The sequence below is a fragment of the Peromyscus eremicus genome, chromosome X, assembly GCF_949786415.1.
Source record: "Peromyscus eremicus chromosome X, PerEre_H2_v1, whole genome shotgun sequence".
NCBI classification, from domain to species: Eukaryota; Metazoa; Chordata; class Mammalia; order Rodentia; family Cricetidae; genus Peromyscus; species Peromyscus eremicus.
In genome coordinates this window covers 42,262,926-42,335,014 of record NC_081439.1, presented here as the reverse complement: position 1 = coordinate 42,335,014, position 72,089 = coordinate 42,262,926, and the positions used below count along the sequence as shown (strand labels likewise).

The window sequence follows — 72,089 nt, the reverse complement described above, 5'->3', positions numbered from 1 at the left end:
ATATGAATTGTATATAAATACAAAAATAGAGCTGGAGAGATGGCTCAGCGGTTAAGAGCACTGGCTGTTCTTCCAGAGGTCCTGAGTTCAATTCCCAGCAACCACATGGTGGCTCACCTCCATCTGTAATGAGATCTGGTGCCCTTTTCTGGCATGCATGCAGAACACTGTATACATAATAAATAAATAAATCTTTAAAATATATATGAATACAAATATTATATAATATATAATACATATATAGCAACACACACATTATATATATATATATATATATATATATATCATGCCAAATCTGTTTTTGTTAGTGGTATGTATATGGTTTCAAAACTGAACACTCTGCATTGGACAACAAATAAGGAGGCTCACTTCTGGAAGAGTCTAATTTTTCTTGCCCACCAGCCATAGTTTGCCTGTAATCTTTGTGTTAACATGTCTACTGACATTGCCATTGTTCTGGTCTTGTTTATACAGCCATTCCTAGGAGAGGCTGTTTTCCAGCAGACTTCCTGGTGTTCTGACTCTTACAGACTCACAGTCTCGCCATCCCTTCTCCTGGGATGTTTCCTGCCCCGCAGAAGCTGTAGTTGTTATGTCAATAGATCCACTGGAGCTGGGCTTCCTATCATCTGTTGATCTCTGCAATGTGTTCAGTTGTGGTTTTCTATGATGGTCTGTCTCCATTTGCCGGAAAGAGACGAAGGACAGTAGCTACACTATTCTGTGGAAATAATAATAAGGATACGATTCAGAATGTAGTAAGGTTGTTCATTGCCACCCTACCCACAATAGCCAGGAAACGACCGACTGATTTCCAATGCCAGGCATGATTTCCCTCCTGTTGAGTGGGCCTTAAGTCTATTAGAGAGTTGTTGGTTGCCACTGACATGTGAGTGCCATTTATTTTGCCTTTATGCTTATCTTCTCATGCAGGTCAGTGTCATGACTCACAGATGTTGCAGATGGGTAGGACTGTTTATTTGCTTCCCTCTCTTGACAGCTTGCATAGTATTTTCTGGAACCATAGAAGGTAGATCACAAGAAAGAGTTTTAAAGGACAGATCCAGCTTGAATAATCTGAGTTCTACATGTGTGGTGTCTTCAGCGATAAGGGCCCACACTCAAGATCTGAGAAGCAACCAAAGGCTACACAAATTGTTTATATTATTTTGGCAGTCACTTGGAATACCCTGATTGATGGGGGAATGTCTTTCTGTATGCTGCAAATATGTGTTGCTCTGATTGGTTGATAAATAAAGCCGTTTGGCCTTAGAGGCAGGTGGGAAATTCAAAGAGACAGGAAGTGTAGCTGGAGTTTTCTCTCCAGGTCCCACCAAGCCCCGGCAGTCTGACAGCCCACTTATAAAATAAACACACAGACGCTTATATTACTTAAACTGTTTGGCCTGATGGCTCAGACTTCTTGCTAACTGTTCTTATATCTTAAATTAACCCATTTCTATTCATCTATAAATTGCCACGTGGCTCGTGGCTTACCGGCATCTTAACATGTTGCTTCTCATCACGGTAGCTGGCAGTGTTTCTCTGCCTCAGCCTTCCACTTCCCAGAATTCTCCTCTCTGCTTGTCCTGCCCATACTTCCTGCCTGGCTACTGGCCAATCAGCATTTTATTTATACAAGTGATATCCACAGCAAGGAACAAATGGGGGGAGAGATGCCAGCAAGCCGCCCAAGGATCAACATACAATGAGACACAGGTAAAGCCACAGAACATGTGGTGATGCACAGATTAATAGTTATGGGCTAATTTAAGATATAAGAGCTAGCTAGCAAAAGACTTGAGCCATGGCCATGCAGTTATAATTAATGTAAGTCTCTGTGTGTTTACTTGGGGGACGTGAGTGGGAAAGATTTGTCCCCACAGCCGGCAGGCCAGGATATAGGAAATCATCCAACTACACCTGATCAACCATTTGATCTCATGCTTGGTACTAGGGATTTTGTTAGTCTATGGTGAGAATTATAGGGAACATTGTCAGCCCAAGTGGTTTGATCTGTGTGTGTGTGTGTGTGTGTGTGTGTGTGTGTGTGTGTGTGTGTGTCTCTGCATCTGTGTCTGTGTGTCTGTGTGTGTCTGTGTGTGTGTAACTTTAGGTAAATATAAAATAGTATGATTCCTAAAGGCTTTATCAGACAGCTTTGATGCTATCTGTCCTTCATCCCTCCTCCTTCTTTATTGACCTCCCTCCGTCTACCTAGTTGGAGCTCCTTCCCCATTATTCCATTTTCTGCTTCATATCACCTGTATCCTGCTAATACCTTCCCAATCCCTCCCATAGGATCCCTTTATACATAACTGGTTACTGTAGTTACTCCATGTTGTATATTCACATCTGAAGATTTAGAGTTAGGAATTGCAGATGAGAGAGAACATGTGGCATTTGTCTTTCTGTGTCTGGGTTACTTCACTCCATATAATCTTTTGTAAGACCATCTACTCACCTGCAAATTTTATTTTTCATTTTTCCTTATAGCTGACTAGAATTCCATGTATCTGTTAAGCCCAACACTAATACCTATGAAACTCGACAATGGCCAGCATGGCAAGATATGCATAACGGTGCAAGAAGTGGCACTCACATGTGAGTGGCAAACAATAACTGTATAATGGACTTAAGTCCCATTCAACAGGAGAGAAATCATGCCTGGTATTGGAAAACAGTTTTCCATACTTAGTAACCTTAGAAAAGAACCTACTGCCATTACATTACATTACATTACTACTGGTGCTGCTGCTGCTGCTACTCTTGTATGTGTATGAGTGTTTTGTTTCCAAGTATGTCTGTGAACCACACATGTACAGTGCCCACAGAGGCCAGAAGAAGGAGTTGGATCCCCTGAAATGAGTCACAAATGGTTTTGAGCTACCATGTGAGTGTTGACAATCAAACCATGGTCCTCTGGAAGAACAGCCAGTGTTCCTAACTGCTGAGCCACCTCTCTAGCCCCAAACTCTTCCTTTTTTAAGACATTTATTCTTACTATTTTTTTTAACTTTAAGTGGTTATGTATGTGTGGATTTAAGTCTGAGTGCAGTGCCCATAGAGGCCAGAAGAGGGCATTGTATCCCCTGGAGCTGGAATTACACACAGCAGTGAATAGCAGTGAGCCTGATCTGGATGCTAGGAATTGAACTGGATCACCTGCAAGAGCAATATGAACTCTTCACTGCTGAGCCTGCTCTCCAGCCCCAACCTCTTTCTTAAGTAACATCTTTCTTGAAAGTTTCACGCTATTATGTATGCTTATGTGCTCTGATTTTTTTTGTTTCTTTTTGTTTTTGTTTTCTGTTTTGCCCAGACAGGGTTTCTCTGTGTAGCCTTGGCTGTCCTGGAACTCACTCTGTAGACCAAGCTAGCCTCAAACTCACAAAGATCCACCTTCCTCTGCCTCTCAAGTGCTGAGCTTGAAGGCATGCCATCACTGACTGGAAGATTTTTATTTTATTTGAAACTCAAAAATAATGTATTTTTCCCCTGACAGTTAAAGCAGTCTCCCAAACATACTTTTCTTGTTCCTCATTATATACTCAATGCATAATATCAAACACTGTCAGCCATGCTTGATTATACTTCCATCTAGCATCTAATTCTGACATATGTCTTTTACTTATAGCTTTGCAGTTAAAATATATTTGGCACTACTAGTATTTTCTCTCTGTGTAGTATGGACGTCTTTCTCTTGTAGTTTTCACAAGCAGAGTTTGTGATAGTTAGGTGTGATAGTGCATGCCTATACTTCCAGCATTCAGGAAACTGAAACAGGAGGATTGCTAATCCAAGGCCAGCATGAACTACATAATGGGACCCTGTCTCAGAAAAGGCTTCCTCAGGCTGGAGAGATGACTGAGTGGTTAAGAGCATTCACTGCTCTTCCATAGGACCCAGGTTCGATTCCTGGCACCTGCCTAGCAGCTCATAACCATCTGGAATTCCAGTTCCAGGAGATTTGACACCATCTTCTGGCCTCTTTGAGTACGAAGCACACATACCATGCACAGACATACATGCCAGGATAGATGCAAAAGTAAAAACCTTTCCCAAAGGATTCCTTTTGTCATGACCTCGAATTCTTGCTGCCATGGACAGGAGCTGTTCCTACTGTTCAGAACATCACTGTGATTTCCCTACCAGGCAAGTGTGTGCTAAAATAAACCCTCCTTTCTCCAAGTTGCTTCTGTCGGATGTTTTGTTGTACAACAAGAGAAGGCAACTGACATAGAAAAATAGTACCAAGGAGGGGAAGTGTTGCTCTGATGAACCCGGCTGCTAATGTCATTGGCCTTTGGAAATATATTCTGGGAGGAATACAGAAGGCTTTGCAGGTGTGGGTAAGGAAACCTCAAAACTGTTAGGAGAACTTACTGGGGCATTTTTGTGTAATTCAGAAAACAACAACAATAAATCTCTTACTCTCAAAAAGAAAGAAGAAAAGAAGCTCATACCAACACCACCTCCATGTCTTTATATATCAGCAACACCATAGTTAATTATAAAAATCCTTCACTTGGCCAAGTACAGTGATGTACACCTATAATCTTAGAACTTTGGGAGGTGGAGGCAGGAGATTGAGAAGTTCGAGGTCATCCTCAACTACTTAGCAAGTTTGAGGTCAATTAAACAACAACCAACAAAATTTCTTAACTTAATCTTTCATTTCTTGAGAATTTTCTGGCAAGTGCTCTACTGTATGTTAGCCTGTACAAATACAACGGAGAAATTCAAAGCAGCCTAAGGGACTTGGTAATTTTATGCCTAGTTGTCTATGGCATCTTTATTTGTAAGGTCAAAAATTTTTATTAGAATATGCTTAGACTGTTCTAAATCATTTTTCTGAGGAAAAAAAGTGCAACAACTCTCATTTGTTTAAAGGACCTTCTTAATTACATATTTAAGTATTTGACATTTATTGCTTTATTTTTCTCACCAAAGACTTCACTGATGCATTATTGGATGTCCTTTGTCTTCTGCAACTATATTTTCTCCAATCTTCTGTTGTTGTTTTGAAACAAGGTCTCACTCTTTAGGCCAGGCTGGCCTGAAACACATTTTTATTGATCAGACTGGCCTTGAACTCCTAGTAACCCTTCTGCATTGGCCTCCCAAGTTTGAGATCACATGCATGAGACACCATGCTCTGATTCTGCAGGCTCTTTCTTTTCTTCTTTCTGCTTCATTGGACTTACTATGTTCATTTTTACCTTCTGTTATCCTACTGATTATCTACCATGATGTCTGTAACCATATGAATTTGTTTTCCATTCCATTCTGCCTTTATCTCTCTGATTCTGTCATTTTATTTTTCTTCTGACACTCTACCATGTTTTATCAACTCACAAGTTAGGTTTTTGTCTACTTACTGTATTTTCATCTTTTCTCTGAGTTCTTACATTTCTCCTTTGTGATTTTTCTTTAAAGGATATTATGTATATACACATATGTCTGTTGTTAATATTTGGTCTTGAAGTATTTAGTCAATACCATAGACTGAGTTTCCTCAGAAGGGTACTCTAAGAGAAGGGTGTGAGGACAAGTTCATTACTTAGGAGGTGATCCCAGAAAGTATTGGTGTGAGATTGGCAAATCAAGATAAGGAAGGGAGAGCGTCCATTAGAATGTATATTCGTGAGCAGGTTACTGTTATGGACAATTAGATCCCAAGCCTACTGGAGTCTTCTAGAAGATCATTTTCCCAGAGACTCTCAAACTTTGATGCACCTAAAAACTAAGTGGCATTCTTTGTGATCCACATGTTTGTGTTCAGCACATCCAACATTCTGGTAGTGTTTGGGTTTTTACATATTTGTTCCCTTATTTGTTTTAACTTTTTAGTACAGCGTCTTGTTATGAAGCCCAGGCTGTTCTCAAAGTTATTTAGGTCCTACTCCCTTAATCTCTCAAGTGCTAAGATTTCCAGGTATGCATCACCATGCCCAACTTGAGATTCTACAGTTTTAAAACTATAACTTATTTATTTTACATCCTGGCTGCTGCCTCCCTCTCCCCACCGCCTCTCAGCCCCTCCCCCAATCCACCCTTTCTCCTTTGTTGGGAGCATAGCAAGAAGGTCCTCGCGCCACAGATCTCCAGAGAAACCAGGAATGTTAAGCACACTGGATTGTCTTTTCAATGGGAAAGATGAAAAACCGGTTCTTCCACCCAGAAAACTGAGAATTGGAAGTGACTAACTCTGGTGATCTGTCTTATCTGTCAGGCCAGGTCATATCAAGCTCCTACAATCAGGACCAGAGGTGGCTAATGGCCCAAGTGACCTCTATGCTGTCTATATGACTGACACCAGGCCAGACCCTTAGGCCCTTAAGTTAGTACAGGTAGCCTATCTCTAGAACCCATCCCTCTTCCCTCTCTTCAGCAGGCCCTGAGTTCAGCCCAGTGTTTGGCCTTGGGTTTCTGAATCACAGGGGATGGCCAGTTCAGACTATGCATCCATTACAGCCAGGAGTCTTAGCTGGGCCTAATCCTTGTAGACTCCTGGGAGAGTTTCCCTTGCATCGGGCTTCTACCTGACCCCAAAAAGCCCCTCTTTCCAGTCATCTCTTTCAGTATTCTTCCCCTCCACCCACCCACCCCAACTTAATCCCTCCAGTTCCTATGCCCATCCATCCCAAGTCCACCCAAGAGATCTCTATTTCCCCTTCCCAGGGAGAGCTATGCATGCCAGCTTGGGCCTTCCTCCTTACCTAGACTTTCTGAGTCCATGGCTCATAGCGTGATTATCCTTTACTTTACAGCTAATAACCACTTATAAGTGAGTACATGCCATGTTTGTCTTTCTGCATTGCCTCACTCAGGATGATTTTTCCTAGTTTTGTTTGTCTTCAAATTTCATGATGTCATTATTTTTAACACCTGAGTAATAATCCTTTGTGTGTTGGTTAAGTGGCGGCGCTCATGGCTGGCCATGCCGCCGGAGGAGAGTGCTGGATGTATCGGTGACAGAAGAGTCACGAGCCATGGTTACCTTTCTAGAGCTTTATTGGGGGGGGGGAGAGACCTCGCGGGGGGGGGGGGAGAGAATATGGAAGGAGAGTGCGGAAAAAAGGGCACAGAGAAAGCATGCCCGCTTTTTAGGCTGGGACACCGTCACAGGCTGGTGACGTAATTAAGGACATAATCCTTATATTATGTAAATGTACCTCATTTTTATCCATTCTTCAGTTAAGGGACATCTAGATTGTTTCCAGGTTCTGGCTATTACAAACAAAGCTTCTATAAACACAGTTGAGCAAGTGTCTTGTGGTATGATTGAGCATCCTTTTGGTATATGTCCAAGAGTGTTATTTCTGGGTCTTGATTCCCAATTTTCGAAGAAACCTCCATATTGATTTCCAAGAGATTCTACATTTCTCACAAAATCCCAAGAGTTTTTAAGCAATAGAGATGTAGAGCTTATATCCGCACTTACTCTTATTATTTTAGAGGTAGGTGGCCCCTATATAGCATTCTTTGAGGGCTGTTCCTGGGGATGTAAATTCCCTGGCACTTCTGGTTTTCCCTGCATGTTGAAAAAGTAGACAGAGAAAGCTGTCTTGGAGAAGTAACAAGGACTCCAACATGTTCAGGAGTTTTGAGTGAAAAGGAATGGAGCAGAGAAACAGAAACCTGTTGTGTCTCTTAGTCACAATTTTTATGAATTCAAAGGCAATATCTTACTGGTTGGTATTCTTGTCCTAGATTTATTGCTGTATTACATTTTTTCATGTAGTGTTTTCACCTGTTTATTTTTAGCTTAGTCTAACAAGAAGTATGTTTCATTATGGTCCTTTTGTGTGTGTGTGTGTGTGTGTGTGTGTGTGTGTGTGTGTGTATGTGTGTGTGTGTGTGTGTCTGTCTGTCTGTGTCTGTTACTGTGCTTTTGTCTCCCCCACTACCTGTTCCTATTTGTCCCAGTTTGCTTTGCTATTCTGTTACTGTAATTTTAAAAAAATGACTAAACACAACTTGACCTTACAGGGCTTTCCAAACCTTGCAGACTACAGTCCATCATCAAGAGAAGTCAGGGAAGGAACTCAAGGCAAGAACCCGGAGGCAAGGCAGGAACTGAAACAGAGGCCATGGAAGAGTGCTGCTTATTGCCTTGGTCTTCATGGCTTGTTCAATCTATTTTCTTATACAACCCAGGGCCACCTTCCCAGGGGAGGTATTGCCCACAGTGAGCTGGGTTTTCAAATATCGGCCATTAACCTAGAAAATGCTTCAAAAGCTTGCCTACAGGCCAATCTGATAGAAGCATTTTCTCAGCTAAGTTCCCTCTTCCCAGAGGACCCTGGCTTATGTCAAGTTGACAACAATATTAACCAGCACACTATTCTGTTACACATCATTGACTAAATTATGTTTTCCAAAGTCAGATATTTTCTTTGCTTCCCTACACGGTGTCAGTTGTGAGTAATTTCACAATCCAAAGGTTCAATCTACGCTACTACAGAGATAAATTGCTTCCTACATATATGACGCCATTGTGTAATTCTTTGTATAGCTCTAAGTCTTCTGCATCCACCTCTGAACTGAACTGGAATTCAGAGAGTTTTTGCCACCACACCAGTTAACCCAGTTCATGCACGTGTACTTATAAACAATGGATATAACTTCAGTGCATTTAGGTAAGCCCGCCTACTATACTATATTTTCTCTTAGGCTTTCTGAATGTTTCTCTCAGCCTACTCATTCTTCTCACTCCTATCTGTACAGCTTATATCCAATTTCAGCTTCCTTTGTTTACCTTATATATTACACTTAAATATGATTCACATATTAATCCAATGTGTTTTGGAGTTTGAGGGTGATTTTTCTCCTGATTTTATTCAAAATAGGGTTCATAAGCATTTTTTTTATTTTTACCTGTTCTCTAATATTTCTAGGAGTATAAAAAGAATGGCATCCATACTCTTAGTGTCTACACACTGATCAAGTGATCTTATGCTCCAATCTATTCACTGTGTAATCAGTGATGAATATGACACTGCACCAGCTCTCAGCTGCTCCCAATTTATATACTTTGTTAAGGGAGACAGGAGCTGATTGCTGAATCAAGAAAGTGTTGCTCACTTCCCTGTGTGCTGTCATTGTTGATGTGGCAAATCTTCAATTGTCCCCGTAGGAAACAAAGCTATTTCAATGCTTCAATACCTAGCATCCAAAAACCACACTGTGGATGGATAAGATATTGCACATTAATTTATACCCATGTTAAAAGTTAATCCCTCTATTTTGATGGATTTAGAGAATCAATTGTTTACAGAAAATATCAGAGCTTTCAGTGTATCTTGGTGGTACAGTGATTGCCTAGAATTCAGGCCTTGGATATGAACAACGGCACTGCAAAAACAATAATCAAAATGTGTCATCATAATTTTGCATGTAGTCCTCCAAATAATAACTACTATGATAGATTAGGTTCCATAAGTGCTTCCAATGTTTCTATGACCATTTGCATTAGCCAGAGTTCTCTAGAGGAACAAAACTTACAGAATGAGTCTGTATATAAAAAAAAATGAGTCTGCATTTTCTAGGTTAATGGCCGATATTTGAAAACCCAGCTCACTGTGGGCAATACCTCCCCTGGGAAGGTGGTCCTGGGTTGTATAAGAAAATAGATTGAACAAGCCATGAAGACCAACTTACAGAATGAGTCTGTATATATTAGAGTGGCTTACAGGCTGTGGTCCAGATAGCCCAACAATGACCATCAACCAACAGAAGGTCCAAGAACCAGTTGTTGTTCAGTCCACAAGGCTGTATGTCAGCTGGTCTTCTGTATATGCCGGAATCTGGAAGACATAAGATTTAAGGCAAGGGAAGGAATAGACTTGCTAGTGAGTGTGATAATCAGCAGGCAAAGAGAGAAAGTTGCATTTGTTTAACTCTGTGAAGTTGTGTTACTATTCCTGTCTAAAACACCTGATGGTCTAATAAAGAGCTGAATGGCCAATAGGAGGCAGGAGAAAGGATAGGTGAGGCTGGCAGGCAGAGAGAATATACAGAAGGAGAAATCTGGGAGGAGAAGGAGAGAAGTAGCCAGAGAAAGAGGAGGACTCGAGGGGATAGCCAACCAGCTACACTGTAAGCCACAGAGTAAGAGTAAGATTTACAGAATGAAAGGAAAGCCCAAAGGCAAATGCTAGACAGGATAATTTAGGAAAAGCCAATCTAAGGTCGGGCATTCATAATTGAGAATAAGCCTCTGTGTGTGATTTATTTGAGAGCTGGGTGGCGGGCCCCCCAAAAGAGAAAAAAACAACAACAGTAAGTGTCTCTTTGTCCACCCTTCCTGATAATGTTTTACACTCTCATGGTAATGCTTAGCCACAGGTCCCTCTATTTTCATCCAAACCATTAGGTTTGTTTTGGCCTTATTCTACTCCTGGTACAACTTGAACTCAACTGTCCACCTCCATCAATACCTCTAAATGAAGTATCCCTTCCTTCTACAACCCTGAGCTGTGAGCTCACCTCCAAGTCATTTATCACCAACTTGCTCTAGTCAGAAGAAACAGAACAAAGGTTAACAATCTAGTTTTGTAGATAGCTAGACAGGAAGCATTCTGAGTTCCATATGGTTTCTCATACATTCTTCTTTGATTCCTTTTAACAAAAACAAACCAAAGAACACAAAAACCAATCTTATCACACAAGTACATGGGATAGATATAGCCTGCTCTCTGTTACATTCAAGATAATCTCAAAAGAAGAGTTGTTGCTGTAATTTATTTCTAAGTAGATTCCTAAAATGTTTTATTTTGGTTAAGTTCTCACCTTTCTCTTTCTCTGTTCCCTTCAGCAAAAGCTTTTTAACATCCTACTTTATATGAAAGTAGACCAAAGGCTATCTTTGTGAATGACCTGAGTTATCCCCATAATACCACCTTAAAACTATGCTTGAGGTTGAGGATGTGGTTCAAAAAGCAAGAGTTCTTGTTGCTTCACTTGCAGAAGACCAGAGTTCATTTCTAACACCCATGTCAAGTGGAAAATAACTTCCTGTAATTCCAGCTCCAGAAAATTTCAGTGCCCTCTTCTGTCCTCTGGGGATACCTCCGTGTGTGCAAAAACACATATGTAGACACACATACAGATAAATAACAAAAATACGTATTTTAAAGTTTCCAATTCCCCAATAACCAAATCCCCAAATAGTTAAATAGTAAAAATACAAGGTAAAGAATTCAAAAGTCCAATTTTAAAGATGATAAAGGAGCCCAAATTGGATTTAAATGAACAGAAAAATTCAGGCAGTGCTTTCAGAGATAGGATGAGAAACTCAGTAACTTGCATAGAAAATAAAACAGAGAGTGATTTTGAATAAAAGATCTAGGCACAGAAAACCAAATAAATCAAAATTTAAAACTCAATTTATCACTGGTTCCAGGCAGGGATGAGCAAGAGATATAGACCTGAAGACTATGAATGTGGCAAGACAAACAAGGACTTTGAGTGTCATGCCTCATCTCTTTCAGGAGGAATCACAAGTTTCATAGTTAATCTGTGAATAAGGAAAAGAACCTGCAACAAATTGAATGGCCATAGACATACTTACAGAGATTAATCATGTAGACCAAAAAATTTACATGTATTAAATGGGGTGAGGAATTGAAGAATAGAGGTGGAATTGAGGGGAGGGATATTTAACAAGGAAAGCCTTTCAAAAAGGCCATAATGAAACCTATTGCAATAGAACTTCCTAGAAATAGGTATATTAAAAAGATTACAAGAGTGACCGTGCAATAGAGGGATACTCCCTCCAAGTAGACACCAGTCACTACCTAATGAAAACCTATTTTAGAAATGGGTCATCACCTTTTGAAGTTCTGGCCAAAGCAGTCTCACAGATTCCCCCTCCCCTAATACACTACAGGCCACTGATAATGCTATTGGCTACTCACTAAAATTTGACGGTAAGATTTCAAGGTAGTTTTAATTTGCAGAATGCATCACAAACTTATACTGAAATGGAAGCTTTACCCTAACTGGCTATGTTTCATAGTGCCAAAGGGTACTACACACACTACCAAATGGGGCAAAGAAATCATCAATCTGGCCCATATACTAACCTAGTGATGTACAAAATCAACCTTCCTGTAAATATACTGGTGCAAAAATAGAACCAATGTTATGGGAGTAACAAAGGACTGTTTGACTGGACTTAAAGCCCACTCCATTAAATGGGCCCCATACTTGACACTTAATCAGGCCAAGAACCTGAGATTAGACAGGCCAAAAGCTTTAGGGGAAATCCTACTAGTATGATTCTGATGGATGGACACAGAAATACAATGACTCCTATGACAGATTGCTATACTCATTGATCAGTGCATCACACAAGCATCATCAGAGAAGCTCCTTACAGTGGGTGATAATTAAGACAGTGACTTACAAGTGGACAACATGCACAGAGCAAGAGACTGCAGTGCTCAACCCTAAATTACATACATCCCTCCCCTCAAGACTCAGGGATCTATATGGAAGAACAGGCAGAAAGAGTTGAGCCAGAGCTTGAAAAGGATGCCCCCCAGATAGTATTTTTCAAACACAACAGAGCAGATGCACAAAGGAACTCACAAAGACCACAACCGAATGCACATATCTTATACAATCTCAAGCCTGACAAAATCCCAGCATGGAGAATGGGAAGCAGGCATACAAATTCCAGCCCTATCCAAGAATTGATAGCTTTTAGAAAAGGAAAATCCATTTTCTTCAGTGGAATAACACTGATTATATCAACCACACACAAAGGCAGGCCAAGTGTTCAGGAATAATTGGCTAACACAACTCAGACTCCCATTTTTTTAATGTGTTTTTCATGTTTGTTTAAGAGAAATAAGAACATGAAGTCCAGAGGATGGAGACATGGAGGACAATTTGGGAAGAGATGGGGGAGGGGAAAGAACAGGAACAAAATAAAAATGCATGAAAATATTAATAATAAAAGCACTAAACAAAAATAATTTAAATCAAAGTTGCAATATAAATGAAGATTTACATACAGGAGAATTTCATATAATCAGAAAGTAGTAAAAAAAGATGCATTAATTTACAACAACCAGAAACTTTGGAATAGAATACTACTAAAAATTTCTAGTAATTTATTATTGGGCTACTTTCTATAGGTTTTCTTAAAACAGAAAAGTCTTTCCTTCTGAAACATTACATAATTATTCACTGTGCAGGAATTATCTTGCAAATCAACATGGAAAATTAAAGCAATCACCTGGGGCTGCTTGCTCATCTTTCACAGGACTGTCTTCATCCTCAAAAGGGTTGGTGAATATACTGCCCTTGGGTTTTTCTGCAGCTCCTTGGAGATATGAAATAAAAATAAAAATGATGTACATTAAAAGGAAGAACACATTATGTTCCTTTACATATGCCAAATAATAAACCCTTACATATGCCAAATAATAAACCCTCCTATAATAAAACATAGAATCTCATGTAGTATTGTCCATAAAAGGCAACCATCAGGCTCATGTGATATGTGGCTTCTGGTGGCCTAATATACCAATTCTGATAAGACTTTAATATTATCTATGAGGAATACCTGCCAGGTCATTTGTGTCTGTGTTAATAGTTTAACAAGAGAAAAATTACACAACCAATTCCTTCACAATTTGGTTACTAGAAAAAAATGAATTTTACTTGGTAAAAAGTAATATTTCTAAATTTCTTTGTAGGGAGAAATCTGAAACATACACACAAAATATATGTGTTCAGACCTCAGTTACACTTTTTTGAGGGTTTATTTCATAATGTGAAACAGTCTATAGAATTGCTTCTTCTGGGTCAAAGACCATACATATACTATGAATAAACAGGATATGTGAAAACAAATGCCCCATCTTTCTAGACCCTTTTTATACCACTTCTTCTGTTCATAGAATAGGATGTAGTCTATATTCAACTACCAGGACAAATATCAGATTTTTAAAGATTATTTAATTAAATTTAATTGCTGCCATAACTTTACCCTTCCTTCACAATTAATTCAACTTTATTCACCAGACTCTTATTTTACTTTTAACAACTGCTATACACCCCAGGTTTAAAAAGAAAATTCTTTCAAAAAAGTCATATGAAAACCCATGGCAGTATGACTGTATCAACACACACCAAGGCAGGCCATATGTTCAAAAGTAGTCAGCCGACACAAATCAGATTCCAATTTTTATGTGTTTTTCCACGTTTGTTTAAGAGAGACCCGCCTCAACTGAATGTGCCAGGCTCTGCTGACTCCCCATGGCAGACCTTGCCTTGGAGGAGGTGGGAATGGGGGTGGTTTGGGGGGAAAGCTGGGGGGTGGGAGGAGGGAGGACGGGGGAATCTGTGGTTGATATGTAAAATGAACAGAAAATCTCTTAATAAAAAATAATAAAAGAGAGAGAATAAAAATATGAAGTCCACAGGATGGAGGGGTGACAGACAATTGGGGAGGAGTCAGAGGAGTGCAAGAAATGTGATAAAAATAAATTGTATGAAATTCTCAAAGAATAAAAGCATTAACATAGAAAAAATAATTTTAAACAAAGATGTTACATAAATGAAGATTTACATACTTTAAATTTTTGTATAATCAGGAAATAGTCTCATTCTCCAAAAAGGAGGCAATAGTCTATTTCTCTAAAAAAGGAAGCTTTTATTAAAATAAAAACGTTGGACTAGCAAAGTGAACAGTGTATCACTGGGCTACTTTCTATATCTGTTTTCCTAAAACAGAAAAGATCCTCTCCTTCTGAAAGCACTATTCAATGTACAGAAATTATCTTGCAAATCAATACAAAAAACAAAGCAATGACCTGGGGCTTCTTGGTCATCTTTCACAGGTCTGTCTTCAGCCTCCAAAGGGCTGGTAAATATACTGCCCTTGGGTTTGTTTGTTTGTTGGTTTGTTTGTTTGCTTGTTTTTGCAGCTTTTGGGGGATATGAAATGAAAAATAAAAATGATATACATTTATAACTAAGGAGACAGTGGGAGGCCAGCTCCCCCCTTTTAAAGGGTTTCTATGAGGAGGAGAGAGGAGTAAGAAAATATTAAATAGAAAGATACCGAAGAGGAGAAAGACAGAGACACAAGATAGCTTCAGGAGGAGCTGGATCAAAACCTAATGGTCCCTTCTGCCTCTTCAAAAGGGCTTTTTACAACAATACCAAGGGGCAGGGCAATAGACCTCCCCCTTGCTAGATCAAAGTACACCACACAGCCAAGTGTAGACTCTTCCAAACACCTGGTAACCACACCCATGGTCAAATCATCCCCTTATGGAGCCCTGCTGGGTAAAGCAAGCTCAGATTCTCAGACCCTGAGTAAGTTCTCACTAGGAAACCTCTGTGGGTCTCTAAAGAAGACTTAGTTGTAACAAATGGATGGATCTAGAAAAAATCATCCTAAGTGAGGTAACCCAGACTCAGAAAGACAAACATGGTATGTACTCACTCATAGGAGGATACTAGATGTGGAACAAGAATGACTGGACTGCTACTCACATCACCAGGGAGGCTACCTGGAAAACAGGACCCCAAGAAAGACACGGGGATCGCCCAATGACAGAGAAATGGAATGATATCTACATGAACAGCCTGGACATGAGTGGGGGTAGTGAAGGGCGAGGTTTGAGGGAAAGAGAGCTTGGGTGAGCGGGAGATCCCAGCTGGATCAACAACAGAGAGGGGGAACAAGGAATAGGAGACCATGCTAAATGAAGACCACAAGAGAATAGGAATAAGCAAAGTGCTAGAGAGGCCCACAGAAATCCACAAAGATACCCCCACAACAGACTGCTGGCAATGGTCGAGAGACAGCCTGAACTGACCTACTCTGGTGATGGGATGGCCAAACACCCTAATTGTCATGCTAGAAACCTCATCCAACTACTGAGGGATCTGGATGCAGAGATCCATGGCTAGGCCCCGGGTGGATCTCTGGGAGTCCAATTAGCGAGAATGAGGAGGGTTTATGTGAGCGAGAATTGTTGAGACCAAGGTTGGATAAAGCACAGGGACAAATAGCCAAACGAATGGAAACATATGAACTATGAACCAATGGCTGAGGGGTCACCAACTGGATCAGGCCCTCTGAATGGGTGAGACAGTTGATTGGCTTGATCTGTTTGGGAGGCATCCAGGCAGTGGAACCGGGTCCTGTGCTCATTGCATGAGTTGGCTGTTTGAAACCTGGGGCCTATGCAGGATCGCTTGGCTCGGCCTGGGAGGAGGGGACTGGACCTACCTGGACTGAGTCTACCAGGTTGATCTCAGTCCGCGGGGGAGGCTTTGCCCTGGAGGAGGTGGGAATGGGGGGTGCGCTGGAGGGAAGGTGAGGGGGGTGGGAGGGGGGAGAACAAGGGAATCCGTGGCTGATATGTAGAACTGAATTGTATTGCAAAATAAAAATTAAAAAAAATTTAAAAAAAGAAGACTTAGTTGTGGTTGATATAATCAGTGTATTCCATTGTGTTCCTGTTTGTATGCCAAATAATAAAATATAGATGCTTCTATAGTGTTGTCATGAAAAGGCTAGTTGGCTGGTAGCCGAATTCAGGTAATTTTATTATTTTGTGAAAATTACCTCCCAGGTTACCTGTGTCTATGTTTACAATTAAAAAAGAGACATTTTAGTATTAATACCTTCACAATTTGGTTATTACAGGGGGAGTATTTAGCGTAACAAATATTATTAATTCTAAATAAAACTCTTTTCTAAGAGATATCTGAAACATATACACCCACACATAAATAACCTTGTGTTTAAAGCTCAACTGTTGTCATTCTGTGGCCTTTGTATAAACAGTCTACTATTTGTTTCTTCCTTACCCAAAGACCATACAGTTTGCATAAACAAGACTTGTCATAGCAAATACCCCATCTTTCTGTAGCTTTCTTATTTGAGTTCTACAAGTCACTTAATAGAAGTAGTCTATCCTTAGCTACCAAGGCAAATATAAAATCATTTAACTATCAACATAACTTCACCCTCCATTTACAACTAATTCACCCATACAAGCCAGATTCTTCTTATTTTAACTACTACCTCACACTCTTGGTTGAATGTGTCCACTATTTTTTAAAGAGCTCTAGTGATGTTACTCACATTACTTTTTTTTTTTACATTGTCTCTCTGTCATCATTTTTAGGATTTGACCGGCATCAGAGCATCACATTGACATTCTCTTCTTCTTCTGTTTTTTTTTTTTTTTTTTTTTTTTTGTTTTTGTTTTTGTTTTTGTTTTTGTTTTTGTTTTGTTTTTCAAGACAGGGTTTCTCTATGTAGCTTTGGAGTCTGTCCTGGAACTCGCTCTGTAGAACAGGCTAGCCTCAAATTCTGCCTCCTGAGTGCTGAGATTAAAGTCGTGTGCCAGCAATGCCTGGCCACATTGACATTTTCAACAAAGATTCCACCTAAGTTCCTAAAAATAGTTATTCCTGTCAATTTCTGGAACTCTTTTTAATCTTTTATTTTTAACTCTTTCATCTCCAAGACAACAGTGTCCCCTTGTACACCCTTCAATTCCCTTATTTGCTATCTTTCATTTCAGACCAACTGATCAAGTGTTACATTCTCATTGCAAAGATCATCCATAGTTCCTGGTATTTTCATTCAACCCATTATGTTTCTTCTGGCTTTGCTCCATATCTGATTCAACTTTCACAACTGTTAAATACCACCAATACTTCTAAATTCAGTATCCCTTCCTGAGCAATGAGTCAGCTCCTGCCTCTGAGTCACAGTCTCATCTACTTTCTCTAGTCAGAAGCAGCAGAATAGAGGTTAGCAATTTTGTTTTGTAAGGAACTAGACAGTAAACATTCTGAAGGATACATATAGTCTCTGTGTCCATCACATTCTTTGTGTGCTTTAAAGAAAAAATAACTAATCAAAGAAGAATTTCATCACACAGCTACATGAGCTAGATATGGCCCACTGTAATGTCCACTCTAACCTCTATGAAGGAATCGCTGTTGCAAATGATTTCTAAGTATATTTTCCTGTTACAATGTTTTCTTCTGTTTAAATTCCCACCTCTGTCTCTCTGCTCCATTCAACAAATATTCCAAACCTCCACTTTATATGAAGCTTAAAGGCCATCTCTGGAAGTGAACTTACATATTCCATTATACCATCTTAAAACTCTCTTTGGGCTTGAAAAAAATGGGTCAGCAATTCAAAGTATTTTCTGCTGCCCTTCTATAGAACATGAGTTCAGTTTCCAAAACCCACATCAAGTGGCTCACAATTGCCTGTAACTACAGCTGCTGAGAGCATCCAATGCCTTCTTCTGTCTCTGTACCTGCATGCATGTGCAAAAATACATGCACACATGGATATATATGTATATATATATATATATATATATATATATATATATATATATATATATATATATATATATTACATTCCCAATGCCTACATAACCAAATCTAAGTGTTGAAATGGTAAAAATTTTGGACAAAGAATTCAAAAGTCTACTTTTACAGACGATTAATGACCTCAAAGTGGATTTAAAAGAATAGGTAAATAAATTCAGTCAGGCAGTTCAGGGAGAGACGAGAACTCAACAACTATGATACAAAATATAGCAAAGAGACAGAGGTTCTGAAAAAATAAAGATACAGGCAAAGAAAAATTGAATAAATCATTATTTGAAATCAGTGGATCATTGGTCCCAGGAAAGGAGGAGGAGATACAGGCCTGGAGATGAGTGTGTCAGGCCAGATGGGGACTGTGAGTGTCACAACTCATGTCCTTCAGTGGGAATCACCTGTTACATAGCACATGTATGGGTAATGATGAGAGTGTAAAATTCACAGACACATTTATAAATCCTGTAGGAATGGTTAGGAATATGACCAATGTAAAAGAAATATATGAATTTAAGGGGTGGAGGATGGGAGAGGTCAGAAGAGAGAATGTAGAAAATGATAACTAACATGAAAAGCCTTTCAAACCATCGAAAGGGAAAACCAGTACAATAGAAGCTTTGTGAGAAATACATGTACATGTTTAAAAAGAGTTTAAGTGAAATAATATGAAATGGAGGGACAACAACCCAAACTGACAGCATATGCTACCAATAAAAGCCCTAGTACCTGGAACTTCTTTTTGAGGTACTGGCCAAAGGTTTCTCATAGACCCAATCCCTAACACTACAGGCCATTGCCTTTGCTATTGGTAACCCTCTACAAGTTGACAAGAATTCCAGAGTAGTTTTAATTTGCTGAACACACCACATATTTATGTCATGGTACATAGAGAAACCCAGCTGGTGCTCAACTGGAAACTTCACCCTTACTGGCTAGGGTTCACATTACTAAAATGTACTAGAGACACTACCAGCAGAAAAAAGAAATAATCAACCTCGTATAGCTATGAACCCTCTGATCTCAATAACCACCTGCCTTCAAGGTATGCTCACTGGCACAACAGTGGTAAGGATGTTATGGAATGAACCAGTTTTTCGCTGGACTTAAAGCTTATTCCATGAAATGGAATCTATAACTGACACTGCCAATGAGGCCAATAACCTGTGACAAGCTAGGTCTTGGGGCCTTAGGGGGGAAATCAAGCATTATTATTCTGCTAAATACACTAAAATGACTCTTAATGACATATTCATTGATCTGTGCATCACTCAAACCCTGTCAGAAAAGCTTCATGCAGTAGATGGCAATTAATATAGAGACCTAAAAGTAGATCACCTGAAGAAAGGGAGAGACTTTGAAATACCCAACCTTACACAGGATGTCTGTATCAAACCCCTGCTGTCAAGGCTCAGGGATCTATGCGGAAATGAGGACAAAAAGACGGGAAGAACCAGAGATAGTAAAAGTCTTCAAGGATACAGGGTTTTCAGTATCTAACAGGGCAGATGCAGAAAGGAACTCACAAAGACTGCGACAGAATGTATAATACTTGAACAAGCTCAAGCCTGACAAAACCTTAGAATGGAGGGGGGGAAGTAGGAACTAAGTCCCAGCCCTAGCCAAGAATCAATTTACAATGGAGACCTGCTGGATAAGAGAAGATCAGATTTGTACACCGGAATGACACTGGCTACCATTCCAAGGCAGGCCCCATGTTCCAGAATAGTCTGAAAACACCTATCAGACTTCCTTTTCTATGTGTTTTTGCCCTCTTTTATTAATTAATATCATAAAAAAACAGGAATTCAGATAGATAGGGAGGTATGGGAAGATCCTGAAGGAACTGGGGGCAGGGAAAGTATATGATCAAAATGAATTATATGAAATTCTCAAAGAAAAGCATTAAAATGTAAAACTAAAAATATTTTAAACAAAGGTGCCACTTAAATGGAAGTTTTAGGTACATTAGAATTTCAATAGTCAATAAATAGTCTAATTTTCTCAAAAGTAGGCTTTCATTAAACACCAAGCATCACTGACTTATCACAGTGAAAATTTCTAGCAATTTAACATTAGTCTATATTTTTATTTGTTTTCTTAAAACAGAAAAGAGCCTTTCCTTCTGAAAACACTATACTATTATTCAATGTACAGGAATCATCTTGTAGATTGATGCAGAAAAAAATGTTAATCACCTGGGGCTGCTTCTATACTTTCCAAAGCTGTGGCTCCATCTTTCCAAGGTCTAGTCACTCTTCTGCTCTTTGGTTTCTTTTCAGATTTTTTGAGAAATAAAATGAAAAAATTATGTGCCTAAAAGCTTGAACATGTAAGGTTCCTGTATGCATGCCAAATACTAAAGCTTCTAGTAATAATTTATACATTCTAATATAGTGTTGTCATAAATAACTTTTATTCTCATGTGATATACAGTTTTTAGTTACCTGGTGGCCTAATTCACACAATTTTAATACTGTGTGTGACAATAACCTGCCAGATAAATTGTGTCTATGTTCAGTTTAAAGACAGATATTTCAAGACTCAGGAGGCAGAGGCAGGTGGATCTCTGTGAGTTCGAGGCCAGCCTGGTCTACAGAGCTTGTTCCAGGACAGCTAGGGCTGTTATACAGAGAAAGCCTGTCTCAAAAAACAAACAAAATAAAACAAAACAAAAAACAGAGGTATTTTAGTAATCATGCCTTGACAATTTCCTTAGTATAAAAACTATAGTTTACATAGTAAACATTATTAATTCTAAAATTGTTTTTTGGCTGGCAGAGACCACACACACACACATACACACACACACACACACACACACACACACACACACACACACACTTTTGATATAAAGCAAGATGGAATTTTATAGCTAAGAGTGCCTACATTAAAATCAGATATCAAATTAATAACCTAATGATAAATGTAAAGGTCTTAGAAAAGTAAAAACAAGCCAAACTAAAAATTCCCAAAGGGAAAAAGACTAGCCCTAAAATTAATGAAATGGAAACAAAAACAACAACAAATATTTGATATTTTGAAAGATAAATAAGACTGATAAACCTTTAAGCTAGCTAAAACATCGAAGACCCAAATCAGTAAAAATAGGGATAAAAGTGGTAGTATCACAATATAAAGCACTAAAATCCAAAGGATTTAAAAATATAGAATTAAGTAATGAGGGTCATGTTCAAATTTGAGGAAGCTTACATACAAATCTCAAACGAACACAATTTAAAGTAGTGTTGAAAATAAGCACCAATGTGTTCTTGGTAAGCCAATTTTTAGGTGATTTAGTTTTCTTCAATTTTATTGCTATACAGGTTTATTTTGTTTGACCTCAAAGTAATTACTTTGAGTAAAAATAACTGAGTTTTCAATTTTATAGGTTAAATATATATTCTAGAAAAAAAATCTACACCAAATATTCGGAAGAGTACTTTCCGACAAATTTCTTGGTTCTTTAACATTTCTTAGAGAAAATTTGTCTACTAATTATAATAATAATAGGATAAGTAAATAGAAACAAATCAATATAATTCTATATACATGAAAACAATACGATACATGCTCTGTAAGATGTTTCCAGTTGGTCTCTGTGAGTACTGGCAATTAATATTCTAAGTTTTAATTAAAATACCCTAAAGCTTATATACTAAAATATTAGCAATCATTATTTCTAGAATGAAAACATACACACAATTTCAGGTTAGCCTCTGATCATTGCTATCTTATTTTCTGAATGTTCTGTAATAAATACCAATTTGTAATTAAAAATGCAAAATGCCTCAAAAAAGATAAACAATCTAGCCACTTCTGTAAATAACAGAATCAGCTATTCTTAAGAAAAAAATGATTTGATAAAGCGTCACATTCCACTGAAATAGTCATATAGCTGGCCCTATAGTAAATCTGTAGATTTGACCACTGATGGATAGATAATGCTAAGAAAAAAATTCTGTATCATTACTGAACGTATACAGACTTGTCATTATTTCTTAAATGATATAACTATTTACATAGCACTTATATTGGACCAGGTTAAAGTATTCTAGTGACAATTTAAAATATAAAGCATACAGGCCAGGCAGTAGTGGTGCACACCTTTAATCCCAGCACTTGGGAGGCAGAGCCAGGCGGATCTCTGTGAGTTCAAGGCCAGCCTAGTCTACAGAGTAAGATCCAGGACAGGCACCAAAACAACACAGAGAAACCCTGTATCGAAAAAAAAATGATAATAATAAAGGATGGTATAAATAGGTTATATACAAATACTCCACCATTTTATATAGGATTTGGGCATCCTTGCATTTTGCTATCTCTAGAGGCCATGGAACCAATCCCCTCAGGATACTGAGGGATGACTGTCTATGAATGAACTAAAACTAACATATTTATACAGCTTCACTGTATGTCAGCAGTGAGCTTTAGAGTCCTCAAAACTAATACACAATAATCTATAGCTCAGTCTCAAGCAACTTCAGAATTCAAGTGTAGACTAATTATATTAAGTAGAAGTCCTTCAAAAAGCCTGACTTGTCATTCCATAAAGGAAAGGGCCTCTCTGTTGTCCAGGTAGTTGAATTCTAACAAACACACAATGCTACCTCTATTTACAAGAATAGGTGTTCTCTGTTATGTTTTAGCCATGCATGTACACACATACACCTCAATTCCACAGATTTCCACTTATAATTCTTCCTGTGTCATCATTTAGACTTCTAGCTACCATTTTTCCACTATCTTCTACTTTCCCACACAGTGCCCCCAAGAAGAAAAAAAGACGATTTTTTTTGTCCCCTAACTTTTCCATTTTTCAAATATTTATTATTTACAAACTTATTGTAACAAGGAAAAAGAACTAGCTACAAAGGAAAATAATGTGCCTGAAATTTAGTGGTAACTGTCCCAGTTTTTATTTTAAAACTTGGTGGGTCTTGCATCAATTTCTCAATTCTTTTCTGAAGATTTACACTAATTGCCCATTTATCTATCACCTATACTCCAAGACTCTAATAATATTAACAAGTCTGGACCTTAGCTCCTCCATCATCTTTTCCGAGTCTCTTTGATGACCCAAATAGATATCTCTCTAAGAATCAACAACACATTTTCCAGTACTAAAAACATCTAAACACATAATAAAAGGTGACTCCTATTTAAAAGGAAGTGATCCATTCAGAAAACCAAGGATTCATCTGAACGACTTTACTTTGGAAGGTATCAAATATAGCACTGTCATTTGAGAAGCAATTACATGCCATTTCTAAGAGATTTAAAACATTATGCCTGGATAACTAAAGCAAAAATGAACTATATTTAAAGGCTCTATCTATAGCTTTGATTCAATCCTATTTCAAAACTTGGCTCGTGGATTTAAGTTATTTTTAAAAGTTACAGAAGGAAAAAACTAGAATGGTTATTGAGGCCTATAATCCCAGCACTTGGGAGAGGGTGAGGGAGAGCGAGATGGAAAAATGGCTGTAATTCAAGTCTAGCCTATATTAGAGTGAGATATTGTCTTTGAAAAACAAAAACAAAAGAGTGTCTTTTTCCCCCTTGGCATACATTCTATACTAAATTAAAATTACATCTAACAACATTTACATGCTTTTTCAGTCCTGTCATATAGTTGTGTCTCATAAATATTCAGCCTAGTAAAGAAGTAAAAAAAAAAAACAAAACAAAAAAAAACAAGAAATCACAATCAGAATTTAGAAGGGCTTTAGGGTCACATTTTAAAAGCATATGAGTTTTCTGCTTGTAAATCACAGAAGCATTGTAAACTATTCCCTTCAGCTCTCTGGGGGAATATTTTCCATGGTGACTATTTTATTTCACAACTGCTACTAATATATACTTGACAGTACTAAAAAAGTACAATAGCTATAATCTTTAATATTTTCAGAAGAAAGTGCAGTTTTAGGTCAACTGGAAATTCATTAACAATATAAGCTTTGAAAAAAATCACTTGAATTTTAAATCATAGTATCTTTTTTCTTCCTGAATAATTTATAACACTGACTTCCACTGTGTTGTTCAAAATAATCACAGCAGGAACTGCTACAAATTTCACACAAAAAACATTTAAATGTTTTGATGTAATAACCAGCAAAATATTATTCATATTTCCATAACATAAAGTTTTTTACTAAGTCTCATTCAAAGTCAGTGGAAGATTATTTATGGTCATATTCCTAAAACTTAAGAGAAAAATTATACTTTCATTATAAACTGCTTATCTAAATCATTAAATATTAAATATTACTTATAATCAGATTGTTCCTTGCTTTTAAAAAATACAAGCATTTTTTGTGGTAGAAATAAGCAAAGACCCCGTGCATTTTAAAAACAAATTTTGAAAATGACTATTCAAATAATAGTGCTAAAAGTATCAATAAGTAATATTTAAAACAGGACTGTCTAAAGTCTTTGGTATATGTAGTGCACAAAAACTAACAAAGCAGACAATAGATTTCTTTAACTAGATTTTAGCTGCAACATAAAGATAATTCCTACCTTTATAAATACCCCAGAGTGACAAGCTGCTGCTGTATTTACCATTAAGACGACTTAGGTCCCACTTCATAGCCTTACTCTTTCTAACCAGGATTAAAACTGTATTTCTGGAGAAAAGGACTCAACAACAAAGCCCATGTTGCCTGAGCAAGCCTATATTTCTAGCAAATGGGGATGGAGATATTTGCATTGTTGATTTAAGGAGGGAGGAGTGAAGGGAATAGATAAAGGGGGCTGGTAACGTAATTTGTATATTGTCTGTGAGCTGTTGAGAAAGGGATCATCAGTCACCTGCTCAAACTCCCTTCATTTTCACCCTCCAAGAAGGACCAAAGGTTACCCTGGGTCAGAGAATTTGGAAAGAAATGAAAAGATACGCAAAATCTAACTACCAATCCATTGTGTCTGTCGAGAAAGTTATCCTTTTGAACTGCATGTTCCTTTAACCAAGGCATTTTTGATAGCCTTAAGAGAATCCTGCTAAAATACATCATAGCACAGAACCAAAGAAGATTTCAAAGTCTAGGCACTGCTTGTAATTGCTGTAATATTTAGCAAGAAATATTTAAATCAGAGAAAAGCCTTTTTATTTATCCCAAGCTACTTCTTTGCATCATAATAGCTTTCTCATTCACACAAATGAAACACGTGATCCAAGCTGTTCATATAAGAAAATAATCATGTTTTAGATTTCATGCCTTTTTGCATTTCTAGCTATTTCATTCATACCTAACAAAAAGAATGTTCAGTGTACTAAGTATATTAATCTATACTGCATTACAAATCACACAAAGAGCAAAAATACAAATGAGTATTTGAATGTCAGTCAGCAAGACTGGCACACTGAATTTTGTTTAAACTTTTTTCTGAGAATTTTATATGTACATATAATGTATTATGATCAAGTCTATCTTGAACTCTTTATAGCCTTCATTATATGAACATCTACTAGTATCTGATCCATCTGACAGAAAACTACTTAATGTAGTTTTTAACTAAACACACACAGTCCTACAATAATAAAGTTGATAACTACATGGTTTAAAATGTACAAAAATCTTAATTTTGAAATTTAGATAGGTAAAGCATAAGTTGTAGAACATACATACTCCTTTGAACAAAGAAAACAGCAACCACAACTTAAATGTTTTGATGTGTGTTGGGGGGGTAATAAAAAAGTAGAAAATAAAGCTGTATCTTACTTGCAAATTAAAGATGTGAAATACTTCCCAAAAGACAAACTTTGAAACAGTTAAGAAGAAAAAATTAAATGCTACTTTTCCGAAATAAAGGAAGACTACATAAAAGAATCAGTTACACATTTTTAGAGAATCAAATTTAGATATCAAAATCTACTCCTTTAGAGTTTTAGTTAAGAAGAAAAACCTAAGTATTTATGCACTCCTGCATGAAAGTATAAAATAAACATTCAAAGAAATAGCAAATAATACAAAGATAATCATGGTTAAGATCTACTTCATTTTTCTTTTACTTTAACCTTAGGAATGGTACAAATAAAATAGTAATGCATAGCTACACCTTGCTGAATATATGTTTGCCCTTCTTCCACAGTTCCTATTAGACAGAAGAAATTCCTCCATACTCTAGAGATCCTGCAACTTTACAGACCCAAATCATGTGACAGTTTGCTTCTTGCTCTTCATGCTAGTACATAATGTTACAATTGTTCACTGAGACCAGAAGACCAGAGAGGAAACAGAAAGCAAAGGGGGGTGGGGGAACATCCAAAAAGTATCCATCCAACAAAGGATAAACTAAAAAATCAGCACCTAAAGTGATATAACCCCAAACACAGATGTCTAGTAGACCAGCATTAGGACAATATCTGTAAGCACAAGACAACTTCACACAACTGAAGATAATTATTACAATCAATAATGTATAAATGTGTAACTAAATTTTAAAAATTCATTGTTTTAGAAATTATTTAAGTTCACATTTAATTTACATAATTTATGTTTAAAGTACTTAAGGATTGTTAAAGCAAAGTAAACATTTACAATAGAACAATTTCTTAAAGACTGAGTAATTTCATAATCTTAGGAAAATTACTGGGGCAAAATTTTTTAATTAATTAATTTTTGTTTTACGTATATGTTTTATCTGCATGTATTTCTATGCATAGTGTGTATTCTGTGCATGGTGCCTTCAGCAGACCTAAGGGTTATCAGATACCCTGGGACTGGTATTTCAGAAGGTTGTAAGTTGATATATAGGTGCTGGGAATAAAACCCAAGTCCTCTGGAAGAGCAGCCAGTGCTTTTAAACACTGAGCCATTTCTCCAGCCCCTGGGGCACTTTTTTAAACAGAATTTTATTCTTCTGAATGCCTCAAACGACAAATGTATATCCCCATCCGAAAAAAGAAAGAAAAATATCTTCATATATTAAAAAAGGGGGTCATTCCAGTTATGATCCTAAATTACTGGCATATCCTGTTTATTCCTTCCTGTATTATATATTTGTAATGACTGGTGATAAAGTTCTATAACATGCTGGAGACATGGGAAGGGCAATATGAGAAAAATAAATAGTAGTTTATAGGGAATCATTAAATTTCTATCAGTATATGAATGATCTAAAGGCAACTGAGGTTTACAAAGAAGATATGGGAGTGTGAGAAACTGAAAAAAAGAAAACAGCGAGGTCAAATAAATTGTTGAAAGAAAATCGCAATAGGCCCTGTTTTCACTTATGGGACTGTCTCCTCCAAATTGCTAAAGACACAGCAACACGTATACAGCTCTGCTACCTTTTTCACTAGATACCCTGTACTGACAGTCTTGCAAAGAAATCTGATCAGTTGTGACGTCACAATGAGCTTTGAAAGAGGACAGGCTCGTAACAAGAGCCTGGAAAAGAAAATGTGGATAAATAAGAAAAAGGCATATATTTACTAACCCCTGCAAAGCCCAATTAAAAACTCCATTATTTCTGATCATAGAAATGTTCAGAATTTAAAGAAATAAAAGAAGTTTTAAAGCAAATTAAACTTTATTACTGTTCTCTAAATCAAGTAGTATTTATGTTTCACTGCAACTTTATTGCTTTTAGTGATTTTTTTCAAAAGTTGTGCTATGAAAAAAACAATTGTTTATAAGTTCAAAAACATTTATAGTATATTTGAGAAATACTCAAAATCAATATAAAATTTTAATTTACAAAATCTGATTAACTTACTATCATTTATGCCTTTTGAAAATACTTAAAAGTAAGGCCCTTAAATTATTAAGTCAATAAAGACTTTTGTTAGTTGAAAAGAATTATTTATTCATTTTACAATTAAAAGAACTGAATTCTATTTATTTCTTTTTAATTCCTATTTTCTATCTTATTTTTTGCTGGGGTGACCTGAAAAAGTGCTTTTCACATGCTAGGCAAGTACTCGTAATGCCAAAATTACACCCTAGCCCAGGATATTTCTATTCTTACCTTGGCTTTGTAAAAGAGTATTTTAAGACCTTTTCAGTTACTTCTAAGACTTTTAGTTTCATTTATAAAACTAGGGTGGAAAATTCTAAGCCTCTATCTCTAGTACCAAAAAACAAAAACAAAAAACCCCACAAAACAAACAATAAAAAACAAACCAAAAACTAAAAACATTTTATTTGGAGGCTAGAGCAACAGCTCAGCTGATAAGAGCACTTACTACTCATGCAGATGACCCAAGTTTGTTCCGAGTACTCACTTTAGGTGGCTGACAATTGCCTGAAACTACAACTCTAGGGGATATGATGCCCTCTTCTGTCTTCCATGGGCTGCTTCACTCACATGCACATACCCACAAACATACACATACACATGTAATTAAAAATAAAAATCATTTTTTTTAAAAAAGACTTCATTTGAACCCCCTAAGGGACAACAGAATAAGTAAGGGCAATAAAAATGACTTCAAGAAACAAATATAAGAATTCCAAGTATTCAGCAAAGAGTTTCTCGAGATTAGGAGCCATTTAGTCCCTCCATAACCTGATGATTATCTTCTAAATAAAGAAGCTTCTAAGAATGCTGTACTCTAATCAGTTGTCAATATGTCTGAAGAGAAATCTAAGAAAAGATTTCTTCTTTCAAATATGAAAAAGAAAATAATCCTAGGAGGAAAATACTAGAAACAGACAGTATTCGATAGGGAAAAGGGTATAACTCAGCAGGTAGTTCTTTAATGTTACGTTATTTGTTAAAACATTTTAAAGGCTTTATTTCACAAGTTTAGTATATAGTAAGATACTTGTTACAAACAACTAAAAATTACCTTTAGGTAAGCAAATCTCATCTTCATTCGCTGTTTGTCCCATGGTATTCTCTTCTGCTTTACTTTCCTACAAAGAAAAACAATTAATGCCTTATTTTAAGTACCATAAATTTCTGAGAGGTAATAGTAGCAAAAATGAGTTTTAGCGTCAGATCACTTCAATAAAACAATAAGGTAGCTGTTAGCCAGAAAAGAGTGTATGAGTAGTAATTGCTAATGGAACATGGGTAAGTATAGGGCTTCATTTTAGGGTATCAAAAATGAAAGGGTAAATCAGAGATGATGGTAGGTTGGCAGTTACTGACTTCCAATTTAAAGCCTATACCAGAACCCACGTAATGTTGGTGGGAAGTAGAAAAATCATGAATGCAAAGAAAAGTTGCATGAATCAAATCTCCTAACAAGAATTACTTGTTAAGAGCCAAGTAAGTACTATGGTACAGGCCTTTAATCTTAGCAGTCAGGAAGCTGAGGCAGAAGGATCTTACATTTAAAGTCATCCTGGATTACATAGTGATATTCTGTCTCAAAATTCAAGTAAATTAATTTTAGGGGCAAATTGCTTGTTAGGAGGCCTGATAGTTTTAAACCACTATTAGTTAGTTTGTTTTTTTTCCCCTGCATGTCCTCAACATGCCCCATACTCTAAAACAAATATATTATTAGACTTTCCCTCTACCAGAAGAGCTCAATCAAGGCCAAAATTGAAATATTAATAAAACACAGAATAAGCATTATAAAAAATATCAGGTGCATAGAAAATCTCAATACAGAATGCCAATGCTGTATGCCTGTTGTTACGATGTGATGGTGTATAGACTGAATATCATTTGGTAATTAAGGGAATATACTTATGAAGTCACCCACAAAGACTTCTATATCTCTAACCCAAGAGATTTATTTGCATTTAAAGCCTCAACTCCCACAACTTTGCTTCTTTTGATAGTTTTCTCTCACCAATACCAATACTTCTCTCAATTCTTAGCTGTGCATCTATTCTTTCACTCAGTGGCCAATAATAGACTACACACCTAATTCCCCTTCCCCTTGATACTCACTGGTTTATACTTTCATTAACTTCTACCTGGTATAGTAACACAGTTGTTCAGATTGTTTTGTCATTGGTATACTTTTCTACTATAATAATACATAATGTCAGATATAATCTGGGCTGCTTTCCTCCTAAATCACCCTCCTGTTTCAACTGGCTATACAATTAAAAAATTAAGAGCTTTCTGCTGTGGGAAAATGCTCTTGTACACTGTAATGATTTGTTACTTCTGTTGGTTTAGTAAAATGCTGATTGGCCAGTAGCCAAGCAGAAAGTATAGGAAGGGAGACCAGACTAGGAGAATTCTGGGAAGAGGAAAGGAGAGATGGGGTCACCAGCCAGATGCAGAGGAAATAAGATGAGAATGCTGGACTGAGAAAAGGTATCAAGCCACAAAGCTAAACATAGACAAAAATTATAGGTTAATTTAAGCATTAAGAGCTAGTTAGTTATAAGCCTGAGCAATAGGCCAAACAGCTTGTAATTAATATAATAAGCCTCTGTGTGTTTATTTGGGACTGAATGGCTGCAGACCAGGCAGGACAGAAACTTCTGTCTATAGCTTTCTATGGGTTAACACTAAGATCCTCCACAATTTCAAAACCAGCAGACATATATCACTCAAACACACCCTATACACTAATCCAAAAAGATTGTTTCAATGACTCCTCATCTTATTTTGAGTACACAGAATACCCTTTTCTCCTTTTCTGCTTTTTGAAATACTACCTACAGTACTTTGAGACCATCAATAAATACAGCCTATTTTCTGAAAGCTTTCGTGTTTCTTTATTCAATACAAATATCTGATACCAGATTTGGTTTATTCATTTACTTAACAAATATTGATATAATTCCTATGATGTACTTGGTACAATGTGGATAGAAGATACACACTCTAGAGTTAGCAGTGGAGAACATGCCTATAATCCCAGCACTTAGGAGGCTCAAACAGGAGAATCATGAAGTTGAAGCCAGCTTTGCTAACTAGCAAGACCTGTAACTGAAGGAAGGAAAGAATGGCAGGAAAGATACACAGTTTACTACATAGAAGCTGGGAAATTGGGGCTAGAGAGATGGCTCAGTGGTTAAGAGCTCTGTCAGTGGACTGGAGTTCAGTTCCCAGAAAACATGTTCACGAGTTCACAGATGCTGTAACTACAGTTCCAGAGGATCTGAAGCCATCTTCTGAATGCCAAGAGCATAAGACAGACAAAAGCACAAACACAAATCATGGTAATAGACAGACCCAGCACAGACCAGACCGGCTCAAACCCGACCAGACCAGACCAGACCAAACCAGACCAGCACAGACCAGACTGGCACAGACTGGCTGAGACCAGCACAGACCTGATCAAACCAGACTGGATCAGACTGGCCCAGACCGGTCCAGATCGGATCAGACCAGATCAGACCAGCACGGACTGGACCGGACCGGACCAGATCAGACCAGACCAGACCAGATGTAGGCAAGCAGGTAGGCAGGCAGGCAAGCAGGCTTGTGCACACATGCTATCTTTTTAAAAACTGAGTGTTGTGGACTATTATTTTAACTAGGCAAAGATGTGTTACATTTGGTTATGCTCTGGAATATTACTTTAACTGTGTAAGGGTGTGTTACTTTTGTTTATGCTGCATTTATAAAGACGTATGCTTAATTATGCAAAGATACATTGCATCTGTTTCACCTTGCCTGCCTAAGGCACCTGATTGGTCTAATAAAGAGCTGAATGCACAACAGCTAGGCAGAGAAAGGATAGGTGGGGCTGGGCAGGCAGAAAGAATAAGTAGGAAGAAAAATCTAGGCTCAAGAGAGAGGAAGAACAGGAGAGAAGGAGGAGAGAACAAGGGACATAACGTCCAGGGCAAGAAGCCAGGCAGACATCAGCCACCCAGACATAGAGAAGCAGTGAAATTAATTCACACCACTGGCAAAAAAAATGAAATGATTCCTAATGATATTCTGCTATACTCATAGATTGGTGTCTAGCCCAAATGTCATCAGAGAGGCTTCATCCAGCAACTAATGGAAACAGATGCAGAGACCCACAGCAAAACATTAGTTGGACCTTGGGGAATCCTGCAGAAGAGGGAAAAGAGGATTGTAGGATTGAGAAGAGTCAAGGACATCACAGGAAACCCCACAGAATCAACTAACCTCGGTTCATAGGGGCCCAGAGAGACTGAACCAACAGCCAGGGAGCCTGCCTGGAACTGACCTAGGCCCTCTGCAATATGCTACAGTTGTATAGCTTGATTTTCTTTTGGGACTCCTAACAGTGGAAGCAGGGGCTGTCTCTGACTCTTTTACTTGTTTTGGGGACCCTACTCCTCATATTGTTTTGCCTAATCCAGCCTTAATATGAGAGGAGGTGCCTAGTCTTACTGCAACTTGATATACCATGGCTGGTTGATATTTGTGGGAAATCTGCTCTTTTCTGGAGAGAAACAGAGGAGGAGTGGATGGGGGTTGGGGAGAAAGGAGGTGGGGAGAGATTGGGAGAACAGTAGTAGGGGAACTGCAGTCAGGATGTAAAAATAACAATTAAAAACTGGGAAAAAAACAACCAAATTTTTTTAAAAAAGAATGGGTATATTTGCTACTCTCAAAATTGTCTATTTAGAACTCCTACAATTGTTGAACCTTATAGAAAAACAGATTTATTCATTCAGCTGAAGTAATAATTGTATAATAACCAAGATTAACCTGAAAACAATGTGAACTACAAAGAAATAAATTTATTGTCATTTGAGATGTTCAGTGAAAAAGGAATTTTTATTAGTTTAGGATGCTAAATACACACACATGTATAGTCTCCTTTTTTGCTCCCTCTCCTCCCACATTTTGTCCCTTGCTCCCTGTGTGTACATGTATATGAGTCTTTTACTCTCATTTTTCTTATCCTCTCATTATGTCTATGATGACCACAATTGCTTTGATCACAGAAACTAAAAATTCATCTAAAAGTAATAATAAACCAAGAGCAGTGACTCATGCATTCAATTTCAAATGGGACACTGGGTCACAAAAATTGGTGCAGATCTGAGGCTAGGCTGGGCTACATAGTAAGTTCCAAGACAACCTGGAATATACTTTGACATTCTGTATCAACACAAAGAGGGGCTAGTAATAGCCCCCTCATGTGTTTTAGGGAGCATCAAGTGAGCACACAGATTGACATCCATTTGTGAATCATAAAGCCCTATATACATATGAATGTCATCATACTAAAGTTCTATTCTGCGAAAGTGTGAATAGCAGCGGTAACTATATTCTTGGCACCAAATCAAAGCCAATCAGGAATCTAGACTTGTCTGGCTAATTGTTAGAACAGGTGGTCTGAAGTTTATTTGCATAAAAGACTGGGAAGGGTCTATAAAATGCTCATTTTGAGGCTAGAATGTGACACAGTAACAAAGCAAAGAAAAAGATTAATGTTGCTACATCCAGAGACTATAGAAATCTAAAGTCAATTGTGAAGATCTGCCCTGGTGTGGTAGCACATGCTACCTATAATCCCAACACTCTGGGGACGGAGGCTGTAGAATGAAGAGTTGAAGGTTGTCTTTCATTCTATATGATACCTTACTTCAAAACAAACAACTCATGAAGCTTTCCAACTGACACCAGAAGCTGTGATCAATGAGAATGACAAAGTGATGGCAATCATTTTAACTTTTCCCTCCAGCAAAAAGACTCCTAGGTCTTTAATTAGGAAAGACATCTGTCCCTGGCACATGAACTGGCTCTTTGGAACCTATTCCCTGTGATGGGATGCCTCGCTCAGCCTTGATGCAGGCGGGGAGGAGCTTGGTCCTGCCTCAATTTGATATGCCACGCTTTGTTGACTCCCATGGAAGGGTGGGGGAATGGGATGAGAGGAGGGAGGGGAAACTGTGGTTGATATGTAAAATAAATTTTAAAAATGTAATACATAATGAAAAAAGAAAAAAAAAGAAAAAGCATCTATAACACAAATCTAGACGACTGCTTTTCGGCTGGAACACGGTGAAGTGCATCTGAGCCATGTTTTAACAGTCCTCTAGCAAAAGGCCAATACACAAAGTGAGGAGTCACAGAACATGAAGAAATATTGACATGTTAAAATTCCAGAAATATCTGGAGAGTTGTTGCAATAATATACAGAGATTGGTAAGAAAGAGGGCCTACATCAACTAGTCTACCCATCAACTTAGAAGACAGAATTCACACATAACAATGAGAATACATAAACAGAACCAATTAAAACGAATTATTAGTTGGGCATGTCAGCTAATGCCTGTAATCCCAGCACTTAGGAGGCTGAAGTAGGATGATTGCTATTAGCTTGAGTCCAGCCTAGACTACATGGTACATTCTAAAACAACATGAGCCATAATGAGAAACATTATCTTTTAAAAAAAACAACAGAGGCAAGATGTTGATCAGTTGACATATTCTTTGTCTAGTGTGCATAAAACCCTGGATTTGATCCCTAGCACCACATACAATTGAGCATCATAGCATATGTGCAGTGGGATGTCATTCTGTATGCTGTGAATGTGTGTTGCTCTGATTGGTTGATAAATAAAATGCTGATTGGTCAGTAGCCAGGCAGAAAGTATAGGTAGGATAAGCAGACAAGGAGAATTCTGAGAAGAGGGCAGAGTCAGGAATTGCCAGCCAGACATAGAGGAAGCAAGATGACAAGGCAGAACTGAGAAAAGGCACCAAGCCACGTGGCTAAGCATAGATAAGAATTACGGGTTAATTTAAGTGTAAGAGCTAGTCAATAATAAGCCTGAGCTAATGGCCAAGCAGTTATAATTAATATAAGCCTCTGTGTGTTTACTTGGGGGATGCAAGTGGAAGAGATTTGTCCTGACTGCTGGCTGGCCAGGACACAGGAAAACTTTCAACTACACATATATCTGTATTCCTAGCAAGGTAGAGACAAAGGATAATAAGTCCAAGGTTCTCCGAAGCTACACAGCAAGTTTCAAAGGCAGCCTAGAATTTGTGAGAGCTTTTCTCCAAAAAGGGTTTGTTCTAAAAAATATTTTATGCCAAAAGATTTTACATAAACTATTTAGAATTACTTTTCACAAAAAAAAAATCTGCAACCTGCAGGGCTACAAGCACCACAATTTGAACGGCATCGATTTTGAGAATAAGTTACCTTGTTCTTATACATACTTGCACACACACACAAGAGAGAGAGACAGAGAGACAGAGAGAGACAGAGAGACAGAGAGACAGAGACAGAGAGACAGAGAGACAGAGAGAGAGTAAGTAAACTGCATTGAATTTTGAGGTGTTTATGTCTGAGAGCCATAAGTTTTACAAATTTTCAATCTTTGGTATCAAGAAAAAGGAAAATAACTGACCTTTTCTATTACTCAATTTCCCTCTAGAATTTTTCTGAATTTCATAGGTAGTAAATAAAATTCTACAATTCTTTTCTTTAATATCCATGGTCAGACATTGTGTTTTTAGAATTCTGTTAAAGCAAAAGTTTTCAAGACATGGGGGAAATAATTAAATGCAGATCTTGGTCTTTGGTATCCAGGAGTATAGTTCCTCCAAGACAGATTTTTCTCTCTTCTTGATAGGCTTATTCCTGTTGTTGGCTTATGTATGTTTGACAAGTGGGAAACATGAAAATTACCATTACCCCATTTTGTTTTGAAATCTTTCCACTTTCACTTGTACCCCATGAAGTAGTCATTTTCGTTTATGATTCAGAAATGGAAGAATTGTGATAATAGTGTAGATTCCTTTAGCCAGAATTTTTTACTTAAATTAACAACATGAATTTATTAAATGCAGCTATAATAAACAAAAAATACTGAAATTATTGTACAAGTATATGTCTTTAAAGACATTTTTCAATAAAAAGTTTAGTGTTGTTGGGATTACTAAATCTTAAACCCATGAAAACGCTTTAAAAATATATACATGAACATGGATAGGACCTAGTCCAGTGAAACTCAGTGGATGATACACACACAAACATGAAAGCAGGAAGGTGGCTGCTTGAGAAAAACGAGGTTTCCATGGGAAGTAAGAGGAAGAATGGAAGAGGGTAATGAGTGTCAAAATGACTAAAATTCATTGTATGTATAAAGCTGTCAAAGAAAAATTAACTAAAATATTTATAGTATAACATAAAACATATATAACAGTCTAAGAAAAATTTGTAGTACAGCATAAATTCTCAAAATAAGTATTATAAACTCAATTATCATCAAATATAGTTATAAAAATAAAGACAAAAATCATTTCCAGTTCCATTACCTAAATATAATGACTTAGACTATGTCCTTTCTCCCAACCTACTTTCTATAAAGAGATGATTTTTAATTTTTATTACATTTTATTTATTTGTTTGCGTGTGTGAATTGGTGTGTGCATGCTTATGCTAATAGCCTGAGGGTTACTTTTTAAAAACATAACAGAACTCATGCAGGAGCTATATTAGTATGTAATGGTTTTTCGCTTAATGTTACAGCCTAAGTATTTTCTATACTATTGCATAATATTCTCAAGCGGCCTTTTACATAGATTAACAAAATAATTCACTTAATTATATACTGTAGATCACTTTAACATCCTCTTTTTAATTAATATTTAATGATACATTAACATTAATTTTCATGATCATCATTACCTTGGATAACAATAAATTGTACAAAAATGATCTTGCCTATGCCATGTCATTTACACTAACTCCTTTTTATTATGGCTGATTACTGTAGCTATGATAAAATACATAAGGAAACAACGTAAGGGAAGGATTTATTTAGGCTTAAAAGCTTCTGAGGTTTTTGGTCATGGTTACTTCACCCCATCACCACAAGCCCGTGTCAAGTCAAAGAATCATGACAGAGAGGATATAGCGGCACAGAATGTTTCCCCTCCTGGTGACTGAGCAGTAGAAAGAAAGTGTACCTGGACTATCTGGCTTCCTCTTCCTTCTCCCATTATCTCATCCAGGCCCTAACATGTAAGATTGTGCTAACCACAATCAGGGTAGGGGTAATTTCTTTGATCACCTTTGTAAATGGTTTCAAATATGCCCAGAAAGGTGTTTTCATAAACTAGCGTCTCTGAGTCTAATCAAGCTGATAACCACAATTAACCATTATCCCTTTATTTTTTTTATAAGAGGCACAATTTTCTTCACTTTAAAACTAGAGTAAAAACTAAATTTATTCTAACATGATAAGCTCAGTTGTTGTAACTTAAATAATGGTTTTGAATTTTACTTGGATAAGCTTTTATTTTGGATCATTTTTGCATGTATTTTCAGGACACTAGGGGAAGAAAGATCATATCCCATCTCTGCTTACTCTATTGGCATCTGCTGCTCAAGTGTGTTAGGAGTCAAACACAGATCCTCTGCAAGAGCAGCAAGTGTTCTTAACTGCTGGGCCGTCTCTACAGCCCACAATCCCCACTTTTATGTCATACTTTAGATCAACTCAGGGTTTTGTACATGCTAGATAAGCACTTTACCAGCTAAGCCACATCCCCAGCCCTAGCCTGGTGGACTCTTGCGGTGTGTCCATTCATCTCCAGCTACATAATGACATATCATCCTAGAGTATCTAATGTTTTGAAAGGATCTAGTTCATGATGCTGCTGGAAAAAGTTCCTTATTCAGGTCAAGCTCAAAGGAATGCAGCTTAGTTTGTTCCATTTCCTTATTGTCATTTGGCAGGTAAATTGGGGGCTCACGGTCTCACCATTCATAAGCCTGTTGGATGACAGAGGGAAGGGGAATTACTGGCCCATATAACCCTTGCTATCTGGTTGGATGACTGGAATTTTCCTTGTGGAGAAAGCTGGATTCCAAAAGCAGACATAGAACAAACTTCACACAACGTTCTTTCAGCGCCATTGTTCCCATTATGTCAGCTGGCATGCAGCTGGTTAAAGCAGATGGAGGAGTGTACTATCAAAGGGTATAGAGGAAAAGAAATGTTGTGTGGCCACTTTCATGATCTGCAACGTGCTACCATTGCCACTCAGTTACAGACCCTGTGCTATGTAACCTGCTCTAGGGTACTACCCAGTTTGGTTTTCGGCAGCTGGTAGGGTTGATAACACAGAAGCAATGATAGCTTTGGAATACTGCCTCCAGAACTTTCCGTCTAACTAGCCCACTGTCTGTTGTTTATGGCTTTATCTTCAACGTCTCTTGGAGATATGAACTCTTAAATGCAGAAAACAGGATCCACTGAATAGTTTAAGCACAAAATGTGTATCAAAATGTCAGCTGTGTGATATTAAAGTAGAAGCAGCCATGTTGTGGTTGAAGGTTTAATCAGTAATGGGGGCAGGGGGGAAAGGGAGCAGAAAGAGTGGAGATAAGGTAACCAAAACTGTTGATGTATGAATATGATTTATGGAACCCCCTAGTTGTTGCTAAATGAAATAACTGGGGTTTTTTAAGGACTTTGAGTGGAGGGACCTTCAATGGGTGGATAATGCTGTTCACAAAAGCCATGGATTATTAACCAAAATCCTCAGCTAGACATGGGATTTCTTCCAATGAATTATTGGTTAGGAAGGTCCCACTGGACCCCTCGAATAACACAGGATACTGCTTTTGGTTGCTCCCCATAGCTAGATAGTAAGACCTTATTATTGAAGACACCACATGTTTCTGTTGCAGGACATAGAGACATTAATCAGAAGCTGACCAGGGAACTTCTTCCCTGTTGGCTAGCTTTCATAATGCCTGAAGGTGCTCTGCCGGCCTCTGGGGTAGAAAAGACACCAATAAGTATTACCTAGTGCTAGAACCTGCTTGCTAAAATGCCTACAAGTTGAACACTAATGCATAAAACTCTAAAAGCACAGGAACCTACATAGGTAGTTTTTTCATTTCCAACTTATATTTTAGAGGAAAGTAAAGCTAGAAAATGTTTGCAATGGGTGCGAAGTGACCTAATCTGCAGTACAGTTGGCTGCCCTTATCTGTGCTTTTACTTTTCATGGTTTCAACTATCCACAGGCAACTGAAATATGAAAATATTCAATGAAAATCCACTAATAAGCAATTCACAAACTGTTAAGTAACTTTTTAGTATGTTATCATTGTTCTGCTTTATAATTCATTGTTGCTTATCTCTTATTATACCCCACTTATAAAATGGCTTATAGATGACTCAGTGGATGTCTGTTCCATAAGCTCATCAACTTGAGTTCAAGCCCAGAACTCACACACAGAGAGAGAAAGAGAAAACTAACTCTACAAAGCTGTCCTCTGACCTGCACATGCATATCATGGCACATGCTCTCATATATACATGTCAGCACACACATAATAAGAATAATCAACAAAAGTAAAAAATTAAATTGTGTCATGGGTGTATAGGGGAAAAGAGGCATAAATAAAGACCCATGCTATCTGTGGTTTCAGGCATCCACTGGTAATCTTAGAATGTTCCCCTGCAGATAAGAGAAAGCTTCTGCTCTTTGTCCTGCTTTTAATTGTGAATTCAGTTCCCTGGGCAGCATGATCAGAGGCTTCAATATTCAGTTGTAATGCTGGGAGACATTACACGACATTCATTTTGCTTATGTGGATCACAAAAAGAAGAGTTGTAATATGGAGCTCACAGCAGCAGTTTCCTAAGCATGCTGACTTCGTGATGTTAATAAAACAACCTAGTTCTGAATCCAGGAGCTCCCTGATCAGCCAAGAGGTAACAATAATGCCTTGCTGGTGAGGTTCTTTGGTGAGTCTATGGGAATGGCCCCTGAATTTTTAAACTACAATATTTTACTTCAGCTCCTCCTGCAATTCTATAAATAATCCTTTCCTGTTTGAAATAGTTAAAATGCAGGTTTTTTTTTTTTTTACAACTGAACACTAACCTAACCAGTTAAGACAAACATGGTATGTACTCACTTATAAGTGGATATTAGGTGTTCAGTAAATGATAATCACACTATAATCCATAGACCCAGAGAAGTTAGATAAAGAGGATAGGTCTAGGGGCCATACATGGATCTCCTTGGGAAGGGGAAATAGAATAGATTTTGTGGGTAGACTGGGGACAGGTGGGGATGGGAACAGGAAGGATCAGGCAGGGGTGGAGAGACGGAGGGAGAGAGTACAGAGAAAGATGACTGGAATAGGGGGGCATTTGCAGGGAAATGTGGAAACCAAGCACAGTGGATATTATGAGGGTGACCCTAGCAAGGATTCCTAGATAGTGGAGGATATGGAGCCTGGACTGGCCATCCTCTGTAACTAGGGCAGGCCTCCAATAGTGGGACTGGAACACTAACCTAGCCATAAAACCTATGACCCATAACCTGTCCTGCCTGCAAGATGTGCAGGCCTCCAATAGTGGGACTGGAACACTAACCTAGCCATAAAACCTATGACCCATAACCTGTCCTGCCTGCAAGGGGTGTGGAATGACTCATCCCTAGCAGACTTGAGGCCCAGCCAAGTAAAAAAGATACTGAGAGCCAGCCTGGGTCTGCCTAAGGACCTTAACAACAGCAGCTGAAACATGATCTGGAGATGACCTGGACCAATGAGAGGCAGCCATGTCACACCAGCAGATGCATATTCATCAGACCTCCCCCAGGGTGGGGTGGAGGGTATATAAGGCTTGCTTGCCTCTTCCTGAATAAACTGAGCTTGTTGTTTCGACATTCTCCCCATTCTCCCGGAGTCTGTGTGCCGTTGACTCTGCCCCTACTTGGCCCCCTCCCCCAAAGGGAACAACAGAAAGGACCCTGTTACACTGGGGCAATGGTGGCTCAGAACTTATGGGAGTAGCCAACCAATGATTGGTCTAACTTGAGGTGCACATCTACTCTGTGAATGGGAGCCTATGCTTGACACTGCCAAAATGGCCAGGATCTGGAAGCTGGATGGTTCAGAGACCTAGGGTAGAACCAAACACAACTGACAAAAAAAAAAAAAGAAAGAAAAAGAAGTCAATAAAATGATTCCTAATGATTTTCTGCTATACTCATGGATTGGTGCCTAGCCCAACTGTCATTAGAGAAGCTTCACCCAGCAACTGATGGAAACAGATGCAGAGACCCACAGCCAAACACTAGGTGGACCTCAGGGAACCCCATGTAAGAGGTGAAGGAAGGACTGTAGGAACCAGAGGGGTCAAGGATACCAGGAGAACACGGCCCACAGAATCAACTAAGCAGGACTCATAGGGGCTCACAGAGCCTGAAGTAGCAACCACTGAGCCTTCATGGGAATGCACCAGGCCCTCTGTACACATACTGTGGTTGTTGTTTTTTTTTTGTTTTTTGTTTTTTTAACTATTAACTATGGGAGTAGGGGTGTCTCTGACTTGTTTGCCTGTTTGTGGGACCTCTTTCTTCCTATTGGGTTGCCTCATCTAGCCTTGATATGAGGTTTTTGTTCCTAGTCTTAGTGCATCCTGTTATGTCATGTTCAATTGATATCCTTGGGAGGCCTGCTCCTTTCTGAAGGGAAACAGAGGAGGAGTGGATCTGGGGGAGGTGGGATGTGGCAGAGAGGGACTGGAAGGAGGGAAGGAAGGGGAGGCTGTCATCGGGATGTATTATATGAGAGAATAATACATATTTTAAAAATTGAATTTATGTAAGTAAAGAGAAAAATGGTGGTTGCCAGGATCTTAGGAAAAGGGGTGAATTTTAAAAGATTCTGAAGTTTCAGTTAGTGTGGTTGTTTAAATATAATTGGCCCCCATAATCACATAGGGAGTGGCATTATTAGGAGGTGTGGCTTTGTGGAGTGGGTATGGCCTTGTTGGAGGAAGTGTGTCACTGTGGGACTGGCTTTGAGGTTTCCTATACTCAGGATACCGCCCAGTGTCTGAGTTGGCCTCCTGTTGCCTGCAAGATGTAGTACTCTCAGCTACTCATCTAGCCCTACATTTGCCTGCATGCCACCATGCTCTCCACCATGATGATAATGGACTGAACCTCTGAAACTGTTAGTGAGCCCTCTTAATTAAATGTTTCCCTTCTAAGAGTTGCCATGGTCATAGTGTCTCTTCACAGCAATAGAAACCCTGAGACAGTTAGACGGTATAAGCTTTAGTTGTAATCAACAATAATGAGCTTTTAATTTCAACATTGTTATAAGAACCAGGTGTGGTAGTGTATAATCCTAGCCCTTGGGAAGTAGAGACAGGAAGATGAAGATAACCTGGGCAATGTAAGACCTTATTTCAAAACAAAACAAAGTCACTACAAGAAAGCTGAAGCTGGTGGCATACACCTACAATCCCAGTTCTGAGGAGGCTGAGGCAGGAAGATCATAAGTTTGAGGTCAGTCTGGATTTCTTTTTTATCTTTGGCAATTTGTCTCAAAATTATTTATTTGTTTGTTTGTTTATTGGTGTGTGTGTGTGTGTGTGTGTGTGTGTGTGTGTGTGTGTGTGTGTGTGTGTTTGCCACACGAGTGCATATGTACATGTGTGTGGAGATCAGAGGACAACTATGGTAGTCAGTTTTCTCCTTCCACCATGTAAGCCCTGGGGGGATTGAACTCAGGTTGTCAAGCTTGGTGGCATGAACTCAGTCTTTTTGCCCACCATCTTTGTCTATTTTTAATCTTTTTATTCTTGCTATAACAGCCCTACTTCCTCATCTCAAACACGACACATACAGATATAGCAGGTCAACTAAAGATATTATATATACATATCGTATTAATAATACACCATATTAATAGTAACTACATCAATAGTGAACTGTATGAAAGTACTTTAAGAATATCTACATATTTACAAATAAACAATGTATATTTTTATACATTTATAAGTGAAGTATATTTTAAAGTATCTGTTATATATATATACTTATAATTATTCCCTTAGAATGTTTAATTTCCTAAATTTTCTCTACTAATGAAATTTATGTCCACAATTAGGATTCCTTTCTAGTATTTATTCATTCCCCCAAAAAGGAATTTTGAGTAAGATTAAATTATTTATTGCCTAATTTGATTAATAAATAATGATGGTGTCTTATTGTCTCAATGAACATTTTTATATACCAGAATACTTGAACCTTTTGTACATTTATTAAATATACTTACATCTTCTTATGTAGTCTTCAAAGTTGGAAAGGTTTTGAGTGTATAGGAAAACCTTACCTGGATTTAATTATATCTCTAGTGAATGAAACTGTGAAAGTCATTTTTCTTAAACACACAGAGACTAAGTGCTGCCATAATTAATTTTTTATTAAAGTATTTGAGCTCCAAAACCAAATTTAAGGTAACTGATTCCTTTCTAATTTTTATGTGTGTGTGATGTGTATGTGTGTGGAGATGCTGGTGCCCTGGCGTGTGCTTGAAGGATAGACGACAACTTTCAGGAGATGGTCCACGTTTCTGAGGCAGATTTCTTTTGTTTCTGCTTTGCTGAGTAGTTCAGGATAGCTGGTCTGTCAGCTTCCAGGTGGGGGTACTCCTCTCTCTGCCTCCCATTGTACAATAGAAGTGCTGGGATTCTGGGGCCACAATAATCCATTTCGATCTTATGTTCTGGGCATCCAACTCAGCCCTTGAGACCTGCATGGCAAGTGCTTTTTACCCAAAGAACCATCTCATTGGCCTCATCATTTGTTCTTTTCAATAGTTCAAATACCTAAGTTATCATCAGTTTGAATATTTCAAACACCTTGTGTAGTAGAGAAAAAATGAACAGATACATTGGTTAGAAAACTTATGCTTATGAAACTCCTCAAGTTCCAATTTGACCATCAATCAAGATACTGAACTTGAGTAGCTTGAATCCCTTATCCAACATCAATCTCTGAATGATCACAGCTGTATTCAGTTCACCTCATCTAACTGAGGTGGCCAGTGCCATTCTCCATGCACTTCAGCCTTATCAGTTAGGAGTACAGGAGTCCTCTCTTCACTGGTCCGCAAGGTGCATTTTTCCTGCTCTCTTTGCTCTACTTGTGCTGGTCCTGATCCACTCACTCATTATACAACATCACAACAGACCTCCTTTTGAAAGTCTGCGTTTAAGAACACTGAAGCCAGGCCTAGTCTGGAATCTCAGATACTCAAGAGACTGAGGCAAGAACACATGTTCAGTTCCAGCTTGGGCAATGTAGTGAGAGCTGGTCTCCAAATAAATGTTAAAAGAGGGCTGGGTTGTAGCATGGTGGAGAAGTGGGTTCAATCTCCAATACCCATTACTGTGAAAGACAAAACTTTTAATCATTTCATGATTTCATGATATATGACATATATGGCAGTAACTGGCCCAACAGTAACTGACCCAAGTAAGCACACACTAGATAACAGGATTATTTTATGGGCTCCAAGGACATGAGAATACAGTTATAAAACAAATAAGATTCCTGCCATCTACTAACCTTACAATCATCGATCTCTTCCTTGTCTGGCTCCAAACTATGTCTTTCATTTTCCCCTCAAATAATCATTATTTTGGCATTTAATTCTTTAGATTATTTTTTTCTGGTTTTAAATTTTCTTACAAATGAATTATACAGTGTATATTTTTTTTGGCTTTCATTCAACAACATATTGGCAAGAAAAAAATCCATATCATTCTGCATGGCAGTAGTTTATATATTTTGGCTGCTATATAATATTCCATCTGATAAACATGATTTATTTATTGAAAAAAGAAATAAAGGAAATTGTGAGAAAATCTTGGGAGGTTCAGGACCTGGTCTGGGGACTTTCAGTAGTGAAATCAGTGCGGTCCATAAAGACTGCCTAGGATCTGAGGAGACGGACTAATCTCTAACAGTCATTTACAAAATGTGTCCTGTAATCAGCCTCAAAAGATGCTCATGAGATGGGGCTTATTAAAATTCCCTCTTTGCGGGGGGTGGGGGGGTGGGGGGCTTCAAGAGATTCTTCTGAGATCCTTCCAAAGCCCAGGATTACATAAGAGGCAAACAATTGACTGGCAAGGACTCTTCAGTGTTCAGCTGTGTATGAGTCGACTTTCAGGGGTGGATTTCTGATGCTGTAATTTCCTTTGCGTTAACTATGCTCCTGTAAGTATTCCCAGTAAGCCCACTGGTTCATAGGGATGAACTTCAATAGAATTCTTTCTTTGAAAGGCACTATCAGTGCCTTTCCCATCTTGGGTGAATGAATTTTTCCTAGTGACTCCTTAGGGAAAGTCGTGCATCCAAAAAATTTCATTTATTTATATATAAAGCATGATGAGCTTTTCAACAAGGGAAACTGGGTGTGAAGAATGGGGTTGACAACACGAGATATCTTCACGATTTGTGCCCTCCCCCACTGTGGTGCTGGGGAAACAATCCAGAGCCTCACACACTCTCACACTGCCACTGAACTATAGCCCAGGACCTAACCTTTGAATTCCTCTCATGTGATACGTATGAGTTTATTTCTTATTCATTTGCATTGTATCAAATACAATTGAGATGTGATTTTTGAAATTTTAGAATTTAACATGTTACCAAATAAATACTGGGCGTGGGTTGAAGGGGACCTTCCAGCATCCTTCACTCATTTCTTCAGAACTCCAGCTTCCCCCGGGTTATCTGTGGACCCGGACTGCTCCTGCAATACTGTAGCTGCTGTACCTGTGCAGCTTCCCAAAGCTGCTCTTCAGGATGAGCTATTCCTCCTGATGTCACTTGGGCTGTGCCAATGTGCTGTGGGCTGCATCTGGCATGTTCTGCTGCTGAACCTTATTTTAGGTTCCTTGTACCTACATGCTAATAAAGCGACAGTCTTATTAGAGTTCAGTCATGCATTGTTGACTCATTTGTGGATTTCCTTTTCTGTGGAATATGTTAATGGCAATAAACTCATGCACTCCAAAAAAGGAGACAGAGGAAAGAAAAGGAAAAAGCGAGATGAGGGAAGGGAAGGTTATGTTGGTGGAATGGAGAAGGTACGGGAAGAACAGAAAAGAGACGCAGAATGAACTGAAAAGGCAAAGGGGGCCCATATGAAGGAAGAGAAAGAGATGAAAGAGGACTGTAGAGTGAAAGTGAAGAAACTGTCTCTTTCCATTGCTTCCTCTCCTTAGCTCTCATCATTAGACTAGAGCTAACTCTATCTTCTCGTTGGTCCTAGTCAATTAATGCCATTGGTTCAGAAGTTGAAGATTTCTGTCTGAGTTATTTCTTCCTTGGACAGGACAAGAAAGTGGAACTGTAATTTCTACAACTTCCACCTCACCACATACTTAGGTGTAATTAATAATACCTGCCCTTGTTTCGCTCCCTCTTTCCTGGCTTCTTTCTTTCCTCTGAAGAGCTGAATTTCTCAGTCTGAACTGTTGTTTTCCCATGGTGGCAGAAAATCTCACCAAAGGCACTCTAGACTTCTGTTTTCTCGGGGCTTTTGTTATAGAAACTCACATAATTCCAAGGAACAATAGCATAAAAGTCAGCTATGTGTGGACACACTTCAGTTCATGGACTTTGGGTCATCAGTTGACAATAGTTATCCAAAGTCACTGCCAAAAGATTTATTGTCCTGTGCGTAAGCCCTTTAAGTATCTGCTGCTTCTAGATTACAAGTCTGAGGCCTGAGTACATAAAGTTTGAGCCCAGCAATGGCAACATATTGAGACCTGCTTATAGAAAAACATTTCTATCACAATAATAAATATATAGAAGCTGTGGCTATGTGCATAAAACCTACACACAAAAAGGAATAGATAGATAGATAGATAGATAGATAGATAGATAGATAGATAGATAGATAGGGATGTATAAAGGAGGCCAGTTGGGAAAAAGTGGGTCAGCAAGGGTGGGAAGGATTGAGGGAGGAACCAGAGGTGACTATGATCACAATACATTGAAAATATGGCTCTCTTGGCTGAAGAGGCTAGCTGCAGCAGATGGGGCTGAGCTGCTGATCCTTCAAAACCCAACAACTTGGAGGTGTTCGTGAGACTACCCTGCTCAGGTGAAATCCATCCGGGAGAGGATTCAGAACCCTACAGTTTGAAGTCTGAGGAAACAAGATCAGCTGAGGAGTTGACAAATGAACAAAACGTGACCTGAGAACACAGAAGAAGGCGCCACCCAGCCACTGAACCAGATCACCAGAATTGTAAGTATACACTTCACCAACTGAGAACAGGTAAGCTCCCATCTCCAGACCAACAGAACAGGTCCCTAGCCCCTAGGCCCTACCCATTGGAGTCCCAAAGACCAGACAGCTACCTTTCCCTGCTCCCCCACCAAAAAAAAAACCCAAAAAACAAAAAAAAACTAACCCTTACGAACCTAACAACCACTGAAACCATAAGCACACCCTGCACCAACTGGGAACAACTGCTCCCAAAGACAGAACCCATTAATACTGATTTGACTAAGCTTCTCCCAAAGAAACAGAGCCCAACAACACCAATTTAACCAAGAACTCCTAGTGAACCAAGACTAAAAATTAGAACAAGAGAGACACCTTCAGACACAGACACTGCCTGCACCGAGCAGAGGAAGAGATGAGTAGACGCCAGTGCAAAAATACAGGCAACAACATAAAGACCTATATGACAACATCAGAACCTAGTGATTATACACCTGCAAGACCTGAACATACCAAGACAGAAGAAATCAGTCCTAAAAATGACTTTAAGAAGATGATAGAGGCCCTTAAAGAATAAATAAAAAATTCCCTTAAAGAGGAAATAAATTCCCTTAAAGAGGAAATGAAAAACTCCATTAAAGAGGAAATAAAAAATTCCCGCTGGGCGGTGGTGGCGCACGCCTTTAATCCCAGCACTCGGGAGGCAGAGCCAGGCGGATCTCTGTGAGTTCGAGGCCAGCCTGGGCTACCAAGTGAGTTCCAGGAAAGGCGCAAAATTACACAGAGAAACCCTGCCTCGAAAAACCGGAAAAAAAAAATCCCTTAAAGAGGAAATGAAAAGCTCCCTTAAAGAGGAAATAAAAAGTTCCCTTAAAGAAATGGAAGAAAAAAACAAACAAAAAATTGGAAGAAATCAAAGAAAGGCAAGAAAAAGTAATTAAACAGATGAAGGAAACAATTCAAGATCTGAAAGTTGAAATTGAGATAATAAAGAAAACACAAACTGAGGGAATGCTGGAAATAGAAATCCTGACTAAATGAACAGGAACTACAGATGTAAGCATAACCAACCGAATGCAAGAGATGGAACAGAGAATCTTTGACACTGAAGACACAATAGAGAAAATAGATTTGTCAGTCAAAGAAAACACTAAAAACAAAAAAGTCATAACACAAAACCTCCAAGAAATTTGGGATACCATGAAAAGACCAAACCTAAGAATAATAGAGATAGAAGAAGAAGAATACCAACTCAAAGGCACAGAAAATATATTCAACAAAATCATAGAAGAAAACTTTCCTAACCTAAAGAAAGAAATACCTATGAAGATACAAGAAGCTTACAGAACACCAAATAGGCTGGATCCAAAAAAAAAAAAGTCCCCTCTCCACATAATAACCAAAACACTAAACACACAGAACAAAGAAAAATATTAAGAGCCGCAAAGGAAAAAGACCAAGTAACATATAAAGGCAAACCCATCAGAATAACACCAGACTTCTCAATAGAGACTATGAAAATATGCATGGAATGATAAAAAATAATAAAAAAAACTTTAAAGGAAATAAACTAATTAAAAGTTTAACTTTAAAAACATAATGCAAACAAAATAAAGCAAAAGTACAATAAAGTAAAACATTCTTCTGATTGGGATGTGCAGAGAGCAGAAAAACATTTTGTAACTTGTCCTGTAACTTAAGCTGAACTATTCACCCCCTACACCTTGACTCTTGCTTCTCTGTTTCAAAGGAATTGGTTAACTTTATTCTGCAAAATAAGGTAAAGACCTGCCAACCTTGGAAGCACATGCTTGTAATATCAGCACTGGAAGACTGAGGAAGGAGAATCAAAATTTAAGGCCAGCCTTAAGTGAGTGCTAGGCCAGCCCATGCAACTTTGTGAGACTTTGTATAAAAAAAAAACAAAAAACAAAAAAAAACCCCTTTAAACAAGGGACCAAGGATGCTCTCATTCCTCAAAGCCTTAAGTGGCATGAAAATTCAGCTGCTTTGGCCTTCCAGTGTGGACTGAAGATAGTGGCTCATTAGAAATTCTCTAGGCTTTTGGTGCCAGACTAGAATTGCTGAGTTATCTACACTTGAAGACTGAACAGTTACCAGGTCCTCAGCATTTCCAGTATGGAGGTATGCATTGTTCAACTGCCTAGCCTTTACAGAGTAAGCCAATTTGATGAATGACCCTTTAATATATATTCATTCTATAGGTTCTGTTTCTCTAGAGGAACCTGACTAATACATTGACCATGGCTCTACTGGATTAAAGTCCATGCTGAAGGAACTCCAACTTCTTCCACACTGCCAAGAATGTTTAGTTGGGAAGGTACTAGTTATAATCCTATAATAATATGGCTGGGGCAAAAAATAAGAAAGAAAAATATATGATAGATGAAAGCTGCAGATGCTGAATTCTAATAAGTGGCAAAAAAACCCCAAAAAATTCAGAATTATTCGATTGACGTATTGTTATACATGCCTTACTACATGTCCTGTGTGATGGGTGATGTCACTCTGTATGCTGTGAATGTGTTGCTTGGATTGGTTGATAAATAAAATGCTGATTGGCCAGTAGCCAGGCAGGAAGTATAGGCAGGATAGGCAGACAAGGAGAATTCTGGGAAGAGGAATGCTGAGTGAGGAGATGCTAGCCCGCCATCCAGGGAACAGCATGTAATGGCACACAAGTAAAGCCACGGAAAACGTGACATCATATAAATTAACAGAAATGGGCTGAGATTAAGTGTAAGAGATAGTCAGTAGTGAGCCTGAGCTAATGGCTGAGCAGTTATAATTAATATAAGCCTCTGTGTGTTTACTTGGGGGATGTGAGTGGGAGAGATTTGTCCTGACCACCAGCCAGCCAGGACACAGGAAAACTTTCAACTATACCTGTGCCTTTCTTTTTTCACGTTACTGGAAGTTGAACTTAACACCTTGTACATGCTAGGCAAGTAAGTGCTCTACCTCTGAACTATACCCCTAGCCCTCTTTACTTTGTATTTTTCATGCTTCTTTTCAATTCCAGTTATAGCTATCTATGTGTCATCCCTCCCTTAGCAAACACTCATTTTTTTTGGAATACCTCTCTCATCCATCTGCCTAGAATGTGTCTTGTTCTTTAAAAGTTATTTAAACTACTACCTCTCCTTGGGAGCTTTGCTTTTGACACGGGACTCCTCCACTGTCTGGCACCCTTTAATGTGCCTCCTTTCCAATACTCATCATACTTGAGTTGACATCATTGCTCATCTTATTCTGTTTATACAACCTTGCCAAGTTCTTAATTAAGAATTGACTTTGCGCCGGGTGGTGGTGGCGCATGCCTTTAATCCCAGCACTCAGGAGGCAGAGGCTGGTGGATTTCTGTGAGTTCGAGGCCAGCCTGGGCTACCAAGTGAGTTCTAGGAAAGGCACAAAGCTACACAAAGAAACCCTGTCTCGAAAAACCAAAAAAAAAAAAAAAAAAAAAAAGAATTGACTTTGCTACCTGCTCACAAGTTATCTTCTTGGTCTTGGTCTTGTCAATAAAATGGTAAGTTTGCAGAGAAGCGAGATTGCTCCTTTATGTTGTACACATCCATTGCATCTCACCATAAGCTAAATACAGTTATCCAATTAAAAAAAAATACAGACACCAAAATACAGCGTCAAATGGATGCTCAGTGAAAAACAACAAACCAGTTGGTTTTCTTTCATTATTTCTCAATAAGCAAAAGAAATTAGCCACGGTGATGTTTTATTATACATTGTTTCCATGTAGCATTTGCCTGCTGATAAGCCCATTTATTCAATTAGTTTACTTCATGGGGAGGAAACTTCAGTATTGTTTTTTCTAGCCACAATTATCTGATTTTCATATTGATTGTCTGTGACTTTGATCAGCAGATGCAGTATCCAACATTATCCAAACACAGTCATCCATTTCTCAAATATTACTCACATGCTATGTCCAAGCAGGGTTTGGGATGTAGGGAAACATGAATAGACTAAAACTTATGTTCTGGGGAGAAGATATAAAATAAACATATAAGGAAATGATTGAACATAATTATTATCAGATTAATTAGTTGGCTCCTCTAGAAGTAGAAAACTTTAAAGAGATGTGCCTAAGAAAGCAGCCAGGGCTGGTGGTACAGGCCTGTAATCCTAGCTACCTGGGAAGTGAGGCAGGAGTATCTTGTGTGAAAGGCCTAACTTGACTACAGAGTGACTTGAAAGAGAGCCTGGGCAACTTGTCAGACTCTTTCTCAAAGTGAAAGCCATAAAGTGGATAGAGAGGAGAACTCTGGTAGAGTGCTTCACTAGTTTGTATGAGGCCCTGCCTGGGTTTCATACCCAGGAACAAGAGCCAAAAATAAAAATAGGAAAAAGCATATGGTAGTTGTTAAAAACCAGGACTTCTAGCTAGGCATATAGTGTGTATCTGTCCTGTAATCTGAGCTCTGGGATGACTGATAGATTAGCAACATGACTTCAAGACTTTCTTGGGTTCCATAACAAAAATAACAACAGCAAAATAAAAACCCACAGAACTTTCAAATTGAATGGAACTGAATTCAAATTAAGTTCTACCATCTACCATGTGGTTTTGGGCAAATTATGTAAATACCCTTAGCCTAGCTGGCTTATCTTTAAGGAGATAAGTCTTTCTGCCCTTAGATTATTATGAGAATTACATCATTCATGAAAATGCTTAACATGGTCTAGATACAGAGTAGGCAGTTAAGGCATAATATTAATTATGATTAATTATTACAATGATGTTTAATTAGTTATTATTAATATTAATTATAATTTTGGTGATATATTGATACTAGTGAATAAAACTTCTGAATAATTGTTTCAAAATCAGGTTTCCTTGCTTAACAGTATATGCTATGAAAAATATATTCTTTTACTCTGCCTATATAAATATGGAAAATCCTAAAAGATTGTTCAACCCAAACTCTTCCTTTTGAATGTGAAATTCCCACTTCAGAGGCTACCACCATAGCCGCCTGGAGTTTGGCTGATGAAGACTCACTATAGACTTCCGGTCTGAAAGTTGCCCTCACTGAACCACCTTGCTGCTAGATGCTTGAGTACGAAAGTCAGCTCTCTTGTTTCAGTTTGGAACTGGTTTAAAGAATCACCCTAACTCTTTCTGGCAACCTCTGCATTTGATTCCCTTGTTTCCTCACAGAAGTTCTTCCTGAGATCTATTCTCCATAAGCGTGCTCCTTAACATCCTTTGAGAGATGCCTCCCTGCAAACCTGAATCAAGTATGGGCGAAGCACTGTTGTTGAACAGGGTAGGCAAACGTCTGTGTAAAGAGCCAGATAGTCGTAAGAGCATGACTTTGTCATGCCATACGGTCTCTGCCATGTCTGTTCAACTCGGCCATTCTTGTGTGAAAGGAGCCTCAGACTATATAAAGTAAGTAAGTAAGTAAATAAATAAATAAAAATCTATAAATAAATAAATACAATTTAGTAGGCAGCTCAGGATGTATCTCAGTGTTAGTACACTTGCCTGTCATGAGTAAGGTCTTGAATCCCATCCCCAGCACTTCCAAAAATAAATGAATAAATCAAATTTAGTTTATATACATTGAATTTCTAATTTGAATTTTATCTAAGTTTCTCATGCTCTAGAATATTTTTATTTAAACATCTGGTTTTTTTTAAACTGTATTAAAAAAATTAAAAATAATAAAAACTTGCTAGATCTGGTGTGGTGGCATATGCCCTTAATCCTAACATGTGGGAGGCACAGACAGACAGATCTCTGTAAATTAGAGTCCAGCCTGATCTACATAGTGAGTTCCAGGAAAGCCAGAGCTACATAATAGAAAGACCTTGCCTCAACATAAAAAGAAGCAGGATGAGGAGGAGGAGGAGGAGGAGAAGAAGAAAAGAAAAAAGAAAGAAAAGAAAAAGAAAACCCATCCCTAGCTCACAAGAGTTCAAAACTATCATAAAGTTTGGTTTGGCAAATGGATCATAGTTTTCCAACGCCTGAACTAGATAAAAGATTAAGAGAGTAATGCACACATGAAGCTACTGTTTTAATAAACAAATATACAGAACTTGATATTATGGAACCCTAGGTTTTATATGGAGCATAAGAAGACCTTTTTCTGGCTCCAGGTCAAAAGAAAATATGAAAAAGGAAAATGGGGGAGGGAAATATTCCTAATTACTTTTGAACATTACAGCACCATGAAAATTATACTCAGCAAAATAAAACAAAACACTTTCATGTTCACAGTGGAAGGTTTTCCTCTGAAAAAATGCTATCTGTATTACTAAATAGAATTAAGGGGTTTAAGTCATTGTCAAAAGTAAAAATACATCCAGACGTGATGGTGCATGCCTATACTTATTTATATACACTGAATTTCTATTTTGAATTTCATCTATGTTTCTCATGCTCTAGAATATTTTTATTTAAGCATTTGGGTTTTTTACTTGTGAGATAGAAGCAAGAAGATAAGGAATTCAAGATCATTGGCTATACAATGACTGCAAAGTCAATCTGAACTACATTGAACCTTGTTGCAAAAAAAAAAAATTAAAACAATTGCAATTTGTTTGGTATACCTTTAATATTTATGAAGAATATACCTAAATGACCTACTGATACAGAATAGAGAAAAAAGATACAAGCTTATACTTGGAAAAACGTCAGTCCACCCAAATTTAACAACCTTCTTGTAGTCCATTTCTTTCTAGAAGAAACAACCTAGAGGAATTTACAAGAATATGAAATACATGTTTAATTCCCAATCCTGAAACCTGTTAGCTTTTTAGTTTGGCCATACTATTTCCTTTTGTTCCCGATTTGGCTTCTCTTCCAATTTCAGCACTCCTGTAACTGAATTGTAATACCTTCCTTCCTCTGCAGCCATTTTTATTTTTGCTCTGTTTCTGTTTGCCTGCCCTTGAAACCATTCCTCATGGTTGCTCTTCCTGCATTCCTTCAGCATGTATAGTAATATGGATTTCCAAATTTCCCTTTACTAGTCTTTAATTTCCCTCCATAATTCCCTCCATCACATTCTCTGAATAAATGAATACAGTATTACTTTGGGATTGATAGGAATGAGAGGAATTGACAGGAATCTTCTCTATGGAGTTATATTACTATACTGAGAAATATGGAGACTAGGGGTGCTGATCTCAGATGATACCAACTGCAATAGGTGGCTAATAACTATGTCCTTGACTTTTGACGTGTCCAGATTCTTCTCTCTAGATACTTGAAGACTAATTTGGTCCACATTTGTCATGATGAGTTCTGATGCCAGAATCTGGGTAGGAGAACTGTCATGAAACACAGTGTCCATAATGTATTGTTTATATAACTCCACGACCTTCTGCTCCAGGTACTCATTGAGCACTGCATTTGAAATAGGCTTCTGCATTTGCAGGCTGCTTTTCTCTTTGATGCTGGTTATTCTCCAGTAGGATGAGCACCTCTGGATAGGTTTGAAGGGAAATTCAGTGGGCTGAGTGGAAATGGAGTCCTCCATGGACAAAGAAATCTCAGATGACCTCAGCAAAGGACCATCTTGAAAGCTGCTCTCTGAGGGAAAATCTGCCATTACTGAGTTAATGGCCATCACCTGTCCCCCTGCAATATGTAGGTCATTGTAATTTTTGCAAATACTTTTGCAAGAAGATGGAACCAAATAGGTCTCCCTGATCACATCTCTGCAAATGTCAACTGTGGCCAAGGTTGGACTTTCAAACACAGGGTTGGGATTTGTCTGCAGCACTGTTCTTCTCTGGCTTCTGTTGTGGTGACTCCCTCTCGCATGCACTGATGAAATGAACTTGCCAGAGGATTTGCAGCTCACATAAAGACTTTGGACTTGTGTTTCATCCACAGAGGAATATGAAAGAGCAGCAACAGAACTTGTCTCCTCTCCCTGTTCCCCAGCCACCGGTTCATTACAAGATGCACAGTTCCAATGGATGTCATTCCAGTAGGCAAGTCCACTAAGATACCCTTCTGACAACATTCTGGAAAGAGAATTCATGAGAAACAGTGGGATACAAGAAGACTGGAAAATTTTAATTGGCAGTTGATATACCAAAAATGAAGGATGATGACTTCATTCATTCATTCTCTGACCAGGCCATCACTAACTGTGTACCTGATATATACCAGGCCTATGATATATGTTGGAGATTCGTTTTTGAAAAGCTATAACCCATCCTTCTATTATGGAAGAAAATAAACTGGATACAAATAGCCCCAATATTATATTACTGGAGATTATAACAGTGGTAGGTACAAAGGTAGCATAAAGAAAAGGACTCTAACATAGTCCAGGGCAAAGGGAGGACTCACAGGATGTGGCTTACAGTGTGTGGCATTTCAGCTCAATGGTAAAGGGTATGTAGGAGTTGGGGCTGCCAACATAAAATTATAAGAAGACACTGTGGTCTAGTCACTACATAAGAAAAGGCTAAGAAGAAACAGGACTGTTACAATAGCACTGAATCTGATTACCAAGGCCTTGGGTGTTGGACAAAAGAGTTACATTGTGTGCCCAGAAAGGGAAGTGGAGAAACTGCCATCTGGAGAGTCACATGGCTAGTGTGTTATGAGAAAAAGATTGAAGAAATACGTGGCAAATTCTACTGAAACAAGAACTGTAATGTTGCTCACTTTATAGCATTTTGTTCTGGAGGATTAGATAGCAATTGGGATATAGGAGGGATTCTCAAAATATTTGATAAGTTGATGAGACAATTGACAAGAATTCTGAAACGAATTCATGATTGATACATTATGGAAGAACAAAGTTTCCCCATCTTTTAAGGCCATGTTGGCTTTTTTCTTGTTATCCCTCTCTCTTTGCAGAATATATCCTAGAAATGTCTACACTCAACTGACAAGTTTACCTCTACCCTAGTTATTAAAATTCTTTCCTGACAGTATGCCTTCCCCTCCCCCTCCCTCCCCCCTCCACATCCTTAGCAGTTGTCATTGAAGTCTGGGGTGGATAGAACAAGCCAGAAACCAGCAGCTGCATTTTCTAAAAAAAGGACCTCACTGGCATTCCTGGAATTTGAGCAACAGGCAACAGTGAGGAGAAATGGTTGTCTTTGATCCCAAGGGCTGGGCTACTAAAGCAGACCTGTCAATTTGACACTGGAAATGAAAAGTCAAAAAGAAGGACCATTTAAAAAAGTACAAAACATTATGTTTTTTCAGATTCAGTCCCTGCTTTACACTCATGCTGCTTTGCAACTAAATAAAATGTTCCTTTTGGGGAAACTGTGGTCAGGTGTAATATATGAGAAAAGAATAAATAAAATATGTTCAAAGATAATGTTATAAATATCTATATTTTCAGAATTATTTCCAAAGTATATTCATCAAATTCATCAATTGTTTAAATGTTCATTATTCTGTAGGCAAAGTTATGCAACATAAAAATACAAAGCTAAGTTTTCAACCAATCTGTGAGTAATAATGCATGTATTCTTAGGATAATTAAAAGGATAAAAAAGAAAATGTGATGCTTACCTTAAAAAAATACTTTCCAAGTACAGTTCAATAAAACTAGTATCTAGATGAAAAGAAACAAATGTAAATACATGAGAGGATAATTAGCCAAGCAACAAAGATGACCACAATGGCCCTAACAGTGATGAAGTTCCTCATCCTAACCCCCCGAGGCTGTAACATGCCATTCTGCATATAGCTTCAGAATATTGTGAGTCAGGGCAAAAGCTCATTGATGACTTTTGAATTTCTATATGAACTTTAGAAAATCTTGGCAGTGACTGGCCTGTAGACCATAGGGAGAGTATAAAGTAAAAATAAAAATAAAAGTTGACAGAGAGAGCCTGTCTCAAAACAAACAAGCAAACAAAAAGTAGAATAAAATTCAAGCATGGTGGTGCCCATCTGTAATCCCAAGTTGTCATGTAGAAGGACATGACATGTGTTTGATATCATGACTCCAAAATAAAAATAAGTAAATAAAAATTGCAGTGAATTTTCCAGCTTGAGAAGCCTGCACTCACCCCTTAAGTGTATGAGTTTTCAATTCCTTATCTTGTCCTGTCTCAGAATTCTTTCTTTGATGGGAGAAAGACCTGAAAACACAGGATAAAGATCTTAATCTAGTCCCTTTAAACATCGTTAGCCTTCACCATCCGCAACACTGTGAAGTGATTAAAAGAACCTTGACTGAAAAAGTGTGTTTCATACGTATTAGGAAACTATGAGCCCAAATTTGCAAGAAGGGGACGAAGATTCCCAAAAGAAATAGCAGAATAGGCATATTGATGTGTTGGGGTTTTTTTCTATCTCCCCAATTATTGCCATTCAATTGCTATTCAATAGACCTAACAAGTTCAAAAGAAAGCAAATATAAAAACAGCAAATAATCAAATCAATAAATGTGCAAGTGAAAGGAACACACAGTTATCCAAAGAAGGACAATACCTTTACCTTTAGACATCAGGGAGATGCAAATTAAACTGCTTTGAGATTCCTTGATACTCTAGCCAGAATGGCTATCGTCAAGATAACAAACAACAAGCACTCCCAAGGATTTGGAGAAAGAGGAAGCCTTAGATACTACTGATGTGTGTCTGTGAAGGTTAATATTGATTGTCAACTTGCCAGGATCTTGAATTGCTTAAAAGACAAACTACTGAGCATGCTTGTTTGTCTGAATTAGGTTAGCTTTTGAAAGTGCCTGTGGTTAGATTAGGTTAACTGAGATAGGAAGACACATTTTAACTGTGGGTGTTATTGTTCCATGGGCTAGGATCTTGGAGTAAATTCAAAAGGAGAGCAAGCTGGGCACTAAAAATCTACTGTTCTCTGTATTCTGACTGCAGGCCAAATGAGAGCAGCTGCCTGCTGCTTCTCTCCTCCTCCTGCTGCCATGACCTCCCCATCCTGATGCACTATCACCTGGAACTGTGAGCCGAAATACACCCATTCTCCCTTAAGTTGCTTTTGTCAAGACCTTTTGGCACAGCAAAAGCCATTAATGCAGAATCTGAACTGGTACAGCCACTCAATACAGAGGTCCCTAAACAAAAACTAAAAATGAAATTACCATAAGACTCAACTATACCATTCTTCCTAGATAGACACCTGAAGAACCCTATGTCAACATACCAGAGACATTTGCAAATCCATATTTATACTGTACTGTTCACAATAATCAAGATACAGACTCAGATACCTGAATATCCATTAACGATAAATGGATCAAGAAAATGTGGTGTGTGTGTGTGTGTGTGTGTGTGTGTGTATACAACAGAATTTTACTCAGTTATAAAGAATGAAATTATGATACTCACAGGAAATGAGTGGAACTGAAGATCATTATACTAAGTGAAATAGACTCAGAACGACGTCATTTTTATACAGAATCTAGATTTAAATTACTTACACACACACACACACACACACACACACGTGTGCATGCTCCTGCTTGCACACAGCATGAACATAAAAAGGTGGGAAATATGACTAAAGCGAGAAGGGGGAGCAAGAGAAGGTGATGGATTACATGTGTCATGAAAAGAGAAGGGTGGCCTGTATGGGAGAGAAGGAGACTACCAAGAGGTGGAGGGGGAGGGAGATGTCAGTGAATTGAAACAGAGAATAGTTTTGCATGTATGTGTCCTAATGAAATCCGTGTATTTGTATACAATACATCCAACATCCAGAACACCCAACACTCTCTTCTGGCCCCCTCAGGCACCAGGCACATGGGTGTTACATATGCATGGATGTAGGCATTCACACACACCCATAGAAAAAAAGTAAATAAATCATTTTTTAAAGTAGGACTGAGGGATTCAGTGCCATAGTACTTATTTGCCTGGCCATTGCCAAGTTCTAGATTTAATCCAAGTTCCACAAAAGACAAAAAAAAGGATTTAAAAACTACAGAAGTAACTCAGAAGAAAAAAAAAAGAAGGTGGTACTTCCTGTCCAGCTGGACTGTGGTGGTGAAAAGAGGCTGTGAAAAGTGAACTTTACTGGGCTCGGAAGCACAGGACTGACTTAGAAATACAGTGGGCAGGTTGAAGGCACTGTAGATAGGAGAGAATATCAACACATGTGAGTAAGTCTCTCTTGTCACTCTCAAGTTTGGTGTACTATATTCCAGAGTAACCCAAGCCTTAAGAGCTTTTCTTGAAGAGCGCACCTTTCTTATCCCTGTTCCCAATCAGATAGATGCCAAATCTCCCATCGTTTATCATCCCACTCTTCATATTCATCGATCTGATCTGACAGGGGCTTCTCTCAAGGTGTGGGAATATTTATGAAAACTACTGATAATCTCTACTCCTTCACAATAGTGGAGGAAGGTCTAGAATATTGTTATTTGTGAAGAGGTTAGTTGGAGTCTTAGTTATGGTAAATAAGGTCACCACCAGTCTAGCTGAGCATGGGAGGCCAAGGCAGGAAAATCATGAAATATAAAACCAGCCTGTGTTATAGGCTTTAAAAAAAATGCCATTCTTGTATATGAAGCCAAGTGCAGATTAGTAAATTGCTGAAGCAGAAAATTCATCCTAGTATCTAAGGATAGATTTACCCCTGACCAAAGGGAGTGAATCCTAGGAGAGAAGAGTGGGTAATAAAGACAGTGAAATCCATTGAGACAGACAAGGCTGAATGTATTCCATCTAACCTCAAAAAACGTGAAGCACATCTAATCAAAAAAAAAATCTTAAATCTGAAATGCTCCAATGTTTGGATGCTTTTGAACTTCAACATGACACTACAAATGGACAATTCCACTCTTCATCTCATGTGATAGTCTAAGTTCAAGTGCACTAAAAATATTGTATAAGGTTGTCTTCAGTGTCAGTATGTATATACAAAGGTATATATGAGACATGAATTTTGTATTCCCAGTTGGTACCTTTTCCTAAATCGTATTGTTATGTATACACAAATATTTCAAAATCTTTAACAAAACACTTCTGCTCTCAAGCATTTAAGATCAAAGTTTCCCAGCCCAACATGCCAGGAAAATTATTCAGAGTTTGGTAAATTCTAACTCTAAAGTACAAGGTGAGTTTCAGTGAGATGAGAGGCTGTAGTTAAGGCTACAAGCTAGGACAGTGCTGGATTCATTCTCCACCTGATGCGGGAGCTAAGAGTGGGGATGCAGATAGGTGAGACAGGGAATGCATATGAGTGACCCAGAAGCAAGCATGGTGGAGCACTCCTAGACTCCTAGCACCTGGAAGGTAAAGGCGGGTGGATCAAGAACTCAAGGCCAACTTTGGCTACATAGCAAGTATGAAGCCAGCCTGGACTACATGATACTACCTCAAAAACAACAAACAACAAACAACACAAAAACCTCTCAGATGCGCAAATGGAGAGATAAGGCCCAAATAACGCTGAAGCCAGGTCTGGTGGCTCAGTCCTTTAACCCTAGCAGACTAGGGTTAACCTAGGAGACTAAGGCAAGAGCACTGTGAGTTTGAGACCTGCTTGGGTTCCGTAGTAAAAACCAGCCTTCAAAATAGAAATAACACCTCAGAGTCTGGATATATCGAGATATGGCACTAGCACTGTCTGAAATGGGGGGGGGGCTTAGTTCTTCTTGAGCCTACAAGAGATGGGACAACTGACTACAAATACCTGTGCACCCAGAATGCCTAGTGTGATGAAGTATATCTGTAGACCTATCACTTGAGAGACAAAGACAGGAGCAGGCCAGCTTGGTCTATGTGCCATGATCCAGGCCAACCGGGGCTACATTGAGAGACTATGTCAGAAATGACAGGGGGAAAGACAGAGACAGAGAGACGGACATAGATTCCCACAGAGAGGTAAGTTACTTAAAGTTAATAACGAAATCAGCCTCCAAATATAGGAAGTAGGAATTTACACCGGGGGCCTGAGAAACTTTGTGATATGTGTAATAATACTCCATAATGTTCACCACATTACACTGTCACATTATTTTTGTAAAGACTGCAGGAGTTTCAGAAGTACCAAATAGATCTCTTCAGTTTCAGGCATTAAAGTGAACAGCTTTGGAACAAAGGTATCCAAAGTCACCAGGCACTCAGACACAATCAGTCAGAAAACAGAGCTTATAATTACATTCCTTACTTTTCAAACACTCAGCTGCCTGTGTGTAAATTATTGCATTATCTCTAGAGTGCCCTAAAACTTTACTGTTGCGTGAAATTAGGAAGAGGGCTAATGGATTTACCCAGAATCTGATCTTTCTTAAAACTGGCAGCAGAGGGCAGTAGAAAGCACGAAAGCACGTCACAGAGGTTTGTGAAATAGTTCTGAAGCTGTGCAGACTAACACTGCACAAAAATTACAAACGAAAAATACACAGATACAATCTATTTGATCGGCACTTTATGGCCCACGCCTATAATACCAGCACTCTGGAAACTAACACAAGAATATAGCTGTGAGTTCGAGGCCAACTTGTGCTACATAGCAAGATGCTGTCCAAAAAGGGGCAGGGCTAGGAAGATGGTTTAAAGGCATTTGCTGCCAAGCCTGGTGACCTCAGTTTGATCCCCTGGACTGACTTGGTAGAGGGTGAGGAACAACTTTGGCAAGTTATCTTCTGAGCTCCACACAAGTGCCATGATATGCACACACATGCACACTTTATTTTAAAAAAGAAATAATTTCATCTTGTAACCACAGTTTAATGCACCACTAGAGTGAGTACAGTGTTATATATCACAGAATCCTAAAAATCACAAAACAGAAAAAGAAGAGCTTCCTGGGACTGTTTCAGTTTCTTTCTAGCATTTTTCTTAATAATTTTTATTGCTTTGAAACTTTAAAAAACTATCACTATATCTGAAAGACATACTTAATATTATTTGAGGCATTGAACCTAATGAATTTAGTTTTTGTTTGACGTTTTGTTTCTCATCTTAGAGAATCTCTCTCTCTCTCTCTCTCTCTCTCTCTCTCTCTCTCTCTCTCTCTCTCTGCGTGTGTGTGTGTGTGTGTGTGTGTGTGTGTGTGTGTGTGTGTTTAAATCTATGACTGCTTAAGTGTGAAAAAAAAGACATCCAAGGACATCTTCTAATGCGATGTTTTGGCCAATTTAGCCTGCATTAATCATTACCAGACAGTGGCATACCAAAATTAACCTGATGTGCAAATTAAAAAACTAGAAGTACTGGCTAAAGTGCAGTACTTTGTTCAATCATTTACTTGGTTTTCTGAAGAAACTTCAACATAAATTCTTCCTTCTAGTCAGTGTGTGTGTGTGTGTGTGTGTGTGTGTGTGTGTGTGTGTATAAAATGAAACTTGTTATAACTTGTGTATATAGAAATACTTTTAACTTATACCCTAGGAAAACAAACACAGGATCAAAAAGAAGACCTAATGATAGTACATGTCTAATCCCAGCACTAGGGAACCAGAGGCAGAAGGATCACAAGTTTAAGAGCAAATTTGCATACAAATTCTAAGCCATCTAGGAGTACATATGTAGTGAGAACCTGTCTATACTACAAAAGCAAAACAAAGAAAAAAGAAAAAGAACTGAAGAGGGTAGGACTTTGCAAAGGGGACATCTAAAAATGCCTGTTAAGGATAGTAAATATTTAAGGTATTATAGGTCATACAGAGTCTGTTGCAACTCTGCCATCCTAGAAGAAAAGTAGGCACAGACAACATGCAAACAAATTGTTATGGCTGTCTTCCAATTCAACTCTATTCATAAAAACAGAGTCCTGGGCTGTGGCTTGCTTAACCTTGACCTTAATCAAGCTTCCTCCTATACACCAGCTTTCTGGCTGTGGTAGCTCATGACTGTAGTCCCAGCATTTAGAAGCCTGGAGCAGGAGAACTGGTTGCTTCAAGGTCAGTCTGGGCTAGGTTATGATAAGTTTCAGGCTAGCTCGTGCTTCAGAGTAATATCCTATCTTAAAAATACAAAATAACGAACAAACCAAAAGTGGACACAGATGGTCTTGGTGGGACATATCCTAACCCTATGCATTGGGAGATCGAGGCTGGAGATCATGAGTTCAGGACCAACATGGACTAAATATAGAGACCTGGTCTCAAAAAGAAAAAAGAAAGAAAAAAAGGAAGGAAGGAAGGAAGATAGAAAGGAAAAACAGGAAAAGAAGGGGAAAATAAAAATGCAGATACAGTAAATTGGATAGGACATCATGATAGCAACTTTACTTTGGCTGCTTTCTATATATTATTCCTAATCTTTCAACAATATAAGATATTAAATATTATCATAGTTGTCAAATGATTAAACTGACAAGGTGATAGGTGTGAATATAAAAATGCCTTATGGGGAAAAAGATGAGGATCAGCAGGAGTGACAGGGAAATCCATAAATGTTATGGGGGATATCATCAAAATATATAATATACATGTATGACAATGCCAAAATGGAGCTCATTACTATATATAATTAATATAGTATACACTAATAAAAACTGTATAAAAAGAAAACTGCCCTTCCTAAGGTCATACAACTACTGTCTACTGAAGGCAAGATTGAAGGCCAAGTTTATGAACTCCAAAGCTCGTGTTTAGAACATAGTGTTCTGCTGCATAGTTGAAGGTAGTTAATATCTATCACACAGTTATGATACCAAGCACTTTTGTTCTTCCAGGAAAATGGCATCATCCCTGACTTCAGGTAATAACAGCAGCACTTGCCAAGTAAAAGAAGGAAGATGCAATGAAGTATAAATTTTGTATGCCAATGCTCATTGATAAATAACATCCTCCACCTTTGAATCTAACATTATTAATATTTTCCTTAACTAGTCTTAATACTGTAACCTAGAAATATATATGTCTTGATTTTACAACTACCTTCCACGAGATAATTTAACTTTATCAATATACTGTTTACACATCAATCAAACGTCTACATATGTCAGACCCTCATGATGTGTAGTCTGTCTACTTAACCTCATCTTTGCCTGCTCCCCACAGGACCCAAGACCCTAGCTATTCTGAGACTGTCCCAGTTCTATCTATCCCAACTACCATCCTAGGGATATTTTATTCTTCTGTCCAGAGAGCTTAGGCTCTACAGTTATCCCTGGCCCATCTTCCATAATCTTCACATCTCACCTCAAACACTTAATATTTCCAAGACTCTCTCTTCCTAAATTATAAAAGGATTCGAGGTTCATCTCTTCCTTATCACAGGATATTTACCAGAGTTACAAGGAATGTTAATAAAACCCAACCAATACTGTAATCACTAACATAAATAATTGAAAGTGTGTGTAACAAAGGGGTAACTGGCAATAGCAAAAAGAGAGATTGGGATGGAAGTGAGCTAGAACATAGGTCATCTCTTACAGAATACTTTCAATAAGGACAAACTAAGACACCAGAAGAGGTTGGACTAACATGGGTACAAAGGACACCTCCAGTAGTAGCCAAATACAAATGGAGCCTGTGGGCTGGAACCACCACCCAGCGTTGTATTGTATAATCTGGTGGGGGGGGAAAGAAAGTAAAATGTTGGCTGCTGTTTCCTAGAAGATCTTGAGCCAATTTCTGATCTTCCCTCCCCCACCTCTCCAATGCTAGCAAAGAAGCATGCACTATCATACTTCATGCATGCCAAGCAAGTTCTCTAGCTGCTGGCCTATACCACAACTGACTAAATTGCCTTTAAATTAGCTTAAACAAATTTATTCTCTTGCTAACAATGTTTAAGACTATTTCCACTGAAATTCTCAAACACTTCACTGATTTTTAGTTTTCCTGCAGAGGAACCAATTCATCCTTATCTCACATTTGATAGTGAAGCCAACTGTATTGGTGAAATTATTAAGGCCACTCAACGTAGTTAAAAGGGAGGTTTATTTAGTGGCGTAACTTACAAATGAAGGGATAGGTAGGTTGCAAGGTCTGGGAAAGACGCAGCGCAGTCCGGCGGTGTTCTCTGGAGAACTCTGCTCGGTCTACCTCCAGCGTCCAGGGTCCAGGAACTCAGAGAGCCAGCACATAGGGATCTCAGGTCTTCAGGGCCCTCTCTTGGCCCTGCCTTGTAGGCATGACAGTTACCAAAGCCTCAATGAGGGTTGGAACTTCCAGATCAAGGTTGGAATGGCTACCCACTACACAACTGCCTTAAGATTGTGGCTAGCAGTCAGGAGTGATAGCACACACCTGTAATCCCAACACTGGAGAAGCTGAAGCAGAAGGATCAGAGGTTCAAAAGCAACCTCAGCCATAGAGCGAAGTTGAGGCCAACCTTATTTCATGAGATCCTGTCCTAAAAATCTAAAAAAAAAAAAACTAAGTGAAATAAAATATATGTTCTTTCTGGACATAATGGCACACATCTATAATGCTAGCACTGGAGAAGCGGAGCAAGGAGGAGTGCTTCAAATTCTAGGCCAGCCTAAGCCAGTCTACATAGCAAGTACCAGGCCAAACAAGGATATTTAAGTAGGCTTATCAAAAACAAAACAAATAAAGGAAATAAAAACTCTGTTCTTTAGAGCTAGAAATAATGAATCTCTTAATCATACATTTTAGATTATATCCTGAGTAGTTCATTGGACTCGTCCATATTTCTTTTTGTATTATTAGTATGTGTGCAGTTGAATGCATGGGTGAAGGTGTTCATGCATACAGAAGGTAGAGATGAAGCTTGCATGCCGTTCTTCAGGGACTGAACATCTTGTTCTGTGGGACAATGGCTCCCACTGACCTGAAGTTCACCAAGTATGATAGGCTGGGTGCCCTGGGTCTCTGCTTCCCGTGCTCTGGGATTACAAGGCACATTACCACACTTGTTTTTAATGTGGATTCTGGAAATCAAATTCAAATGTGCAGCAAGGACTTCACCTACTAAACTATATCCCTAACCCTTATTATTAGTTTTTTTAAAGTCAGCACAAAAAGTAATGGGTTTCCTTATCACATTTTTGTACATATGTGCCATTATACTTTGTTCTTATTAATCACCATCCCTTACTGCCTTCTCCCATCTTTCCTGCCTGCCTTTTGCTGATCCTGTTCCTCTCCCATTACCCTGTCTCTCCCCTAAAACTTCCCTCTTAAGGTTTCTTCTTCCCCTATCATGACGTCCTTCTTGATTTCACACACACATACACACACACACACACACACACACACACACACACACACACACACACACCTACCTAGACATATGAGAGAAAATATGGTGTTTCTTCCTGGCTTACTTTGTTTACTTAAGCACTTTAAGTACTGCTGATTTTACTACAGACATCATGATTTCATACTTCTTTACATTTTCTTTATCTAAGTATTGGTTGGTGGACATTTGAGCTGGTTCCACTTGTCCACTATTGAAACTAGAGCAAGAAACACAAATATGGAAGTATCCCTGTGCTACTGTGCCTTAGAGACCTTCAAGTGTCCACCTAGGAGTGGTCCAGCAGAGTCATATACTTATCCTAAATTGGTTGTTTTGCTTAAGACAGGGTCTTGAACCTGTGATGATCCTCCTGCCTTGGACTTCCAAGTTCTGGGATTACAAGTATGAGCCAATACACTTGACTTCTAGTTTTAGTTATTTGAAGTACCTTCACACCGGCTTCCACAATGGATTCACAGGTTTACCATCCCACCAGAAGCACAGAAGGGCTCATCTTTCCCAACATTCTTACCAGCATTTGCTTTTTTTTTTTTTTTGATGATAGCCTTTCTGACAGGTGTTAGATGGATTCTCAATTCAGTCTTAACTTGCATTTCCCTGACTCATTCATATTTCAATTCCTGTTACAAAACAACATTTGTGATTAACTATTCTTCTGCAACATATTTTCTTAAGACAGGGTTTCATACTGGGTGTAATGGTACGTGCCTGTATTTCCAGCACTCAAGATGCTGAGGCTGCAGGACCACCACAAGTTCAAAGCCAGCCTGGGCTACATGGGAAAATTATCTGTCAAAACTAAAGGAACAAATCAAAAATCTTCTTTTTCCATATTAATTTGACTAAATCAGTAAATAATTTCTGTTTGGATGCTCCCTGGATTCTTATGTTCAAAGGTAGTAGCTACATTCAAGGGCTTTACCTGATTATAAAATTCTGCATTTCAGAATATGTAAAATTTGGTGCAGAAGTATTAGTAAATATATTTTTAATAATTTTTCTGTTTCTTTATATTCCTTCTTACCATCTCATATATTGGAAATCAAACCTTATGACCACTTTTCAAAAATATTTTAAATATATCTTATGTAAAAGAGATTTTCAAAATAAGGAACAACTTTTCTAGGTTATAAATTCAAGCTTCCTTCCTTTTCTTTTTTGATACTAGATCTCATTCTGTACCATGGATCATCCTGAGACTCCCTACATACATCAGGCTAGCCTTGATCTCATGTAGGCTGTCCTGACTCAGCTGCCCACTGTCAGAACATGGTCAAAAGAGTGACCCATGGTGAACGATGCCTTGGGGAACTATGAGAGAGACTCCGGGGGAAAAAAGGCAGAGCGCCTTTTACCTCAGGTGCATTCTGTTCCCTGGATTGTTTTCTTGGACATGATTTCGTGCCTCCTGCAACAAACATTTACATTCAATTTATAAGACATGTTCATTCTTGTTGGATGTCAGAACATAGCTACAGAAGCCAATCTGGTCGGTCAGTGTGCCCTGAATCTGGATATGGCCTTCTGCCTTGCTTTTGTGTTTTCCCAGATATAATCTTAGTACGTGCCAGGCAATTGTGTTTAAATTGGTCTGTCCTGGGAAAGTTCTGGGAAAGGGCTGCTCTGTCAATATCTAGTATGTGCTTACTAGCGTTTATTTACATGTCTATCTGATCATGTTTTTCTGAACTCAAATAGCCTTCCTTGGATCAGTGCTTTCTTTTTTGCATCTGTGTACAAAAGTACATTGAAACTGAAGAAAGGTTGTCGGCAGCATTAGACTGTATGCAGTCCACAAAGCTCTTTCAGGTCCTCAGATCCCAAGCCTCGAAGACAGATCTGCATAGGTCGATGGTAGTCAACACCCACATTCTGGCATTACAGACATGAGCCACTGCCCTTGGTTTGATCTGACAGTTTTGGTGTCATAATTATATTATCATCATGTAAAGGGATGCTCATATTCTTAGGAAGCATATGCTAAAAACTTAGGAATGTGATGTTTAATGAGTCCAACAAAGTACTCTCAAAAAGTGTCAGAAAAAGGAACAGAGACAGAGAGAGATGGAAAATAAACATGGCAAAATAATACACCAAACAGATGTACTTTATGGAGTTATGGGTGCTGATTGTATTATCTCAAAAGAATAGAAAGAAATCATTGTTTTTGAGCTTGAGAAGTTTTTGTAGTTCTGGAGAATACTATAAATCTATTAGACATTCACGTCATAATAGATTTTTTTCGTTTTTAAAAAACAAGATATCTGAGCGTGGTAGTACTTGCCTCTCATGTCAGCACTTGAAAGGTACAGGCAGGAATATCAGGAGTTCAAGACCAATCTCAACTACTTAGGGGTTTCAAGGCCAGTCTAAACTAAATGAGGCCCTATCACATAAAACCAAACAAAACATAATTCTCATTGTGGTATGGATGTTTAAGACAGATTTCAAATACTGTTTATACCAACAACAAGCTTCTCAAGCTCAGAAACAACTGGGTCAGACAGGCTAATGTAACAAATGCTCTAAGAGTGTCAGTATGACGGGCGGTGGTGGCGCACACCTTTAATCCCAGCACTCGGGAGGCAGAGGCAGGCGGATCTCTGTAAGTTCGAGGCCAGCCTGGGCTACCAAGTGAGTTCCAGGAAAAGGCGCAAAGCTACACAGAAAAACCCTGTCTTGAAAAACAAAACAAAAAAAAAAAACAGTGTCAGTATGAACAGTCCGACCAAACCAAGTCTGTATTTAAGTATAGACAGATGTGCACTAAAGAAAGGATGTTTGAGGTCTAAAAACAATTAGAACTAAGTCCACTCACGAATGCATTCCTCATCTTTAGTACCAAAAAGAAAACTTCCCTTAAATCATCCAGATAACAGTTTAAAAAGCAATATCACTATAAAACCATATTCATTTTTAGTATGTCTTGCCACACAAAACAACACTGTCACAACCCTGCTGAACTGAATCGAGACTGAAATTCAATGGGAATGTACTCTGATTTCTTTTTCCTTCTCTAGAAGTCATCTGCACAACTGAGGTCAAGAGCAATGGTGTCCCTGCATATTCTGCTTACGTTGTTATGGCTTCTTGTTAAAACGCAGGCTCTAAACAATGTAGCTAGTGAAAGAGGAGTGAAAACATACAAGAAAGCGTTTGAAGGCCGAACACAGTAGTGCAGGCTTGCGATCTCAGTACTGCGGAGGCTGAAGCTCAGGACTGCTGTAAATCTGTAGACATCTTGAGCTACATAGTGTGCTTTAGGTCGTCCAAGGCTACATAAATAGACTTTGTCTCAAAACGTGCGCATGTGCAGACACACACACACAATTTTTTTTTTATCAGAATCAAACTCATTGGTACTTGCCTATAATCCTAGCACTTTGGAAAGTGAAGCAGGAAGTACACAAGTCACAGTCCAGCCTTCGTTAGCAAGGAAGAAGCCATCTCAAAAACTAAAAGGAAGCAGTCACAGAGCCTCAGTCAGGCAGTTTGGCTAAGCTGCCCGCTCTGCTAGCTTACTCAGAAAAGCATAAGGTTTCCTTCTCTCCTTTTCTACCTCTGGTCTAGACATGCTTCTGAACATGCATAAATCAAATGTCATGGTTTTCTCTCCCCCCTCTTCATCTTCCTCCTCTGGACAGCTGCTGAGATTTACAGCTTGCCTGCCCTGGAGTTTTTCTTTTAAACGCTAATAAAATTGTCTTTGAGCTTCCAACTTTTAAAAATTTGTTGATTAAAACAAATTTTAAATGAGTTTGACCAAGTCAGTCAAAAATTTCATATTGAAAAAGAACACATCATCCTATGCCTTGTGGCTCATGCCTATAATTCCAACATTTCCATGAATTCAATACTAGTCTACAGAGTTCGTTCTCAGTCAGGGCTACATAATGAAACCCTACCTCCAAAACAAACAAACAAAAATCAATCAAACAAACAAATAAACATACATTGAATTATTTTGAGCAACTAACTACATGAATCACATCTTTGGGTTATGTATTATACATATAGCAGACTTTACACATGAAATCTCTTGCTGCTGTGCTCCTACTAAAGCTTCAAGCATCATTGCCGACGAGTACATTAAAATCTTTTTCCTCAGCAGGTGTGGTGGATCACACCTGAAATCCCAGCAGGCAGGAGGCTGAGGTAAATTGCTGCTAGTTCACAGTCAGTCTGGGCTACAGAGTGAGACCCTATATCAAAGAAAATAAGTAAGTAAATAAAGAGATAGCATTTTAAAGGTTGGCCTGAAACCTATAATGCCAACTACTCAGGAGGCTTAAAAAGTTCAAGCGCTATTTGGTCTATCTGGCTAGATTTTAATGGAGCCCCTTTCTCAAAAAATAAAAATTTAAATGTAACACAATAGTAAAGTATTTGTCTAGCATGTGCAGGGCCCGGAGTTCAATGGCCAGTACTAAAATACAAACAATAAGAACAACAAAAAATGACAAAATAAACCCAAACATTATTTTAGAAATATTCAAAATCTCCAAAACAACATAAGGAGGTCAGGAAAAGAAGTGTTTAGCCTAATTTTTATTGTAGAACTGTCCAGATTCACTGAATAATTGATCAAGTTCCTAGTCACTCTAATTTAATAAGCTGGAAAGCCTTTCTGATGGCACCAGAGTAGGCTGATGATAAAAAGCTAAGAATGTGTAGGAAGAAAAGGGAGAATAATTGATAAGAGAATCAAAGGACCCAGTGCTTTCCTTACCTTCACCAAATAGTCTGCTCCTTGGATCCTGCCCCGCCACGATGACTGATCCAGCAGAGAAGAACTAGCCACTCAAGGCTCTTCCCCCAAAGTTCTCAAGCCTCTCACTGAGGAGACCACCCAAACACTAAGCTGCTCCCTTCTTTGTATAGCTGAGACCATGGAAAAAGAGTTGTTTCACTTAAGTCTAGTTTGTGCTAAAGAAGGAGTGGGAAGTCCCAGGAAATGGGCAGGAGGTAACTGACAAAGCCACATAGGGCCGCAGAATGGTGTTTCTTCCTCTTTTTTGAAAAATGAAACCTATCTGTGAAACTGTCTCTTGTTAAAAAAAAAAAAGTTGATGGTTGCACATCATAGTAATAAAGTATCTGGTAACCCTCTTGCAAATGAGAGCAACAGGCACACGTGACTTTTAAAAAATTCTGTTTCTTGATTAATCAATAATAATCTATGATCTTAAGAAGTATTATTTCTCAGCCCGATGGTGGTGGCATAGACCTTTAATCACAGCACTTGGGTGGCAGAGGCAGGCAGATCTCTGAGGCTGAGGCCAGCCTGATCTACAGAGCAAGCTGAGTTGCAGGACAGCCAGGGCTACACAGAGAAACTCTGTCTTGAAATAAACAAACAAATAATACACACATACACACACACACACACACACACACACACACACACACACACACACACGTATTTCCTTATTGTTTAAAATGTTAGCTGGGTTTAGTAGCTCATGTCTTTAATCCAGGGGTCGGGGGGTGTTACTGAGGCAAAAGGACTGCTAAGAGTTTGAAACTAGCCTGTTTAAAAAGAAAAAAAAAAGCTGAATTTTATCTCAGCACCCCAAAGGCAGGAAGATTGCCATTAAGTTCAAGGCCTACTTGGTCTACATATCAAGTTTCAGGCTCGGCAGGGCTTCACTGTGGGTCTCAAATA

At 38.4% G+C, this 72,089-nt stretch overlaps 1 protein-coding gene across 1 annotated transcript; it reads right to left on the bottom strand.

The window, feature by feature from the left end:
* Window positions 1-53,918: 53,918 nt before the first annotated feature.
* Tasl (TLR adaptor interacting with endolysosomal SLC15A4) lies at window positions 53,919-71,489 on the bottom strand. Its single transcript, XM_059251350.1, has 4 exons — window positions 71,154-71,489; window positions 57,326-57,397; window positions 56,823-56,865; window positions 53,919-55,306 (listed from the first exon to the last, which is right to left on the bottom strand). Exon 4 carries the CDS (start codon window positions 55,303-55,305, stop codon window positions 54,409-54,411), a length of 897 nt encoding a protein of 298 aa, XP_059107333.1. The 5' UTR covers window position 55,306; window positions 56,823-56,865; window positions 57,326-57,397; window positions 71,154-71,489; the 3' UTR covers window positions 53,919-54,408.
* Window positions 71,490-72,089: the final 600 nt, after the last annotated feature.

What these genes read in the sequence shown, in the direction of transcription:
- Tasl (XM_059251350.1), bottom strand. Translation starts at nt 55,305, where the DNA reads ATGTTGTCAGAAGGGTATCTTAGTGGACTTGCCTACTGGAATGACATC.